This window comes from Nerophis lumbriciformis, linkage group LG19 (genome assembly GCF_033978685.3).
Source record: "Nerophis lumbriciformis linkage group LG19, RoL_Nlum_v2.1, whole genome shotgun sequence".
NCBI classification, from domain to species: domain Eukaryota; kingdom Metazoa; phylum Chordata; class Actinopteri; order Syngnathiformes; family Syngnathidae; genus Nerophis; species Nerophis lumbriciformis.
The window spans coordinates 30278414-30350502 of record NC_084566.2 but is presented as its reverse complement, the minus strand read 5'-3'; the positions used below and the strand labels follow the sequence as shown (position 1 = coordinate 30350502).

The following is a 72089-nucleotide window of genomic DNA, read 5'->3' as shown; positions in this document are numbered from 1 at the left end:
ACACAATTTCCTAACTCATATGGAAACGGGGTTTTTAAGTTCAGACTTTAGGGGCACCATGTACAACCCATTTAATGATTAAATAATCAGATTTTTACTTTTTTTATTTTGTTTTAGTGGCCTGGGAGTGTGCATGTGTTGTCATGGATTTAAAAGCAAAATAATTGCAGAGGAGAGGAAACAAGTAAGTGCACTTGAGAGTGAATGAAAAGTTGTAAATGTGGTAGAGTTGTGCACCGCACATTGTGTGTGTTTTAACAGTCTCCTGGGCGACCACAGAGCAGGAGAGGGAGGATGTTGAGGAGGAGTAGAAGGCGGGCCGTGCATGTACAGATGTGAATAACGGTGCAGACATTTGATGCCTAATTTGGTGGTCTGGGAGGGGAGGAGTGTTTTGGTGAGGAAGTCAAGTGGGAGTGCTGCTCTTCTCTCTGTGAGACTCTTCACCGCTGGATGTTTGTGTGAGACTCTGCAGCAGCCCAGCACACGAGGTAAAGAACTTGTTGCATCTTGTCTGACGGAACATTAGCTTTTTAGCACGACTCCTTTTCATACCAGCGTATTTTCAGCGTGGAAAGTTCGACTTTGACAAGTTGTGGTACTTAAAAAAAAAAAAAATCGGATATATTACACTGTCTTTTCGCGTGTGTTTTGTAGTTTTAATATGCAGGGAGGTGGGTGTGTGTCGAAGAAATTGAATTTAAGCGTGTGTTTGCGTGTGCGTGTGTGTGTGTGTGTGTGTGATGGCTGTAGGGTGCGGCAGGCGGCACACCCACCTCCCAATATTCTCCTAATGAATGAACATCTGCAACACATGGACATTTTACACACAAGAATACAATTATTTACTTTGTTGCATTGTCAACATGCACAAAGCATAACAAACTAACACAAACTTAAAGCCTTTTTTGAGGATATTGAGTTTTTTTCAGCACAAACTTTGGAGTTCGCCATCCTCCCCCCTCCATAAAAAAAACAAACCAATAAAACGTGCAGACTTAGTTCCAGGGAAGGATCTATTTAGCGTCATGTGGCGGTCTCTCTAAGTGCACATTCAGCTTATTCCTCCCTGCACACAAACCCTGCATGGAACAACCTTCCAACAAGGCCTGTGTGTATGTTTAAGTGAATTAAGGATGAAATTAGGTTAGCCCTCGTGTTGCCCTGGCGACCAAAGCACATGACCCCGCCTGTCACGTCCTGTTTGTCGTCCTGAGCCCAGAGACCTGCACGTCTCAACTATTTTCAGCCCATGTCCATTTGGGGAAGTACCCCCCCCCCCTGGGCCCCCCTCCCACTCTCCGTGTCTGTTTGCATGTTTTCCATGTGAAAAGTCACCTTTCCCGCCACCTTTTTTTTTTTTTTTCCTAGAGGAAAGGGACGGACATTTCCATGACTACCCTGCCACATATTTGGCGTGGCGAGACGTGACGTGTGATTTGTGGCCTGAAAGATGGGGGGGGGGGTAGAAAGAAAGAAAGAAAGGAGAAGTGAAAAGAAGTTGGCCAAAGTGACAAAAAAAAAAAAAAAGTGGTTCGGTGGGAGCCAAACATCTGGAACACATCAGTAAACTGGAAAATTTTACATGGAATAACGTGGGAGAGGGGGAGTAGGGCGCTGAAAGGGAAGGGGCCCCCATGGTGACTCACCACTCAGCTATTCACTCCATCACCTCCTTACAACATAAGTGTGTGTGTGTGTGTCGCTCATGTGGCCCAACTCAGGGCTTCCCCCGGGTTCCTCCCTTCCAGTTCTCTCGCTGCCCACCCTCGACTTCCCCTTACACACCCTGCAGCAGGACCTTCCTCGGGGGGGGGGGGTCTCTTCCTGCCCCCTTTTTCACCTCCCATTGCTCCCTTCATCTTTGCAGCCGAGCGTGCTTCGCTGCATTTAAAAAGGTGTCTAATGGAGCTAATGTAAACAAGTTGGTGAGGCTCCCTGGGGGGTCATCTGGGAATGGGGAGTGAAGGTGTGTCTGTGCAGCCAAGTGGCTGATGAGTCTCTGGCAAAGGGAGGACACACGGAAAATATGCCATCAGTTTTGCCATACTCACTGGTTAGAGCAGGGGTCGGCAACCCAAAATGTTGAAAGAGCCATATAGGACCAAAAATACAAAAACAAATCTGTCTGGAGCCGCAAACAAATTAAAAGCCATATTACATACAGATAGTGTGTCATGAGATATAAATTGAATTGAGATGACTTAAAGGAAACTAAATGAGCTCAAATATAGCTACAGATGAGGCATAATGATGCAAAATGTACATATAGCTAGCCTAAATAACATGTTAGCATCGATTAGCTTGCAGTCATGCAGTGACCAAATATGTCTGATTAGCACTCCACACAAGTCAATAACATCAACAAAACTCACCTTTGTGCATTCATGCACAACGTTAAAAGTTTGGTGGACAAAATGAGACAGAAAAGACAGAAGTGGCATAAAACACGTCCTACAAAGTCGGAGAAAGTTATACATGTAAACAAACTACGGTGAGTTCAAGGACCGCCAAAATTAGTAGGACAAAACGGCGCTCGCCAAATACTCAAATCAGTGAAGCATGTTTAATATAAACAGTGTGCTTTATAACAATTAGGGAGGTTTGTGTCATGTTTGTCCTCCTACAAAAACCATATTAAAACAAAAAATATATTAAATTATTTTTTTAAAGAAAATTCTGAATCCAGACAGTAATCTGAATCAGCCCAAAAATGTTAGCACTTTTTCCATATCCCATTTCTGACATTTCCAGAAAGTTTCATCAAAATGAGCTATCTATAGCGGGGGAAAAAAGTACCACTGATAGTCACACACACTAGGTGTGGTGAAATTACCCTCTGCATTCGACCCATCCCCTTGTTCCACACCTGGGAGGTGAGGGGAGCAGTGAGCAGCAGCGGTGGCCGCACCCAGGAATCATTTTGGTGATTTAACCCCCAATTCCAACCCTTGATGCTGAGTGCCAAGCAGGAAGGTAATGGGTCCCATTTTCATAGCGTTTGGTATGACTCGGCCAGGGTTTGAACTCACGACCTACCGATCTCAGGGCGGACACTCTAACCACAAGGCCACCGAGGAGGCTTGGAATTGAAGAAACGGAGTGAACAATTTTATCAGTCTCCGCTTTGTCTCTGCGGATGGTGGCTGGGATGCTAGCATATACACACAAACACACACAGATGTTGATCTCCGTAACGTAAACATTCGGTAACATAAAGTAACATAAGGTAACGTGGTAGAAATGAGCCGGATCAACCTATAATTTCAATCAAATGTTCCTTATCTAAATTCTTGAAAGTTTCATGAAAATATGCCCATAATGTTTTAAGTCAGTTATTCTCAAACTGTGGTGCATGCACTACTAGTGGTACATGGGCACCGCCTACTGGTATGCCAAGAAATCACTTAATTAAATATTCAAATACAGTGTTACTGTTCAAACTGGATGTAATGTTACAGTGGCTAAAAATATTAAATATACTTGTTAAATAAAACCTCAGCCTTGTTTTTAATCAATATTTAGGCCTACTAGGCTAATGTATTTTAATGTTGGCCATTATGGTGGTACTTGGAGAGCCAAGTTTTTTCTGAGGTGTATTTGGTGAATTGATCAGACTAGATCTGACCAATTTTATTCTAAGACTAGATCTGACCAATCTAAGTTTATGAGCATGAACTGATGAAGCCTCCTTGGATGAGAGACGAAACGTTTTCTAAGACAAACCAAACAGTCCAGTTGCGATCGATTGAATGCCCTGAGATTACAAAGACCTGGATGAATGAGAATGTCCATAGACTTGTTAAAATAAGTTTGAGAACCTCTGTTTTAAGTTATGATGTTAACTAACTAACCAACTAACTAACTAACTAACAGTAATGGACAAGCTACTAGGAAAATGTAGTAAGCTAAACTACAAGTTACTCTTGATTAAATGTAGCTATGCTACAGGGTAAGCTATCTCTGGGGAATTGTAGCTAGCTACACTACAAGCTACACGGCAAAAGTAGCTTGCTACATCAAAGCTACATTTAACGACATTTCTATCTATGGGCTCACATGTATAATATTAATGTAACTGAGAGTGTACCAATGGACGCAATAAAGGTCCATTACTATTACTACTTTTGTTTTTAGTTGTCAGCTTGTAGCGTCCCTCTGTCTCTGACTCCCTCGTCGTCATGTGACATGAGTGATGCTTACTGGTTTCGATGACTCGCCTTATCCTGCCTCTGATAGGCCAGCACGTAATGTTTTGCCCTAACCTTAGCCAATCGTGTATCATCACACGAACACCAACTAATCATTATGGATTTTCTCCGTCTGTAGGGATGTTCTCATTCATCCAGGTTGTTGTATTTTCTCTGTATTTTCTTTTTTGGCCTGGGTTCACAGTCCATTTTCTTTTTTTGTAGCTTGTAGCTTAGCCAAGCTTAGCTTGATGAATTTGTTATCAATGTTTAAGTGTTCTTTGTAACGCAGGATTGCAACAAAAATGGGAAAACAAATAGTGTTGATGTTTTACTCGTTTTAAACAATTCGCAACCTAATGACCGCACCAATTCACACAAATTCAACCAATCCCCAATAATTATGCGCGGCCTCACAACTTTGTCTAATACCCGCAATGATAATCAAATTTGTCTCTGAGCAGCCCTTAAACGCGCACATCTACTGTCTAAATTATGTGTGTTTTTTTGTGTAGACAAAGCAGGTACAACGTGTCACAATATATGAACTATTTATTGATCAAATGGCACAATTGTTGTCCTCCCGCAGCTCAGACCTATATATTTCCCATTCCAGTCTAAAGCCCTAAGCCTTCAGGGTAATGTACTGTAGTATATAAGCATGTATCATTTATTTATTTATTATACATACATACATACATACATACATACACATATATATATATATATATATATATATATATATATATATATATATATATATATATATATACATATATATGTATGTATATATATATATGTATATATATACATACATACATACATACATACATATATATATATATACATACAGCACTTTGGCTACCCCTGTGGTAAATTTTAAATGTGCTTTATAAATAAAGTTGATTTGATTTGATACATACATATATATATATATATATATATATGTATATATATATATATATAATACATATATATATATATATATACGCACATATATATATATACATACATATATATATATATTATACATACATACATACATACATACATATATATGTATACATACATACATACATACATACATACATACATACATACATATATATATATATATATATATATATATATATATATATATATATATATATACATATATATATTATACATATATAATTTGTATTTAAATAAATATAGGCAATTAAAAAAAGACATTTGTACAGTTGATCATTTCTTTTATCTTGATTGGAAGTTGTGGCTAACGGGGGACTGCCCTGAAATCAAATCATACCCTTTTGAAAGTTTGGCAAACTCCACTTTGTCCTTCCCACCCCAAACCCTCCTTATTGTAGAGTCAATTCTTCAACCAATCATTTTCCTTCTTTACCTTACACTCAATGTTTAAAAAGCTTAGCATTTCCTTTTATTTTGATACAGATGACGGCCAAATATACTTGCCACTCTCTGAAAATGGCCATAACCCCCCAATATGTCAGGGCTTTGTTGACTAATATTTTTTTAAAGCTTAATGAGGGGTAAATTGAAGTTGTGTTGCTCGGTCACACCCATCCTGTGTTGAACTTGCGCACCCTCTAGAACTATACGTCCCTCAGCCACCAACCATGGCACCATTAAAGACAAGGATTTAACGCCAAAATCCAATCGTTTTTTTTTTTTTATTCTCAACAATTAGGAACACTATTCTGTCATGACTAAATAACTGTAGTGCACTTTACACTGGAATAGGTCATGACGCACTGCCACGCCCACTGTTAGTTCGTCTGTTAACAGGAAACAAAAAAAGTGAGCACATCTCCTCTATTTCTCACCTCCTTGCACTGGCTTCCTGATTCGTTCTAGAATGAATAAGAAAAATGTATGGTTTGTTTTTAAAGCTTTTAACGCACAGGCCCCAAAGTATTTTTTATTATTATCTTATTGCATATATATATTTTATTTATTTAAATTTAGAATATTACAATTTTCAAACCAGTCCCAACGTACATCACGGACCTCATCCATATTTACTTTGCAGTTTGCGCATTGAGCTCCCGAGGGCCTTTTCCGTCGTGGGCCCTAAATTATAGAATGCTCCTGCACCTCATCTCAAAATGGCCCCCAAAGTTGAAAGTTTGAAAGTCTCGTCTTGAAACTTTTCTTTCTGGCTTTCAACTTGGCATGAGTCATGTGGCCATCTGTGTCTTTTATTGCTTTCATTTTACTTTAGTGTTTTATGTATTTAATTACCGTATTTTTCGGACTATGAGTCGCAGTTTTTTTCATAGTTTGGCCGGCAGTGCGACTTATACTCAGGAGCAACTTATGTGTGAAATGATTAACACATTACCGTAAAATATCAAATAATATTATTTAGTTCATTCACGTAAGAGACTAGACGTATAAGATTTCATGGGATTTAGCGATTAGGAGTGACAGATTGTTTGGTAAACGTATAGCATGTTCTATATGTTATAGTTATTTGAATGACTCTTACCATAATATGTTACGTTAACATACCAGGCACGGTATTTATGCCTCATATAACGTACACTTATTCAGCCTGTTCTTCACTATTCTTTATTTATTTTAAATTGCCTTTCAAATGTCTATTCTTGGTGTTGGATTTTATCAAATAAATTTCCCCCAAAAATGCGACTTATATCCAGTGCGACTTATATATGTTTTTTTCCTTTATTATGCATTTTCGGCAGGTGCGACTTATACTCCGGTGCGACTTATACTCCAAAAAAATACGGTAATTGGTCTATTTTTAAATGATTGCTCTTATTTAATTTACAGTGGTACCTCAACTTAAGAGTGTTTTGAGATAAGCGCCGTCTCTCGGCTAATTGTTATGCTTTAGGTTGCAAGCAGAAATTTGAGTCCCAAGGCTCCCTGCTGTTAGTTGCCAAAGCCGTGGTTAACACCGTTATATCCGCCCAAAACATCGGGTCTTACTCACTAGCATTAGTTTATAGCGAGGGAGGGAGGGATGGATGGATAGATGGATAGATAGATGGATAGATAGATAGATAGTACTTTATTGACTCATTCAGGAGAGTTCCCTCAGGAAAATTAAAATTCCAGCAGCAGTGTACATGGACATAACTTTGTTTTTCCAACCAATGGGAAATAAGAAGGTGGATGATATTCATTGAATGAATAAAAAAATCAACAATAGAGCGCGAAGCTAGATAACTTGGTGAAGCAATTTGAGCGTACCAATGCTAGTCTGCACCATACTAAAGCAGAATGCGTCTAACGCCAGGCAAGAATGTTGAAATGCTATCCAAACGGTGGACATTTATCCATGAAGATTTTGAGAAGCTGCCAAAGGTGTGTTTGACAGAGAAGCAGCTCGAAGGAGATACTATGGACATCCACTGTCCAAGTGATGTACATTATTATTATGTATTATAAGCTCGGCGTGGGCCTAAAATACCAACTCAGTGGCCTAGTGGTTAGAGTGTCCGCCCTGAGATCGGTAGGTTGTGAGTTCAAACCCCGGCCGAGTCATACCAAAGACTATAAACAAAATGGGACCCATTACCTCCCTGCTTGGCACTCAGCATCAAGGGTTGGAATTGGGGGTTAAATCACCAAAAATTATTACCGAGCGCGGCCACCGCTGCTGCTCACTGCTCCCCTCACCCACCAGGGGGTGATCAAGGGTGATGGGTCAAATGCAGAGAATAATTTCGCCACACCTGTGTGTGTCACAATCATTGGTACTTTAACTTTAACTTTAAAATGGGCTGCACTATGGCGCATAAAAGCCTATGATATCATAATGCAGCTCAAAGGCTTTCCAGATAGAAAAAGCTCCTTTAAACTGAGACATCAAACATTTCTGTTCCGGCAACACTAACACTGTTATTTCAGGGCAGTTCCTGACAGTATTTCAAAATGAAGACACAACAGTAAGTACACCAGATTTGTTCAATGAGAGCACGTATGCCAGCATGTAGCCATCGAGCAAGACGACGCATTGTGGGCGAGGCGCTTTTAACGTTGCAGCCTTTGATCTCCTCGCAGAAAAACGTCTGAACAATGTGAAACCTTAACGTTGCAGCCTTTGATCTCCTCGCAGAAAAATGTCTGAACAATGTGAAACCGACAAGTTTTTGTGCTGAGTAACGGTTTGACTTGGTTCGGAAAATGCCGACGCTAACACGTCGCTTTGTGGCGTAGTGCTGCGCTCGCGGAACGTTCTGTCGATGGGAAATACAAAAAGGTTTTCAAAGGAGAAGACAGCTTGAGAAAAATAAAGAGCAATGATCAAGCTAAAATGTTTAGTAGGGTAAGGGCATACTTGCCAACCTTGAGACCTCCGAATTCGGGAGATGGGGGCCACGGTTTGGGGGGGCGTGGTTGCAGGGGCGCGGTTGGGGGGGGCTGGGTTGAGGTGCAGGCAGCATACCCCTTCCCCTTCGAGCTGTTATTATAGCGTCTCGGAAGAGTTAGTTCTGCAAGGGGTTCTGGGTATTTGTTCTGTTGTGTTTATGTTGTGTCCCGAAATGTGTTTGTCATTCTTGTTTGGTGTGGGTTCACAGTGTGGCGCATATTTGTAACAGTGTTAAAGTTGTTTATATGGCCACCCTCAGTGTGTCCTGTATGGCTATTGACCAAGTATGTCTTGCAGTGACTTACGTGTGAATGCAGAAGCCGCATACAATATGTGACTGGGCCGGCACGCTGTTAGTATGGAGAAAAAGCGGACGCGACGACAGGTTGTAGAGGACGCTAAAGGCAGTGCCATCACGGCACACCCTCAATATTGTTGTCCGGGTGAAAAGCGGGAGAAATTCGGGAGCATGGCTGCCCATACTTGCCAACCTTGAGAGGGCGTGCCTTAAGTCCGGCTGGAAATCGGGAGAAATTCGGGAGAGGCACTGAAATTCGGGAGTCTCCCGGAAAATTCGTGAGGGTTGGCAAGTATGGGTAAGGGTTAGTGGAAAACAAGAACACTGTGCCCTAACCCAGGGGTGTCAAACGTACAGGTTTTATCCGGCCCGTGAGATGAGTTTGCCAAGTATAAAAATGAGCCAACATTTTTTAATAAAACTGCTGTTCTAAATGTGTCCACTAGATGTCGCAACACCAATTATTTGTATCTTTGTAGAATGTGCTACATATGTAAAAAAAACAATAAAAAAAACACATGATGTTAGAAGAAAATGAGCAAACTACATAAATAACATCCTGTAATTTTATTTTGATATATTTTTTTATCTTGATGGATTGAAATTAACACCAATGAGTTGACTGATGAACATTATCACATAATTTACTCAGAAAGTATAAATAACGACAAATAAAGATAGAATTGGTAGCAGAAAGAAACAACCCCTTTTTGTGAGTGGGTGTGTATGAGTGTGAATGGGGGAGGGAGGTTTTTTTTGGGTTGATGCACTAGTTGAAAGTGTATCGTGTGTTTTTTTCTATGTTGATTTAATAAAAAATAAAATAAATAAAATTAAAATAAAGATAGAATACTATGTAAGTGTTAAAAAAAAACCAACATCATGATTTGTACATTTTCAAAATGTGCTTGTTCTATTTTTAAACAAAGAAAACAATCTGAAGTTGTCTTTATTTTTAGTTATCGTGCCGTGATTTTACCAATCTACTCCCACTTGGGAGTAGATTTTTCTCCATGTGGCCCCCCGATCTAAACTGAGTTTGACACCCTTGCCCTAACCTAAAACCACATCCTGTCTCTGTAACAGGGTCCAGCCAGAGTGGGTTTTTAGCCCAGGGGTCAGCACGCTCGCCTCTCAATATGAACGACCGAAGTTCGGCTCCCTGCGCAGAATGCGGTAAAATGGCACAGGGATTCGAACCAGCTGGGTTACATCTCCTATAGGAAGATCAACACGCCGCCATGAAAGCGGCAAGGAAACTGTGACGTCATCATGCCGGTGAAAAATAAACAGATTTTAGTAGAAGAGTCTCATTGACTGTAAATCTTACGGCGGGCAGCTGGGTGGTGTCTTATTTATGCGAGTGTTGGCGGCATTCGCAGCCAGGGGGATGTGGGGGTGGAAGAGGGCGGATCCCTAAAGTAGAGTGGGCGTGGCCTAGCAGTAATCTGCTATTTTTTACTTTTACTGCATAACTTTGTGGCGCTTTCGAGAGCATTCCACTTGGCTGCTTTTCACGGAAAACACTCCCTACTGTTGCAGCTGACATGTCTCGGTAAAAAGTAGACCTTGAAAACGCCAGAAAACTCAAGTCAGTGTTGCAAACTTGAAAGCCTGCACGGTTTTGTAATGTTCTATTTGAATAAAGTCGGTGTATATTTCCTGAAAGCGTCAAGGGCGCTGGTAGCGGACCAAGCGAGGCAGTCCATGTTGATAGATACGCGGAGGGGTCAATGGAAGGCGCCGCGTCACGCCCGCCTCCGAGGACATGAACATGGAGGAATGTCGGCCAGGCAGCCAAGACTTGCAGGAATGACTTGCAGAAGAGCCATAAAAAAAAATCAGGCCGGGGAGAGAAGCGAGGAGAGGGAGAAACAAGATGATTTAAGCAGATGTAAATGTGTCGTGAATACAGAGAAGTCATTATTTGTCTTCGCAGGCTTTCACCATTCACAAGCATCACAATCCCGTCATTGTGTGTTAGCCCACGGCTACAGCGAGGCAGCGAGACGGTGCCCCTCCGTGGGGGAGGCGTGTTACTTCTGATTTTATCGTCCCCGTTTTGGGACATGTCGGATTTATAGCTGCCGCCGCCACGCCCAAACGTGGTTTGTGTGCTGAACACACCGCGTATCTTTTTTGGTTTATACAGTGCGAGAGATGACGACACGGGACAAAAATGACATCCGTTAGAGGAAGTTATGACCATATTTAGTCATACAGTTGAGGCTTGAGGACTGCCGAGCCATGGTGGGCAGTAGTGGGCATTTGTGATTGTTAAGTTATTGTTAAGCTCTGCCCCACATCTTTGGAACTCTTTACCACCAGACCTTTGTAATTTGGACTCAATATCCCTCTTCAAATCAAGACTCAAACACATCTATTCCTGACTGCTTATTCATTGTAATCATCTTATCTTATCTATCTTTGTTGTTGTTTTTATCCAATTTGATGTTATTGTTTTGATTTTGTACGATGTCCTTGAGTGCCCAGAAAGGCACCTTATAAGTAAAATGTATTATTATTATTTTTATTATTAAGTGCTCAAAAATATGATGTCTAAAAATGCATGGGTTAGTGGCGGTGTAGGTAATAGTCATGTATGAACAGTAAGTAATGTAATAATAATAATAATAATAATACCTGGGATTTATATAGCGCTTTTCTAAGTACCCAAAGTCGCTTTACATGTAGAACCCATCATTCATTCACACCTGGTGGTGGTAAGCTACTTTCATAGCCACCGCTGCCCTGGGGTAGACTGACTAATGTAAGCTATATTTATTACCTTCTTCATAACTTTTCCCCTTAACTTTTTCTATTTGGAATATTTCAAAAAAAAAAAAAAGATACTGTAGTTCAGGGGTTCCCAAACTACGGCCGGCGTCCAAAATCCGGCCCGCGGTAAGTCCAAAGTAAAAAATTAAAAATCTTTCCAAAAAATGTGCAGTTCCCCTTTTAGCCAGACACACAATATTATAGAATAAATAGTTTTACATATGTTAGCTGCACTGGACTATAAGCCAAAGAGAAATACCGGTACAAAGGATTTTGTAAAGGTTTATTTACAAACCCCGTTTCCATATGAGTTGGGAAATTGTGTTGGATGTAAATATAAACGGAAAACAATGATTTGCAAATCATTGTATTACGTTTATATTTACATCTAACACAATGTACATACCTTAATTGTTTTCAAACAGTGCCTGTCACGCGGCAGTATAACGGCTGATCAAACAAAATAGAAGTCATCCTCATGGACCCACGAGCCGCGGAAGCTAGCTCTTCAATCAGCTAAACAGGTTTAATAACTCCACTGGGACGTTTTGGGGAATTTACGAAACTGAAACAATACAAAAATAATGCCATTGTACGTTAATAATACCGGCCACTTCTAAACATGTTTGTATATTCGCTTATGCTAACGACGCAAGCTTGTTTAGATTACAATAGCAAATACAAACATGCATGATAGCACTCCTAAAGACATCACACATGGGACGGTTTAATAAGTATGAATCGTTGTATTTATATAGTAAAATTAACAAACATTGCTAGGAGTGATGAATGAAGAATCCTTTGGAGCAGAGACCCAATGGACGGTTATACTTCCAGTTCAAGGCACGAAACAGGAAGTACAGTGAGCGAACCCGTCCGAAAGATAGTGTCATAGCACAAACAATAACACACCTTTTCAGTGTCTCTGTTGGTGTTATAAAAAAAAAAAAAAAATGTTGAATACAAAACATTATGGCAGTTTGCAAAAAAAATCCAATAATATGTCTGCACAGTTTTATAAACTGTAGAGTTCAAAGATTGGGAAAAAGTAGCGGCTTTAAAACTACTACTACTCAGTGGCCTAGTGGTTAGAGTGTCCGCCCTGAGATCGGTAGGTTGTGAGTTCAAACCCCCAAAGACTATAAAAATGGGACCCATTAATGTCCCTGCTTGACACTCAGCATCAAGGGTTGGAATTGGGGGTTAAATCACCAAAAATGATTCCCGGGTGCCGCCACCGCTGCTGCTCACTGCTCCCCTCACCTCCCAGGGGGTGATCAAGGGTGATGCGTCAAATGCAGAGAATAATTTCGCCACACCTTGTGTGTGTGTGACAATCATTGGTACTTTAAAAAAGTCAGAAGAAAAAAACTTCTAGGGTAGCCTGGTAGAACATTCCCACTTTCCCCTCCACCTCAACACCCCTGCTCCTAATAACCAGCGTCCTCTGTAACTATAAACATTGCTGAAATAAAACAGGAAATCTAAAAGAAACACCGGTTTTTGCCAAAGTTTCTTTGTGATGATTGACTTGCCACATGGGAGGCATTGTGGTCTTCTATGACCATGCATTATGTTATTTCATCCTTTCATAAGCATAATTTGAGTTGAATTGTTGAATGTATTTATTAATTCCGGCAGACAGACATATATAGCAACACTTCATCACTCTTTGTAATTTGACAGACATTCACCCACCGAAAAGGGATACGGGAAAAAAGCAAGAATGCTTATCCAGGTCCCGCCCCTAATTTATAATCAACTTATATGTTGGTTATTAATGTTGGTTGTATAGTTCAAGTTTCAACAGCAGATTTGATAGATACATGACAATTTCAGAACAAGTATAACATATGATAATGGATGATAATGACAAGCCGGTATACATAAACCGATACGGATTTATTTTGCTTGATTCATTGATATATATATATCTTTTTTTTTTTCCCTCTGTTTTGTTTTTCTGAAGCAGCAAAAAGTTAAAGTTAAAAAAGTTAAAGTCCCGACAATTGTCACACACACACACACACACACACACACACACACACACACACACACACACACACACACACACACACACACACACACACACACACACACACACACACACACACACACACACACACACACACACGCACACACAAGGTGTGGTGAAATTTGTCCTCTGCATTTGACCCATCCCCATGTTCACCCCCTGGGAGGTGAGGGGAGCAGTGAGCAGCAGCGTGCACCGCGCTCGGGAATTATTTTGGTGATTCAACCCCCAATTCCGACCCTTGATGCTGAGTGCCAAGCAGGGAGGTAATGAGCATACTTGCCAACCCTCCCAATTTTCCCGGGACACTCCCGAATTTCAGTGCCCCTCCTGCAAATATCCCGGGGCAATTATTCTCCCGAATTTCTCCTGATTTCCACCCGGACAACAATATTGGAGGCGTGCCTTAAAGTCACTGCCTTTAGCGTCCTCTACAACCGGTCGTTACGCCCACTTTTCCTCCATACAAACAGCAGGTCGGCCCAGTCACATAATATATGCGGCTTTCACAAACACAGAAGTGAATGCAACGCATACTTGATCAACAGTCATACAGGTCACACTGAGGGTGGCCGTATAAACAACTTTAACACTGTTACAAATATGCGCCACACTGTGAACCCACACCAAACAAGAATGACAAACACATTTCGGGAGAACATCAGCACCGTAACATAACAGAACAAATACCCAGAACCCCTTGCAGCACTAACTCTTCCGGGACGCTACAATATACACCCCCGCTACCACCAAACCCCGCCCCCCTCAACCCCATCTCCCGAATTCGTAGGTCTCAATGTTGGCAAGTATGGCAATGAGTCCCATTTTATTGCCACCTTTCCCAACTTCTTTGTCACGTGTTGCTGGCATCAAATTCTAAAGTTAATGGTTATTTGCAACAAAAAAAAAAATGTTTATCAGTTTGAACATCAAATATGTTGTCTTTGTAGCATACTCAACTGAATATGGGTTGAAAATGATTTGCAAATGATTGTATTCTGTTTATATTTACATCTAACACAATTTCCCAACTCATATGGAAACAGGGTTTGTATCTTTGTTGTTGTTTTTATCCAATTTTATTTTATTGTTTTGATTTTGTACGGTGTCCTTGAGTGCCCAGAAAGGCACCTTATAAGTAAAATGTATTATTATTATTATTAAGTGCTCAAAAATATGATGTCTAAAAATGCATGGGTTAGTGTATATAGTGTATATGTGTCCGCCATGAGACCTGCCAGTCTCATGGCGGACACTCTAACCACAAGTCCACTGAGCTGAAAAGAGTGAAGACAGCCTGTTAGGTGCCTTGCACGTTGCGGGAATCGAACCTGAGCCTCTCCAGCAGTCCTATGTAGATCAAAGAGTTTCCTAATAGCTGTTGGTGTCCTCCCAGGTTCATCTACCGGAACGTCTACTGGTCGACATCTGAGGGCGTCACCTCCAACATGGCTATCGTCCTGCACTCCACGCCCCTCCTCTGGATCCGCCTGGCGGCGCTGATCTTCTCCTGCGTGGCCTTCTCCGTGGCGGTCCACGGCGGCCGGCTGTACCACGGCACGGGCGACTGGTGCATCTTCTGCTGGGCCTTCAGCTTCGCCGGCACCGTGCTGGTGCTGCTGGTGGAGCTTTTCGGCCTGCAGACCCGAGCCCCCGTGTCCTGGAAGAACTTCCCCATCACCTTCGCCTGCTACGCCGCCCTGTTGTGCCTGTCGGCCTCCATCATCTTCCCTCTCTACTACCTGAAGGGCTCCATGGGGCAAAGCCAGGTGCGCGACTATCGCATCGTGTCCACCGTCTTCTCCTGCTTGGCCACCATCGCCTACATGACGGAGGTGAGCATCAGTAAGGCGCGCCCGGGCGAGGTGGCGGGCTACATGGCCACCGCCCCCGGCCTGCTCAAGGTGTGCGAGACCTTCGTGGCCTGCATCATCTTCGTCTTCATCAGCGACCCCGTCTTGTACGACCGCCACGACGCCCTCAAGTACTGCATGTCCGTCTACTGCATCTGCTTCATCCTGTCGGCCGCCGTCATCCTGCTCTGCGTGGGCGAGTGCACCGGCTGCCTGCCCTTCCCCTTCGCCCGCTTCCTGTCCGCCTACGCCCTGCTCGCCGTGCTCCTCTACCTGTCGGCCACCATCGTCTGGCCCATCTTCAACTTTGACCCCAAGCACGGCGGGAACAAGCAGCGGCCGTCCAGCTGCGGCAACACGCAGGGCCTGTGTGTGTGGGACAAGCTGATGGCGGTGGCGGTGCTCACGGCCGTCAACTTGATCCTCTACCTGGCCGACCTCATCTACTCCGCCCGCCTCGTGTTTGTCAGCGCTTGAAGGAGGCGGCGCCGCGGTAGGCCTCAGACGAGATGAAATTTGGCAGGATTGGCTTCACTTAAGACCGCAAATATCGCGATACAGCGATTACGTGATAGTCAGTACATCCTACTGAGAGCCAGCGTCCTCTGCAGTGGACATTTGTGTTTTGCGTAAGGTGTTATTTGTAACCCTGACAAAAACAAGTAGACCAAAAACACTGCAGATGACGCTTTTTTTTGGAGGATATTGGAAGAAAAAAAACATCTGCGATACATAACAACACATATGTTGTGTAGATACACTTTCTAATACTGTTGTATATCAAACACTGATATCATTCTGCGATACATTACGATACACAGTCATCCCTCTAACACTGATTTTTTTTGGGGGGGGTCCATTTTTTTTAGAAGCATAGTTTGGCCTAAATCAAGCATTTTAAAGCATTACAAATGCTAAATGAACTAAAGATATCAATTCTACAGTAGTATATATATATATTAGGGTGTGGGGGAAAAAAATCGATTCGAATTCGAATTGTTGTGCGAATATCGATTCTCATTTTTAAAAAATCTATTTTTTTATTGTAATTTTTTTAATTAATCAATCCAACAAAACAATACACAGCAATACCATAACAATGCAATCCAATTCCAAAACCGACACAGCAACACTCAGAACTGCAATAAACAGAGCAATTGAGAGGAGACACAAACACAACACAAAACAAACCAAAAGTAGTGAAACAAAAATGAATATTATCAATAATTAGTTGCAATTTCAACAGCAGTGATTAAAAATCCCTCATTGACATCATCATTAGACATTTATAAAAATAAAAACAAATGAACAATAGTGTCACAGTGGCTTACACTTGCATCACATCTCATAAGCTTGACAACACACTGTGTCCAATATTTTCACAAAGATAAAATAAGTCCTATTTTTGGTTCATTTAATAGTTAAAACAAATTTACATTATTGCAATCAGTTGATAAAACATTGTCCTTTACAATTATAGAAGCTTTTTACAAAAATCTACTACTCTGCTTGCATGTCAGCAGACTGGGGTAGATCCTGCTGAAATCCTATGTATTGAATGAATAGAGAATCGTTTTGAATCGGGGAAAAAAATCGTTTTTGAATCGAGAATCGTGTTGAATTAAAAAAAAAAAATTGATTTTGAATCGAATCGTGACCCCAAGAATTGATATTGAATCGAATTGTGGGCCACCCAAAGATTCACAGCCCTAATATATATATATATATATATATATATATATATATATATATATATATATATATATATATATATAGGTTTATTTGAAATAGGGACATATACAGAAACATAGACATCTGAAAGAGTTATCCAATGTATGCATCATAGTGTTTGTAGCCAAAGCTAATTTACAACACTTGTCCCCAACAACAACAACACCACAGATCCAACATCATTAAAATAGGAAAATAAAAAGAATAAGACAAAGATGAGTCGATAATAATGATAATAGTAATAATACAAAGTGCAAACTAGATAAAAGCCAATAATAATAATAATAACAAAGACAAAGTGCAGACTAGGTAAAAACCAATTACCGTATTTTTCGGAGTATAAGTCGCTCTGGAGTATAAGTTGGACTGGCTGAAAATACATAAAGAAGGAAAAAAACATATATAAGTCGCACTGGAGTATAAGTCGCATTTTTGGGGGAAATTTATTTGATAAAACCCAACACCAAGAATAGACATTTGAAAGGCAATTTAAAATAAATAAAGACTAGTGAACAACAGGCTGAATAAGTGTACGTTATATGAGGCATAAATAACCAACTGAGAACGTGCCTGGTATGTTAACGTAACATATTATGGTAAGAGTCATTCAAATAACTATAACATATAGAACATGCTATACGTTTACCAAACAATCTGTCACTCCTAATCGCTAAATCCCATGAAATCTTATCCATCTTGTCTCTTACGTGAATGAGATAAATAATATTATTTGATATTTTACGGTAATGTGTTAATAATTTCACACATAAGTCGCTCCTGAGTATAAGTCGCAGCCAAACTATGAAAAAAACTGCGACTTATAGTCCGAAAAATACGGTTGTAAAACTTAGTGAAAACTAAACATGGGAACACGATTGTTGCTCAACTAGCCACAATTTTGTTTGTTTTTTGAAAGAGACAAGTGCAGGTATTGGCCACTGGATGAGACCAAACTAATCAGAGCATGCTGTTCAGTATCGTGGCTACTGATTGGCTCAGCCTTACATTAATATATTGGATTAGAATGGCGTTTTTTCATGTCTACACTTAGAACATCATAAACATGTTTTGATGCTCTAGCTATGAACATATTCCAATTTATAATTATTACTTTGCAGACATTAATTGACCATGTTCATAAAGAAGTCGCTAAACGAAGGATTACTGAATATGTATCTGGTAAGGAAAGATTTATAGATACACACTTATTAAAATCATATCAATGAAGATTTAGCTGCATTCACAGGGGAAAGAGACAACGTCACCTTTCAAAATAAAAGTACCGCTAATGTGATGCGCCTGCCTGCCAAATTTGATTTTAATGTGATGCGTACTGTCTTGATGAAAGGAGATTGGTGCATGTGTGTTTGGGGGGGGGGGGAGGGGAGGTCAATAGGGGGTCTTTGTGGCTATGTTTACACGTACAGCAACGTCGGCCTTTGTGCGCTTGCGCGCAAAGACTCGACAGACCGCTGGAGCATGCTAACGCTTACGACGTTAAAAACACGTTTCATTCCTACTTCGGAGTCCAAATGGAGAGAAGTTCTTATGCAGTGCGCTTCATCGGCGGCAGAAATAAAAGAAATGCATAATTGTAGTCGGGCACAATGACACTACTGGGACTAATTTTCACGTTTGTATTAACTGGCAAGAGAGTGGACTTTTTGTTGAAACAAAGGTGCAGAACTAATGAAGTGAAATTTCAGGTTAAATGTTAAAGATCTTTTTAGGATAAACAATCAACAATATAACAATTTATATATGTGGCTTGAAAACATTTAAGGTACTGTATATTTACAGTATGATTCTTTATATATAATGGATGTATACATGTCTTTTACTTTCATCGTATTTCCTGAGGGCTCCACTCGCTAATAACGTAAACTGACACCAATTCATTAGCACGCGTCAATAAGCGCTTCCTCCTCCTCTTAGGCTGATGTCAGTGTTGTACTTTTTCTTTTTGAATAACTTTTGTATTCCGCTGTTGAAGTGTTTCAAGTGTGCCAGTGTTATGGGAAAATTGTAACCTCGCATTTCAATAAAGACACGTATTAAATTGATGTTGGTGTTTCTGTGACCCGATGAACGCTCAAGCACTTAACAGCATGGCTCAGATGGTAGAGCGGCCGGCCAGAAACACGAGGGTCGCCAGTTCGAATCCAGCGTATAGTCACTGCCGTGGGGCAGGACACTTCACCGACCTTGCCCCGAGTGCCACTAACAAGGGTGTAAATGATAATGGGTCTCTCAATGTAAAAGCTCTTTGAGTTAGAGAAGAAGCGCTATATAAAAATAATTAACTTCGTACAATAAAGAAAAACCAATCACTTACCTCACATAGCGCTAGATAATGCTGAACGATGTCGTCGTACACTGAAACAGAAATCAAATGATGCAAAAATACATCACAGCAACATGCACTTACAAACCCCGTTTCCATACGAGTTGGGAAATTGTGTTAGATGTAAATATAAACAGAATGCAATGATTTGCTAATAATTTTCAACCCATATTCGGTTGAATATGCTACAAAGACAACATATTTGATGTTCAAACTGATAAACTTTTTTTTTTTTGCAAATAATCATTAACTTTAGAATTTGATGCCAGCAACACGTGACAAAGAAGTTGGGAAAGGTGGCAATAAATACTGATAAAGTTGAGGAATGCTCATCAAACACTTATTTGGAACATCCCACAGGTGTGCAGGCTAATTGGGAACAGGTGGGTGCCATGATTGGGTATAAAAACAGCTTCCCAAAAAATGCTCAGTCTTTCACAAGAAAGGGTGGGGCGAGGTACACCCCTTTGTCCACAACTGCGTGAGCAAATAGTCAAACAGTTTAAGAACAACGTTTTTCAAAGTGCAATTGCAAGAAATTTAGGGATTTCAACATCTACGGTCCATAATATCATCAAAAAGTTCAGAGAATCTGGAGAAATCACTCCACGTAAGCGGCATGGCCGGAAACCAACATTGAATGACCGTGACCTTCGATCCCTCAGACGGCACTGTATCAAAAACAGACATCAATCTCTAAAGGATATCACCACATGGGCTCAGGAACACTTCAGAAAACCACTGTCACTAAATACAGTTGGTCGCTACATCTGTAAGTGCAAGTTAAAGCTGTACTATGCAAAGCGAAAGCCATTTATCAACAACATCCAGAAACGCCGCCGGCTTCTCTGGGCCCGAGATCATCTAAGATGGACTCATGCAAAGTGGAAAAGTGTTCTGTGGTCTGACGAGTCCACATTTCAAATTGTTTTTGGAAATATTCGACATCGTGTCATCCGGACCAAAGGGGAAGCGAACCATCCAGACTGTTATCGACGCAAAGTTCAAAAGCCAGCATCTGTGATGGTATGGGGGTGCATTAGTGCCCAAGGCATGGGTAACTTACACATCTGTGAAGGCACCATTAATGCTGAAAGGTACATACAGGTTTTGGAACAACATATGCTGCCATCTAAGCGCCGTCTTTTTCATGGACACCCCTGCTTATTTCAGCAAGACAATGCCAAGCCACATTCAGCATGTGTTACAACAGCGTGGCTTTGTAAAAAAAGAGTGTGGGTACTTTCCTGGCCCGCCTGCAGTCCAGACCTGTCTCCCATCGAAAATGTGTGGCGCATTATGAAGCGTAAAATACGACAGCGGAGACCCCGGACTGTTGAACGACTGAAGCTCTACATAAAACAAGAATGGGAAAGAATTCCACTTTCAAAGCTTCAACAATTAGTTTCCTCAGTTCCCAATCGTTTATTGAGTATGGTTAAAAGAAAAGGTGATGTAACACAGTGGTGAACATGCCCTTTCCAAAACTACTTTGGCACGTGTTGCAGCCATGAAATTCTAAGTTAATTATTATTTGCAAAAAAAAAAAAAAAGTTTATGAGTTTGAACATCAAATATCTTGTCTTTGTGGTGCATTCAATTGAATATGGGTTGAAAAGGATTCGCAAATCATTGTATTCCGTTTATATTTACATCTAACACAATTTCCCAACTCATATGGAAACGGGGTTTGTACATAGATATTGCAAAATAGCTAACTGGATGTTTTTAGTCAGATATCCACCAAAATGGGTTGCAATTTTTTGAGAAGAAAAAAAGACGTCTCATGAGATTTCAGTAGGATTTACTGCAAAATGCGGCGCATAATTTAGATTTCTTTTTATAATAGAACAGTGATGCCATCTGTTCTCGAAATGTAAGATTTGCAACTAAATGTAAAGTGTAGTATAGTGATAAACGTCTACAAAATTATTTTGTAAGATTTTGCTATACAAAGCACAAAGTTAAGAGCTGTTTTCAGTAGAAGAGACACGCCACCTATTTTTAAATTTTCCCATTAAATTACTACACAATTGAAATAAAAATGTGAGATTTTGCACAAAATGTTATTCTTTTTAGTAGAAAAGTATGGTGCCTGGCCTCATTCGGGATTCAGTAGGATTTGCTACAAAAATGCACCATACTATAATAGGTGTTTAAAAAGGGAAATGAGAATTTTGTGGGAAATTGAACAAAAACACCACCATTTTTTTTTTAAACAAAAAGAATGTGGCTTGCTCTCATGACGATTAAGTAGGATTTACTACAAAATGTGATGCACAAGTGAATACTTTCCAGATGCACTGTAGGATTTACTTCAAAAAGTACCACACTGTAATCAGTGTAATTTAAAAAAATGACACTTTATTGGAAATTTCTACCAAATACACCACTCTTTTAAAGAATATATGGCTGTTGCTAGTTTTCAAGACAATTTAGTACTTTACCAAAATATGAGACACACTTTTTTTTGTTCTGATTATAATTCAGTAAAATTTGCTACAAAATGCACTGCACATTAAACAGTGTAACAAGGGCGAATTTAGTGGGAATTTGTACAAAATAGGACACCTTTTTAGTATAAATAGGATGTTGCTTTTTTCCATGATGATTTAGTGGAATTTACCACAAAATGTGAAAAAAAATTTTTGTTCTGATTATAATTTAGGTAACACTTTAGTATGGGGAACATATTCACCATTAATTAGTTGCTTATTAAAGTAACAAAGACTTAATTTAGAGTTATTTGGATACTAGGGGAACATATAAGGGTTAGGGTTAGGGCAAAGGTCGGCAAGCCAAAATGTTGAAAGAGCCATATTGGACCAAAAATACAAAAACAAATCTGTCTGGAGCCGCAAAAAATTAAAAGCCATATTACATGATAGTGTGTCATGAGATATACATTGAATTAAGAGGACTTAAAGGAAACTAAATGAGCTCAAATATACCTACAAATGAGGCATGATGATGCATAATATTGCTAGCCTAAATAGCATGTTAGCATCGATTAGCTTGCAGTCGTGCAGTGACCAAATATGTCTGATTAGCACTCCACACAAGTCAATAACATCAACAAAACTCACCTTTGTGCGTGAACGCACAACGTTAAAAGTTTGGTGGACAAAATGAGACAGAAAAAGAAGTGGCATAAAACACGTCCTAGACCTAGAAAGTCGGAGAAAGTTATACACTAAGGTGAGTTCAAGGACCGCCAAAATTAGTAGGACAAAACGGCGCTTGCCAAATACTCAAATCAGTGAAGCGTGTTTAATATAAACAGTGTGCTTTATAACAATTAGGGAGGTTTGTGAAACCATATTAAAACAAAATTATTTTTTTTTCCCCTCATCTTTTTCCATTTGTCATACATTTTTGAAAAAGCTCCAGAGAGCCACTAGGGCGGCGCTAAAGAGCCGCATGCGGCTCCAGAGCCGCGGGTTGCCGACCCCTGCGGTTAGGGTTAGGCAGGGGCGTCACTAGCTTTTAAGGACAGGAGGGGCTTAGCCCCCAGGAGATGCACAGGATGCGAGCAAACGTTACGCACAAGCACAAAACTTCACAAACGGCTAACAAAGACTTAGAAATTATTCATTGTTGTTATTATTATTATTTTTTTAAATGCACGGGACGAAATGAAATGCTCCCCGGGACGATGGCTTTTAACCATTTGTTTTCTTTTTCTTTTTATGTATTTATTTATTTTACATTTTATATTAAATGTCTTGGTTTTTCCTCCCTCTGAAAATCCTATGAAATGTTTACTAAGCCATCCTATAAAAATACAACAGCTATTAATGTAACAATACAATAAAACAAATATATTTAATGACATTTTTTTTCATTATTTTAACAATAGGCTAATGTATATTACTTTATATAGATTCTACAAGAAACACAAAACTTAAAAACTAAATTATTTACAATTGCACACACAAGGTTTTGTGCAGCTTCACTCATTGTAAAGGAAGATAATGTGCTTCTTACACCTGCAGGACCGCAAGCAAGGTCGCAGAGAAAATGCGGACTGGAATTTGAGTCATGTGGGCATTTTCTATATGAACAAGTGGAATGGATTGGATACCGACGCACTAAAGGGGCTCTCTACCTTACGCTACGAAGTGAGGGGAAACTGAGTGAATAATAACAGGTTATATGATTATTTATTTAAACTCATATTCGGGCCACTTTATAATGACTATGTCGGCATGTATTTGTAAAAAAAAACAAAAAAACACCAAATTATTTAGGGGGGCTTAAGAATATTTTAGGGGGGCTTGAGCCCCCCTAAAATATGCCTAACAACGCCAATGGGGTTAGGGTTAGTTAACTCTTAGTTAATGGCTTACTGGTTGTATAATAAGGCCATGCAGAATAAGGCATTAATAAGTACTTAATAATGACTAATTAGGAGCCAATATGTTACTAATTTGCATGTTAATAAGCAACTAATTAATGGTGAATATGTGTTCCCCATACTAAAGTGTTACCATAATTTAGTATGGCTTCCTACGAAAGGCACTGCATGGTACAAAGTGTATTGGAGGATGAACATATGGTGAACATTTCTACAAAATATGATGGACGTTTAAGAATAAAAATAATGTTTGTTTTCATTAGAATTTAGTAAGATTTACAACAAATTGTGACACTTTTTCTAGTTTCGATTATAATTTTTTTTTACTAATGTAATTTTTAGAGGATTTAATACAAAATTGTGGAAAACCAAACGTACTTTGTAAAAATATCCCTAATCAAAGTCATCTAAATCCATGCGCCTTACAAAGCATGTCAAGATGATATGTTTTTATTATGGTGTTGAAAACGTGTCTGATAATAAAAGATCAACCTGTTTCCATGTCAAACGTAGTAACCTTTTTGTGAGTTAGGTTCTTCCTCCCATGTGTTCCAAAAGCCGCCAACAGTCGTCATGTTCTCCAAACAATAGCGCCACAAAATAAACTGCATGTCGTCAAGTCTACCATACCCTCTTTCCACCGCAGGGTCCACTGGGCCAAAGCAGTCCAACACGGTCCCAGATGTCACGGGTGCAGCTGTCCACGCGGGGCCGGGGCGGGGCTCTGTGGTGATGGCTGTTGTAAACAAGCAAGTATAAATAGTGAGCAGAGAGCACATGCTGGTGTCAAACAATAAGATGGATTCGGGCTAAATGAGTGGAACAAAGCAGGTGAACTTTTAAACTGGCGTTTGCGGTTTGGAGGCACTTTTCTTCAACAAGATTAAAGGCACCAGGTTTGTTTTAGTGAATAAACTCGCGGATTTGTTCCAAAGACGGTCGTCATAGCGACGAGAAGCCGCAGCGCAGACATTTGTAAACACATATTTCTAGAATGGCTATTTACTATGTACACTTCTCAGCAACAACTAAGATTACAATACCAAAGTTAAATGAAAATGAATGAGTTTTAGAATCTTTGTAAAGGCACATTCTCCATACATCCATTTTCTACTACTTGTCCCTCTCGGGCTGCACTCGGTGGGAAGGCGGTGTACACCCTGGACAAGTTGCTACCTCATCGCAGGGCCAACACAGATAGACAGACAACATTCACACTCACATTTACACACTAGGGCCAATTTAGTGTTGCCAAATGGAGAAAGCCGGAGTACAAACCCCGTTTCCATATGAGTTGGGAAATTGTATTAGATGTAAATATAAACGGAATACAATGATTTGCAAATCATTTTCAACCCATATTAGGTTGAATATGCTACAAAGACAACATATTTGATGTTCAAACTGATGAACATTTTTTGTTGTTGCAAATAATCATTAACTTTAGAATTTGATGCCAGCAACACGTGACAAAGAAGTTGGGAAAGGTGGCAATAAATACTGATAAAGTTGAGGAATGCTCATCAAACACTTATTTGGAACATCCCACAGGTGAACAGGCAAATTGGGAACAGGTGGGTGCCATGATTGGGTATAAAAGTAGATTCCATGAAATGGTCAGTCATTCACAAACAAGGATGGGGCGAGGGTCACCACTTTGTCAACAAATGCGTGAGCAAATTGTTGAACAGTTTAAGAAAAACCTTTCTCAACCAGCTATTGCAAGGAATTTAGGGATTTCACCATCTACGGTCCGTAATTATTATCAAAGGGTTCAGAGAATCTGGAGAAATCACTGCACGTAAGCAGCTAAGCCTGTGACCTTCGATCCCTCAGGCTGTACTGCATCAACAAGCGACATCAGTGTGTAAAGGATATCACCACATGGGCTCAGGAACACTTCAGAAACCCACTGTCAGTAACTACAGTTGGTCGCTACATCTGTAAGTGCAAGTTAAAACTCTCCTATGCAAGGCGAAAACCGTTTATCAACAACACCCAGAAACGCCGTCGACTTTGCTGGGCCTGAGCTCATCTAAGATGGACTGATACAAAAAGGAAAAATGTTCTGTGGTCTGACGAGTCCACATTTCAAATTGTTTTTGGAAACTGTGGACGTCGTGTCCTCCAGACCAAAGAGGAAAAGAACCATCGAGATTGTTATAGGCGCAAACTTGAAAAGCCAGCATCTGTGATGGTATGGGGGTGTATTAGTGCCCAAGACATGGGTAACTTACACATCTGTGAAGGCGCCATTAATGCTGAAAGGTACATACAGGTTTTGGAGCAACATATGTTGGCATCCAAGCAACGTTACCATGGACGCCCCTGCTTATTTCAGCAAGACAATGCCAAGCCACGTGTTACATCAACGTGGCTTCATAGTAAAAGAGTGCGGGTACTAGACTGGCCTGCCTGTAGTCCAGACCTGTCTCCCATTGAAAATGTGTGGCGTATTATGAAGCCTAAAATACCACAACGGAGACCCCCGGACTGTCTTGCTGTACATCAAGCAAGAATGGGAAAGAATTCCACCTGAGAAGCTTAAAAAATGTGTCTCCTCAGTTCCCAAACGTTTACTGAGTGTTGTTAAAAGGAAAGGCCATGTAACACAGTGGTGAACATGCCCTTTCCCAACTACTTTGGCACATGTTGCAGCCATGAAATTCTAAGTTAATTATTATTTGCAAAAAATAAAAATAAAGTTTATGAGTTTGAACATCAAATATCTTGTCTTTGTAGTGCATTCAATTGAATATGGGTTGAAAAGGATTTGCAAATCATTGTATTCCGTTTACATTTACATCCAACACAATTTCCCAACTCATATGGAAACGGGGTTTGTACCTGGAAGTAACCTACGCAGTCACGGGGAAAACATGTAAACTCCACACAGAAAGATCGAACCCAGGACCTTTTTATTGTGAGGCATACGCACTAACCCCTGTTTCACCGTGTGGCCCATAAGGCACATTAATGAGTGAAATTAATGTCTATAAATGAATATTATTATATTTGTAAAAGCATAATAATAAAGTTAAATTAAACAATAATAGATGAGTATTATTGTTGTAAAGGCATAATACTCCAGTTAAATGAATATCTATAAGTGCAGTATTATAATTTTCGTAAACGCACAATAATAAAGTTAAAAGAACATCTGTAAGAACTATTATTTTTGTCAAAGCACTATAATAAAGTAAAATAAATATCTATAAGTGCATTATTATTATATTTGTAAAGGCGCAATACTACATTTAAATGGATATGTGAACATTATCATGTTTGTAAATGCAAAATGATTCCCGGGCGTGGCCACCGCTGCTGCTCACTGCTCCCCTCACCTCCCAGGGGGTGATCAAGGGTGATGGGTCAAATGCAGAGAATAATTTCGCCACACCTCGTGTGTATGTGACAATCATTGGTACTTCAAACTTTAACTTAACAGTAATAAGGTTAAAATGAATATCCATAAGTGAGTATTATCTTTGTGAAGGCACACTAATACATTTTAATTAATATCTATTAGTGAGTATTATCTTTGTAAAGGCACACTAATACATTGGAATTCATATCTGAGCCGAGGATATCGTTGTGGCTTGTGCAGCCCTTTGAGACACTTGTGATTGAGGGCTATATAAATAAACATTGATTGATTAATTGATTGATCTATAAATGAATATTAACTTTGTAAAGGCACAATAATACATTTAAATGAATATCTATGAGTGAGTATTATCTTTTTTAAAGGCACAATAATAAAGTTAAATTCATACTTACAGGTGAGTGTTATAATATTTGTAAAGGGGAAATAAAAAAAGTAATTGAATATGTATGAGAATTATTGTGTACCTAATAAAGTGGCCAAAAAGGGTATAATTTTGGCTGTCGAGACTGTTAGGAAAGAATGGGCATTGAAAGTAGAGAAGCACTTCTGTCTTCCGCCACAAGAGGGCGACATGCTGACAAACTGAATATTATCAAGTGACCAGAGGCGGTGAGAATTATCGTCCGATCATCAAATTGAGACTTTGGTGTGATGATGGAAACTACACAGCAATTAGCTGACATCCGAGAAAGCGGATAATTAGACACACGCGCTCTGTTTTTCTTTCAAAACAAAATGTCACATTTTCACAGCCTGCAACTCAACTTTGCAAACAAGTCTGTCCTGAAAGTGCAATTAGTCTAAGTTGGATTTCTCTGCTGAGGATCTTCAACATCACTCCCTACACTGTTGATTTTGACATTCCCACACACAAGCCTCTCACGATAGATTGGATCAAAGATGCAATTATCTCATTAAACCAAAACCTGTCGCTATCATTCAATCTTTCAACAATTATGGCTATACCAAAGACACCTGTTGACTTTGAACAAGATCCAGCTGTAAAGATCAATTTACTACGTTCTTATGTAGTCCAGCAGTCAAACTTTGTGGGCAAAAACTATATTGAATTGGACCAACATCTCAGGACAGAAAGCCTATATTTGGTTGGTTAAAACCTACTGATTTTGACCAACAACTCGGGACAATACACCAGTGGATTTTGACTTGAGATATCGAAACAAAACCTCTATTGATTTTGACCAATATCTTGAGAAAATCACCGTGATGATTTTGATTAAGATTCCGACAAAGTTTTCAAGACAAAAACTTTTTTTTTTCGATTTTTGACTGAGATTTCATAACAAGAACTTAATTGAGTTTGACCGAGAGCTTGGCACAAGAAACCAATTGATTTACAGCAATATTTAGAGAAAATTACTGTACTCATTTTGGATAAAGATTTTGGGACAAGAACCCTACTGATTTGATGTGAATGAGATATCAGGACAAAAGCTATTTTCATATAGACTCAAGGGTCTCCAAGCTTTTTGACTAGGGCGCTGCATTGGGCTAAAAAAATATGGCCAGGGGCTAAACCTAGACTGCATGTAAAATAACAATATATGTGAGTGCGAATGTTGTCTGTCTATCTGTGTTGGCCCTGCGATGAGATAGCGACTTGTGTGTACACCGCCTTCCGCCCGATTGTAGCTGAGATAGGCTCCAGCGCCCCCGAAGGGAATAAGCGGTAGAAAATGGATGGATGGATATATATACTGGGGTGAGTTTTTCCTTGCCCTTATGTGGGCTCTGTACCGAGGATGTCGTTGTGGCTTGTGCAGCCCTTTGAGACACTTGTGATTTAGGGCTATATAAATAAACATTGATTGATTGATTGATATGTATGTACAGTTATGTTCATAATAATAGCAGTGTGTTTAAAAAGGTGAGTAAACTAGCGATGTCCCGATCCAGGTTTTTGCACTTCCCATCCGATACCGATGTTGTTTTTGCACTTCCGATCCGATACGGATACTGACCGATACTGGCCTATCCGAGCGTGTATTAAAGTTTAAAGTTATTTAGCCTACTTAGTTGTCAGAATCATGTTGAAAAGGGTTTTAGTACTCTTGATAACAACTAGCCAGCTGAATTAGGGGAGTTTGAATAATACACAATGGTTGGTAACAAGAAACTGACCTGTTTATTCAAGGATAAACACAAAATAGACAAAATTATACATGACAAACAGAAATGGCATCATTGAACTAGGGCTGGGCGATATGGCCTTTTTTTAATATCGCGATATTTTAAGGCCGTATCGCAATACACAATATATATCTCAATATTTTGCCTTAGCCTTGAATGAACACTTGATGCATATAATCACAGCAATATGATGATTCTATGTGTCTACATTAAAAACATTCTTCTTCATACTGCATTAATATATGCTACTTTTAACCTTTCATGCAGAGAAGGAAATCACAACTAAAAAAATCACTATTTTTTTCATACGGTGTTGATCTGGAAATGTTTGCCTCTGCATTTTGATGGTGTGGACGTGTGGCACCGAATGGAGATAAGCGTCTTGACAGACGTTATAATATTTGAACAATGATGACAAAAACTGTTTTCTCTGTCGTGTCCGTGTGTCGAAAATTGTTATGCGCTTATTTTTTTATTTGATTTTGTGCGTGGCATAGATTTGCCGTGCGCAGAGGACGCTTGAGCAGTGCGCAATTGCACAGGCGCGCACCTTAGAGGGAACATTGCTCGCACGGCTGCGCTAGCATCACAGCTAACGTTAGCCATGCTGCTACCTCTCTGCTGGGGGAGGACGTATACGTATGTGACGTATGACGTGACAGTATGTGACGTGTGTAAGAAGGTGCGCTTGCTGTCTGTGAGAGGGAGACACAGGAAAGCATGAGAAGAGCCTGTCATGTAATGCCAGCAGCTAAAAGCAACTGCGTGAGAATGACAGACCTGTGGATGTGTTGAAGGTGTGCTGGAAAATGCGGAACGAATATTAGGGAGCAGCAGAAAAGTGCAATGTATCATTTAAATCGGTGCGTTGGAAAACACGGACCGGAGTTTTTTTTTTAAACTGGATCTGGATCGGCATTTTCCCGTGCCTTGCCGATACGCATTTTTTTGCAAATATCGGCGGCCGATCCGATCCAAATATCGGATCGGGACATCCCTAGAGTAAACCTCAAAATTCTTCAAATAAATTGTATTTTAATGAACACAAATGCATTGGGGACACTGCACATTCTATTTCAAAGCCAGAAAATTGGAAAAAAGTAATTGAATTTGATAATATTTTACAAAAAGTCAATAAATATAAAACAAAAAAATATCAGTGCTGACATATTTCTTTACAAAACTCAAATGTACTGTATATACTAAGAAAGGCTTGCATATTCAACTTTCTTGAGAATCATTAACTAATATTTAGTTACATAACCATGGTTTCTGATAACTGCTTCACATCTGTGGCACATGGAGTCGACCAACTTATGGCACCAGTCAACAGGTATTGCAGCCCAGGACATTTGTACTACGTTCCACAATTCCTCTGCATTTCTTGTTTTTTCTGCATTTTTATATCAGCCCCAAGTTTTCAATGGGATTAAGGTCCGGGGATTGTGCTGGCTACTCCATTACTTGAATTCTGTTTGTCTGGAAACATGATTTTGCTTGCTTGCTGGTGTGTTTGGGGTCATTGTCTTGTTGAAACACCCATTTCAAGGGCATTTCCTCTTCAGCAAATGGCAACATGACTTCTTCCAGTATTTTGATGTACTAAAACTGATCCATGATCCCTGGTATGCGATAAATAGGACCAACACCATAGTACGAGAAACATCCCCATATCATGATGCCTGCACCACCATGCTTCACCGTCTTCACTGTGTACTGTGGCTTGAATTCAGTGTTTGCAGGACGTCTGACAAACTGTCTGTGGCCCTTAAACCCAAAAAGAACAATCTTCCTCTCATCTGTCCACAAAATATTACGCCATTTCTTTTTAGGTCAGTCAATGTGTTCCTTGGCAAATTGTAACCGCTTCAGCATGTCTTTTTTTTTTTAACAATGGGACTTTGCGGGGGCTTCTTGCTGGTAGCTTGGCTTCACATAGATGTGGTCTGATTGTTACAGTACTCACAGGCCATCTTAGATCTTCTTTCATCCTCCTGGAGCTGATCATTGGCTGAGCCTTTGCCATTTTGGTTACTCTCCCATCCATTCCAATAGACGTTTTTATTTTTCTTCCTCACCTTTCTGGTTTTGGCTGCCATTTTAAAGCATTTGATATCATTTTAGCTGAACAGCCTATCATTTTCTGCACTTCTTTATAGGTTTTCCCCTCTTTTATTAATTTCTTAATCAAAGAACGCTCTTCTTCTGAACAGTGTCTGGAACGACACATTTTACTCTGTTTTTCAAGGACAAATGCACAGCCAGCATATGCAGCATCAGTTGCCTTGAAGCTTAAATAAGGGCCACCTGTTTAACACCTTTTTTTTTTCACATAATCAATGACGTCACTTATGAAACTCAGCACTGCTATTTCTTTGAACACGCCCTTTTCAGTAAATGATTCAGTTTCACAGAATAAGCAGCATGCATGTCATGCCTGTTGGGTCTGTTGGTTTTCTATACCTTTACTAAACATTCTAGAAACTTACTTGCAGTGTAGAAGTTGAAATTCTAACAAAAACAGTGATTTATCTTGCTAGTGATGTGAGACTGCTATTATTTTGAACACAATTGTATGTATATATATATATATATATATATATATATATATATATATATATATATATATATATACACACACATACATATACACACGTATATACAAACATAGGGAACTCTGAAGTCTCTGTCTCTCTCTCTCTCTCTCTCTCTCTCAACATATACAGTACAGGCCAAAAGTTGGTCTCATTTCAATGTGTTTTCTTTATTTTCATGACTATTTACATTGTACAAATGTAGATTGTCACTGAAGGCATCAAAACTATGACACCTGTGAAATGAAAACTATTTCAGGTGACTACCTCTTGAAGCTCATTGAGAGAATGCCAAGAGTGGCTATTTTGAAGAAACTAGAATATAAAACATGTTTTCAGTTATTTCACCTATTTTTGTTAAGTACATAACTCCACATGTGCTCATTCATAGTTTTGATGGGTTAGGGTTATATATATATATATATATATATATATATATATATATATATATATATATATATATAATTATTATTATTAGCCTTTATTTAACCATGTAAAATCCTATTGAGATCAAAGATCTCTTTTCCAAGGGAGACCTGGCCAAGAGGGCAGCAGCAAGGTTACATTAAAAACAGTAAACAAATACATAAAAAAAATAATATATATATATATATATATATATATATATATATATATATTTATATATATTTATATATAACCCTAACCCATCAATATATATATATATATATATATATATATATATATATATATATATATATATATATATATATATATATACATACAACCCTAACCCATCAAAACTATGTGGAGTTATGTACTTAACAAAAATAGGTTAAATAACTGAAAACATGTTTTATATTCTAGTTTCTTCAAAATAGCCACCCTTTGCACACTCTATATATATCCATCCATCCATCCATTTTCTACCGCTTATTCCCTTTGGGGTCGCGGGGGGCGCTGGAGCCTATCTCAGCTACAATCGGGCGGAAGGCGGGGTACACCCTGGACAAGTCGCCACCTCATCGCAGGGCCAACACAGATAGACAGACAACATTCACACACTAGGGCCAATTTAGTGTTGCCAATCAACCTATCCCCAGGTGCATGTCTTTGGAGGTGGGAGGAAGCCGGAGTACCCGGAGGGAACCCACGCAGTCACGGGGAGAACATGCAAACTCCACACAGAAAGATCCCGAGCCCGGGATTGAACCCAAGACTACTCAGGACCTTCGTATTGTGAGACAGATGCACTAACCCCTCTTCCACCGTGCTGCCCATGTATATATATATACACAGGTAAAAGCCAGTAAATTAGAATATTTTTAAAAACTTGATTTATTTCAGTAATTGCATTCAAAAGGTGTAACTTGTACATTATATTTATTCATTGCACACAGACTGATGCATTCAAATGTTTATTTCATTTAATTTTGATGATTTGAAGTGGCAACAAATGAAAATCCAAAATTCCGTGTGTCACAAAATTAGAATATTACTTAAGGCTAATACAAAAAAGAGATTTTTAGAAATGTTGGCCAACTGAAAAGTATGAAAATGAAAAATATGAGCATGTACAATACTCAATACTTGGTTGGAGCTCCCTTTGCCTCAATTACTGCGTTAATGCGGCGTGGCATGGAGTCGATGAGTTTCTGGCACTGCTCAGGTGTTATGAGAGCCCAGGTTGCTCTGATAGTGGCCTTCAACTGTTCTGCGTTTTTGGGTCTGGCATTCTGCATCTTCCTTTTCACAATACCCCACAGATTTTCTATGGGGCTATGGTCAGGGGAGTTGGCGGGCCAATTTAGAACAGAAATACCATGGTCCGTAAACCAGGCACGGGTAGATTTTGCGCTGTGTGCAGGCGCCAAGTCCTGTTGGAACTTGAAATCTCCATCTCCATAGAGCAGGTCAGCAGCAGGAAGCATGAAGTGCTCTAAAACTTGCTGGTAGACGGCTGCGTTGACCCTGGATCTCAGGAAACAGAGTGGACCGACACCAGCAGATGACATGGCACCCCAAACCATCACCCAACCATGCAAATTTTGCATTTCCTTTGGAAATCGAGGTCCCAGAGTCTGGAGGAAGACAGGAGAGGCACAGGATCCACGTTGCCTGAAGTCTAGTGTAAAGTTTCCACCATCAGTGATGGTTTGGGGTGCCATGTCATCTGCTGGTGTCGGTCCACTCTGTTTCCTGAGATCCAGGGTCAACGCAGCCGTCTACCAGCAAGTTTTAGAGCACTTCATGCTTCCTGCTGCTGACCTGCTCTATGGAGATGGAGATTTCAAGTTCCAACAGGACTTGGCACCTGCACACAGCGCAAAATCTACCCGTGCCTGGTTTACGGACCATGGTATTTCTGTTCTAAATTGGCCCGCCAACTCCCCTGACCTTAGCCCCATAGAAAATCTGTGGGGTATTGTGAAAAGGAAGATGCAGAATGCCAGACCCAAAAACGCAGAAGAGTTGAAGGCCACTATCAGAGCAACCTGGGCTCTCATAACACCTGAGCAGTGCCAGAAACTCATCGACTCCATGCCACGCCGCATTAACGCAGTAATTGAGGCAAAAGGAGCTCCAACCAAGTATTGAGTATTGTACATGCTCATATTTTTCATTTTCATACTTTTCAGTTGGCCAACATTTCTAAAAATCCCTTTTTTGTATTAGCCTTAAGTAATATTCTAATTTTGTGACACACGGAATTTTGGATTTTCATTTGTTGCCACTTCAAATCATCAAAATTAAATGAAATAAACATTTGAATGCATCAGTCTGTGTGCAATGAATAAATATAATGTACAAGTTACACCTTTTGAATGCAATTACTGAAATAAATCAAGTTTTTAAAAATATTCTAATTTACTGGCTTTTACCAGTATATATATATATATATATATATATATATATATATATATATATATATATATATATATATACATATATATATATATATATATATATATATATACTGTATATATATATATATATATATATATATATATATATACTGTATATATATATATATATATATATATATAATATCACATTTATAATCATCCATACATAAACATACAATATGTATATAGTACAATGTATATATTTACACAGTTCTGAAGTTAGTGTAGTGATATAGATATTACATATATATGTAATGTAATTAGATAAATCATTTAAATACATTTGATATATAAATCCCTACGCTAACATTAGCTGTAGATACAATTTTAGGGCAAAACCTCACTTTTTGTTTAATTCATATTTATTCCAACTATGTGTGCTCTAATTCAGTGCCTGTCTACTCATTTACACGTCATCGGCGATCGCAATGATTTGCGTATTATTTTAATACCAAATTGAATTAAGAGGAACGTTTTCCAAACATATACTAATACAGTACAACCTGTGATTAAGCCCACTTTTCCAGGGTAATCACATAGACCCGCACACACAAATACACACACAACAAGAATTTTTTTGCCACACTTGATTGTAACAAATCGATGATTAATAACATTATCAGGAAATGATCAGAGACACTTCCGTTTGCATTGATTAAAGTAAGCTATCGCTAAACCTAACTTCGTTATTAACAACGCCCCCACATACGAGCCTAACCTAACGTCACTAAAATATGAAGTATAAACAATAAAACATTGGATACCAGTAAGTGAAAGTTCGACTCATACCTTGTTTATGTCTGTGACAACCTCCTCAAAGTTTTGGAATCTATCAGAAATATCAAGCAGCTAAAATGCTCCAAACATGGTCACGTGTGAAGACAGCGTCTTGCATATTACCCATCATGCTTTGTAGTGGATTGTAAATCAAGGTCATTCTTTAAATGCAGTATGGTGTTTGAACATTTTTTTATGGCGTGTACATAGTTCAGTGACTCAGTGAGTAGGTTATGTGTTCTGCGCCACGTGTGTTTACACTTTCTGTGTTGGTTATGGTTTGTTTGCACCGTGACCAAGAAAGATTGTATGTATAGAGGTAAATAAATAAATGCTATGCCCACGTATTACTTAACATGGTCATTCGATATGGCGCCTCGATTCCATTAATAATACGTGGTGACCAAGTTACCAATTAAACCGCTTCTACTTTGATTATTTTAGCCAGTGTCTTTCAACCTTTTTTGAGCCAAGGCACATTTCTTGCATTGAAAAAATCCGGATGCACACCACCAGCAGAAATAATTAAAAAACGAAACTCAGTTGACAGTAAAAGGTTGCTGTCGCAATTGTTGGATATGACTTTAAACCATAACCAAGCATGCATCAATATAGCTCTTGTCTCAAAGTAGGTGTACTGTCACCACCTGTCACATCACACCGTGACTCATTTTGACTTTTATGCTGTTTTCCTGCATGTAGTTTTCTAGTTCTTGCCTTGTCTGTGTGTGTCTTGCGCTCCTATTTTGGTGGCTTTTTCTATTTTTTTGGTATTTTCCTGTAACAGTTTCATGTCTTCCTTTGAGCGATATTTTCCGCATTTACTTTGTTTTAGCAATCAAGAATATTTCAGTTGTTTTTATCCTTCTTCGTGGATTCATTACCAACTGCGCTCCCCTTACTCACCATTGTGTGTTATACTCAATGGTTAACTGGACATCTTTATGTGCTCGACGCCTCAATCATTGGTATGTTTTCATCTACAAAACCATTCTGGGTATCACTCCATCTTATCTGTCTTGTCTTTTAACAAAGAAACAAGGAAGTCACAATCTTCGTTCAATGAATGTTCTGCAATTTGTCGTCCCCAAAGTAAGAACTGAACTGGGCAAGAAAGCATTTAGGTTTTCAGCACCGAAGGCTTGGAATAACCTACAATCGAACATTAAACTTCAAACCCTAGTTACGTTGAATGAGCTTAAAGCTTCTGTGAAAGGATTGCAGTCTACCTTGTCTGTATGCACATGTGTCATGTGAGCAAGTTTTAATGTTGTAAATGTGATGTTTTATGTATTTGTTTACTGTTTTTAATGTAACCTTGCTGCTGCCCTCTTGGCCAGGTCTCCCTTGGAAAAGAGATCTTTGATCTCAATGGGATTTTACCTGGTTAAATAAAGGCTAATAATAAATAATAAGTGGGGACATTGTTGATTGTCATGTCATGTTCGGATGTACATTGCGGACGCCGTCTTTGCTCCACATTAAGTCTTTGCTGTCGTCCAGCATTTTGTTTTTGTTTACTTTGTAGAAGGCAAAGCTCTCGATTTACCGGTCGATCTACGTTCCCATTCTTGCCTATGGTCATGAGCTTTGGGTCATGACCGAAAGGACAAGATCACAGGTACGAGTGGCCGAAATGAGTTTCCCTCGCCGGGTGGCGGGGCTCTCCCTTAGAGATAGGGTGAGAAGTTCTGTCATCCAGGAGGAGCTCAAAGTAAAACCGCTGCTCCTCCACATCGAGAGGAGCCAGACGAGGTGGTTCAGGCATCTGGTCAGGATGCCACCCGAACGCCTCCTTAGGGAGGCGTTTCGGGCACGTCCGACCGGTAGGAGGGGAAGACCCAGGACACGTTGGGAAGACTATCTCTCCCGGCTGGCCTGGGAACGCCTCGGGATCCCCCGGGAGGAGCTGGACGAAGTGGCTGGGGAGAGGGAAGTCTGGGCTTCCCTGCTTAGGCTGCTGCCCCCGCGACCTGACTTCGGATAAGCGGAAGAAGATGGATGGATGGATGGATGGATGCTTTACTCACATTTTGTTTATTTTTGGTTTAAGCATTAGACACAATTTTACCTGCACACTGCCTCCTGTTGTTTCCGACATCTACAAAGCAATTAGCACCGGCTGCCACCTACTTACTCTGCCGAGCTCTAGACAACACCGACACTCAACAACAACACATAATTTGCAGACTATAATTACTGGTTTGCAAAAAATGTTTTTACCCCAAATAAGTGAAATTAGATAATCTCCCAATTTCACCTATTTGGGTGAAAAATATTTTTTGCAAACCAGTAATTGTAGTCTGCAAATTATGTGTTGTTGTTGAGTGTCGGTGCTGTCTAGAGCTCGGCAGAGTAACCGTGTAATACTCTTCCATATCAGTAGGTGGCAGCAGGTAGCTAATTGCTTTGTAAATGCAGGTAAAAGGTGTCTTATGCTTAAACCAAAAATAAACAAAAGGTGAGTGCCCTTAAGAAAAGGCATTGAAGCTTAGGGAAGGCTATGCAGAACGGAACTAAAACTGAACTGGCTACAAAGTAAACAAAAACAGAATGCTGGACGACAGCAAAAACTTACTGTGGAGCAAAGACGGCGTCCACAATGTACATCCGAACATGAAATGACAATCAACAATGTCCCCACAAAGAAGGATAAAAACAATTGAAATATTCTTGATTTCTAAAACAAAGTAGATGCGGGAAATATCGCTCAAAGGAAGACATGAAACTGTTACAGGAAAATACCAAAAAAAGAGAAAAAGCCACCAAAATAGGAGCGCAAGACAAGAACTAAAACACTACACACAGGAAAACAGCAAAAAACTCAAAATAAGTAATGGCATGATGTGACAAGTCGTGACAGTACACCTACTTTGAGACAAGAGCTATAGTGATGCATGCTTGGTTATGCTTTAAAGTCATATCCAACAATTGCGACAACGACTTTTAACTGTCAACTGAGTTTATGATGTCTGCTGGTGGTGTGCCTCTGGATTTTTTCAATGCAAAAAATATGCCTTGGCTCAAAAAAGGTTGAAAAACACTAGTTTAGACACCACTGATCTAGACCAATATCTTGAGAAAAATTACTCTGCTAATCCAATTGAAAATGCTTGTGTGAATTTGTGTGTCAATTTCGTACACATCGAGAGGAGCCAGATGAGGTGGTTCGGGCATCTGATCAGGATGCCACCCGAACGCCTCCCTAGGGAGGTGTTTAGGGCACGTCCGACCGGTAGGAGGCCGCGGGGAAGACCCAGGACATGTTGGGAAGACTATGTCTCCCGGCTGGCCTGGGAACGCCTCGGGGTCCCACAGGAAGAGCTGGACGAAGTGGCTGGGGAGAGGGAAGTCTGGGCTTCCCTGCTTAGGCTGCTGCCCCCGCGACCCGACCTCGGATAAGCGGAAGAAGAGGGATGGATGGATGGAATTTCGTAAATTTTTCCGTTGACCCGTCAAACTTCCTCCAACTTTCTGGGAAAAAACCACACACACACACACACACACACACATACACACACACACACACACACACACACACACACACACACACACACACACGCGATTCATGAGGTAACTGGAGTCAAAGGTCAAATTAGTCCATGATATTCAATCTTTCAGGGATTATTCTTCTCGGCTGGAGCAAGAACAACGTTGAGTTTGACTAAGAACTTGGTGCCAGGATTCCTGAGGTCATAACAGATCATGCACGTCGTACGTTTAGGTTTTGTTTGGCAGAGGAACAAGACCACTACTGCTTTTACAAACTGCATGTATTCATGGTTTTACATGTACAGCTGAGGTCAAAGGTGAAAACCATACGTTTTCCGATCACACGTCACACTTGCATTCATTTAATGTTTCTGTCACAGCAAGAAGCCTATTGATTTTGACGAAGATCTTTTGCTCACACAAGCGAGGTAGCTGGGGGTCGAATTAGAGCAGGAGATGCAAATCTCTGAGATTATTGTTCTGTCAGGGCAAGAACTCTGCTGATTTTGACTAAGATTTCTATTGATTTGGAAATACATTAACGCAAAAATCTCTGAGGTCAAAGGTCACATTGTTTGTTTTCTTTCAAATTTACCAAATACAAATCGTACAATCGGCTCTACGTCAGTGCAAGAACACTATTGATATTGAATCACATCCAACCCAAAAATGTCCGACACTGCAGGTTCAAAGGTCACATCAGATAAGTAGGTTTTTGTGTTTTTTTTGCTTGTACAAGATGATCTTTTTCAAACTGTGCCGAAGCAAGAAACCTAATGGTTTTTAACGACCCAGGTAAAAGCATGCTTTTAAAACATGTTATCAGACTTTGAGGTGACTTTGATGACGACAGTGGCGAGAGGTGGGGCCTGAGCCGAGAGTGGGGGGCGGGTGTGGGGGCCGACAAAGATGGGGGTGTTTATTTAAGTTTTACGTCTTCTGACTGAGACAGACTGCAGAGGATAACGAGAAACAGATCTTTGGCTAAGAGGAAAGGAGGGGACTCATAAAAAGGGAGGTGGGGGATGAAGGAAGGGGGCGTGAAGGTGGAATGACAGCCAAAAAAGGGTGATGCGTTCAAGGACCACAGGAAATACCTTAAAGCAGTGGTCCCCAACCTTTTTTTTGTAGCTGCGGACCGGTCAACGCTTGAATTATTATTTTTTTTGTCATTAAAAAATACAATCATGTGTGCTTACGGATTGTATCCCTGCAGACTGTATTGGTCTATATTGATGTATAATGTAGGAACCAGAAATAATAACAGAAAGAAACAACCCTTTTGTGTGAATGAGTGTGAATGAGTGTAAATGGGGGAGGGAGTTTTTTTGGGTTGGTGCACTAATTGTAAGTGTATCTCGTGTTTTTTATCTTGATTTAATAATTTAAAAAAAATAATTAAAAAAAATGTTTTTTTTTAAATTTCTTGTCGTTCCACGGACCACTGCCTTAAAGGTTATCTTCACGCCCTGGTGGTCACTCTGCCACATTGCAGCCACTTCTCGTGAGGTATGGACCACGTCTGGATTTCTTTCGTATTTTCACGACTGTGAGAAAGTTGATGAGATGAGGACGAAGAAGGCGGGACTCTGAGGGAAGGGGGCTAGGGGGCGGGACGTCTCGGTGATTGACAGACAGGTGGGCCTATGAGGGAAGGAGCCGCAGAACCAACCCGAGGCAATTAAGGGTAAAGGACGACAAAATATTTGATAAACTTTTTCTTCCCCCTCCTCTTCCTCTCTCTTGCGTGGGGATGACGATGGAGGGAGGATGAACGGGGGGGAAGGGTGGGTGGGGGGACAAAAACAACCAGCCATCACGTTTGAAGTAGAAGAAGAACTTCAAGAGAAAGAGACTTTGCAAGGATTCTTTCACCCCCCCCCCCCTCCTCTTTTCATAAAAGAAACTTATTCGGGACTGCTTGGGCGACCTCCACGCCGATGGGGGCCGCGCCGGGCTCCGGCTGGGAGGAGGGCGAGTTTGAGTTCAAGTTGGTGTTCGAGGAGGACCCTCCGCGGCCGGGCCGGGGGACGTCGCCGGCATCCATGCCGGAGAAGAGCGCCGTCGGCCGGGAGCGAAGCGAGGCGGAGCCCGCTGACAGCAGCGGTGGAGGTGGTCCAGGTCAGTCTGGAACATTTCTCGCATAGCGTGTGAAAGATCTCCCCCTTATCCCCCCCACGGGTGGTCTGACATGCATGGGAACATTCGTGCGTGTGACGAGCAATGTGGTTGTAATCAGGCGTGCGTGTGAGTTAAGAGCTGCCATCTGGGAAGGAAGTTCAACCTCTTAGGACCGAACACAACTCCACTCTCACCCAGTCCGCATCGTCCACCGCCACGGCCGGCACTAGGCTCTTTGTGGCCTCAAACAGCATTTTGTTTGTGGTTTTGGTCTTTAATGTTACTTGTGTACTAAATTGTTTTGGGGGGGGGGACGTATTTCCAGTAAGCTAAGGATCTCTTCAAGATTAGTCTCATGTTGTATATAGCAGAGACCCAACATCCTCTACAACAGTGTTTTTCAACCACTGTGCCGCGGATTATCTAGTTTGACCTATTTGGGTTAAAAATATTTTTTGCAAACCAGTAATTATAGTCTGCAAATGATGTGTTGTTGTTGAGTGTCGGTGCTGTCTAGAGCTCGGCAGAGTAACCGTGTAATACTCTTCCACATCAGTAGGTGGCAGCCAGTAGCTAATTGCGTTGTAGATGTCGGGAACAGCGGGAGGCAGCGTGCGGGTAAAAAGGTGTCTAATGCTTAAACCAAAAATAAACAAAAGGTGAGTGCCCCTAAGAAAAGGCATTGAAGCTTAGGGAAGGCTGTGCAGAACGAAACTAAAACTGAACTGGCTACAACGTAAACAAAAACAGAATGCTGGACGACAGCAAAGACTTACTGTGGAGCAAAGACGGCGTCCACAATGTACATCCCAACATGACATGACAATCAACAATGTCCCCACAAAGAAGGATAAAACTAACAGAAATATTCTTGATTGCTGAAACAAAGCAGATGCGGGAAATATCGCTCAAAGGAAGACATGCAACTGCTACAGGAAAATACCAAAAAAAGAGAAAAAGCCACCAAAAAAGGAGCGCAAGACAAGAACTAAAACACTACACACATGAAAACAGCAAAAAACTCAAAAAGTCATGGCGTGATGTGACAGGTGGTGACAGTACACCTACTTTGAGACAAGAGCTATAGTGATGCATGCTTGGTTATGCTTTAAAGTCATATCCAACAATTGCGACAACAACTTTTTATTGTCTACAGAGTTTCGCTTTTTAATGATTTCTGCTGGTGGTGGGCCTCCGCATTTTTTCAACGCCAAAAATGTGCCTTGGCTCAAAAAAGGTTTAAAAACACTGCTCCACAACAGTGTTTTTCAACCACTGTGCCGCAGAACACTAGTGTGCCGTGAGATACAGTCTGGTGTGCCGTGGGCATACTTGCCAACCTTGAGACCTCCGAATTCGGGAGATGGGGGCAGAGGGGGGTGTATATATTTTCAAGTATTTCTTATATATATATATATATACAAACCCCGTTTCCATATGAGTTGGGAAATTGTGTTAGATGTAAATATAAACGGAATACAATGATTTTCAAATCCTTTTCAACCCATATTCAATTGAATGCACTACAAAGACAACATATTTGATGTTCAAACTCATAAACTTTATTTTTTTTTTGCAAATAATAATTAACTTAGAATTTCATGGCTGCAACAGGTGCCAAAGTAGTTGGGAAAGGGCATGTTCACCACTGTGTTACATCACCTTTTCTTTTAACAACTCTCAATAAACGATTGGGAACTGAGGAAACTAATTGTTGAAGCTTTGAAAGTGGAATTCTTTCTCATTCTTGTTTTATGTAGAGTTTCAGTCATTCAACAGTCCGGGGTCTCCGCTGTCGTATTTTACGCTTCATAATGCGCCACACATTTTCGATGGGAGACAGGTCTGGACTGCAGACGGACCAGAAAAGTACCCGCACTCTTTTTTTTACGAAGCCACGCTGTTGTAACACGTGCTGAATGTGGCTTGGCATTGTCTTGCTGAAATAAGCAGGGGCGTCCATGAAAAAGACGGCGCTTAGATGGCAGCATATGTTGTTCCAAAACCTGTATGTACCTTTCAGCATTAATGGTGCCTTCACAGATGTGTAAGTTACCCATGCCTTGGGCACTAATGCACCCCCATACCATCACAGATGCTGGCTTTTGAACTTTGCGTCGATAACAGTCTGGATGGTTCGCATCCCCTTTGGTCCGGATGACACGATGTCCAATATTTCCAAAAACAATTTGAAATGTGGACTCGTCAGACCACAGAACACTTTTCCACTTTGCATGAGTCCATCTTAGATGATCTCGGGCCCAGAGAAGCCGGCGGCGTTTCTGGGTGTTGTTGATTAATGGCTTTCGCTTTGCATAGTAGAGCTTTAACTTGCACTTACAGATGTAGCGACGAACTGTATTTAGTGACAGTGGTTTTCTGAAGTGTTCCTGAGCCCATGTGGTGATATCCTTTAGAGATTGATGTCGGTTTTTGATACAGTGCCGTCTGAGGGATCGAAGGTCACGGTCATTCAATGTTGGTTTCCGGCCATGCCGCTTACGTGGAGTGATTTCTCCAGATTCACTGAACCTTTTGATGATATTATGGACCGTAGATGTTGAAATCCCAACATTTCTTGCAATTGCACTTTGAGAAACGTTGTTCTTAAACTGTTTGACTATTTGCTCACGGAGTTGTGGACAAAGGGGTGTACCTCACCCCATCCTTTCTTGTGAAAGACTGAGCATTTTTTGGGAAGCTGTTTTTACACCCAATCATGGCACCCACCTGTTCCCAATTAGCCTGCACACCTGTGGGATGTTCCAAATAAGTGTTTGATGAGCATTCCTCAACTTTATCAGTATTTATTGCCACCTTTCCCAACTTCTTTGTCACGTGTTGCTGGCATCAAATTCTAAAGTTAATGATTATTTGCAAAAAAAAAAAAAAAGTTTATCAGTTTGAACATCAAATATGTTGTCTTTGTAGCATATTCAACTGAATATGGGTTGAAAATGATTTGCAAATCATTGTATTCCGTTTATTTATATCTAACACAAATTCCCAACTCAGCTTATTCCTTTTTCGGTCATGCTTTTTTTTCCTTTTCTTTTCCTTTTGTTTGTAAATGTGTATGATTGTTGTATATGTATAGTCTGTACTCTTAAACTGGTCACACAAAATGGTTAATGGTTGATGGTTGATTATATGACCGAAATAAACTAATTTATTTCATTCAGTCATATGGAAACGGGGTTTGTATATATATAAATAATCCGTTCATGAATGAGTATTCAATGGAGAAGTCTGATCTACAAAATGTGCAGGCAGCATACCCCTTCCCCTTCCAGCTGTCCTGGATGAACTGAAATTATTTTTTCCAATCATTTTGGAACTTGAAAGCGTACTTCTTCTTCTTACTCGTCGTCGCCATGTCTCTTCTTCGTTCTTCTGCTTCGTCTCTGTTATGTTTTTGGACATTACTACTTGCCGTAATTTTGAAGCAATGCAATGATGGGAATCCGGATGTTGTGTGTCAGTGTATTAACGTGCCGGCTGGAATAAACACACGCTGAGAAATAGCTCCGTGCCTGCCTACTTTATGGGCTATAGATAAACCTATGGATAACGGAGACATATATAATAACCTCCTTTTCAGGTGAGAGAGGACGCTAAAGGCAGTGCCTTTAAGGCACGCCCCCAATATTGTTTTCCGGGTGGAAATTGAGAGAAATCCGGGAGAATGGTTTCCCCGGGAGATTTGCGGGATGGGGCACTGAAATTCGGGAGTCTCCTGGGAAAATCGGGAGGGTTCGCAAGTATGTTTATGGCTCTCGAGCCAGATGTGGCTCTTTTGATGACTGCATCTGGCTCTCAGATAAATCTTAGCTGACATTGCTTAACACGATAACTAATGAATAATTCCTCTGGTAATCACAGTGTTAAAAATAACGTTCAAAATATAAAACATTCTCATGCATTTGAATCCATCCATCCGTTTTCTACCGCACCTGTTCAAGAAGTCGCATTAATGGTAAGAAGTATTTGATTTATTATTGGTTAGCTTCAGAATAACAATGTTATGAAAAAGAATAAGATACTTATTATACTCTAAAAATGTTGGTCTTACTTAAAAGTGCACGCATTTAGTTGTATTCAGTGTTAAAAAATATTATATGGCTCTCACGGAAATACATTTTAAAATATTTGGCTTTCATGGCTCTCTCAGCCAACAAGGTTCCCGAACCCTGCATGGGTGTCAAAGTCAAGGCCCACGGGTCAGATATTATCTATGACCCCCCGGGATGATATTTGATTGGTATTAGAACCGGCCCGCAGGCCACAGCCGCCTGCTGCTGTTTGGCACGCACCAATACTCCATCAGTGTTGGCGCTAGGAATTTTCAAAACCCATCAAGTCATTAAAACGGGGTCCCACTGTAAATTCTTGGGGTCCCACTTTTTTGTAACTGTTTTGAAAACAAATGATTAATGTTTGCATTATCCTGTTATATCTCACATTCTATCTGGGGTTTTGGAAAAAGCCCGTCATGAACGTTAATTTATTTAAAAAAAATAATTCAAAAGAAAACAAGTTTTAATGTGTAAATGTATTCAGTTATAAACATTCATTTACTTTCTTCTTTACTTCATGGGTCACTCACCCACTACACCAATACATCATCCCACTACCATCAGGGCGCAGGTATAGAACTATCAAATTCCGGAGGGCCCGCCTCAGGAAAAGCCTTATCCCTGCAGCTATAGCCGCCCTTAACAGCAGGCCCGGCCGACCTGTCTGACAAGCCTGTAAATGTGTGTTAGTCATGTATGATGTCTTTTTGTTATTTTTTTTTGTGTGATGTGTAATGTCTAGTGTTTAAATGTACGGCAGTGACAATGAATTTCCCCAAGGGGACCAATAAATATAAATCTAAATCTAAATCTAAACTTTACAGCTGCAGTCTTTTTTTCTATATTTTTATTGTAGTATTTTCAGAATGTGTTTGTTCTATTTTTGGCCAAAGTAAGACAAAGAAAACAATCTGAAGTTGTCTTTATTTTGTAGTTTTAATGTCATGATTTTAATAGTCCAGCCCGCATGTGCACAGATTTTCCTCCCCTGAGCTAAAATGAGTTTGACACTTCTACGGTATAGTAAGTTATTGGATTTTGATATATTTATTTTATCAGAGTTACAACTGGGCGTTTTGCAGTTTTTAAGGACCTTCTACAAAAAAGCTAGTCAAAGTTCATCTATATGACAAACCGCACTCTGGTGTTTTGCAAAAACACGAGTCTCTCACAGGTCTTTTGAATTGAACTGAACGAGCCACCAGTTGAATAGCCCAAATGATGAAAAGGGGAGGACCTAAAATGGAACCTTGAGGAACACCACTAGTTTAACTAAACATATTGAACAAGTGACTACTACTAAATCTGAAGTAAACAACAGCAACATCTTAGTTACTGTATTTTCCGGACTTTTCATTTTCATTTTCTCAAAACTCAACAGTGTGCCTTACAACCCGGTGCGCCTAATGTACGGAATAATTCTGGTTGTGCTTACTAACCTCAGAGCTATTTTATTTGGCACATGGTGAAATGATAAGTGTGACCAGTAGATGGCAGTCACACATAAGCGATACGTGTAGACTGCAATATGATGGCAGTCACAAATAAGAGATACGTGTAGACTGCAATTAGACTCAAGTAAACAACACCAAAATTGTATATGTTCCATTGAAAATATAGAACATTACACACGGCGCTCAAAAATCTATCAAAATGTTTTAGTACGACTTTGGTAAGCTATGGATTGTACTGTGCTTCAACATACGAGTATTATTATGGTGTGTGTATAAGACATATTATCTGGCATTTTGTTTCGCAATAATATGCAAAAGCAACTTTTCTTCTGCACTGCAAAAAGTCAGTGTTCAAAAACAAGAAAAAAATTACAAAAATGAGGGGTATTTTACTTGAACTAAGCAAAATCATCTGCCAATAGAACAAGAAAATTCGGCTTGTCAAGACTTTCCAAAACAAGTAAAATTAGCTAACCTCAATGAACCCAAAAATACCTTAAAATGAGTATATTCTCACTAATAACAAGTGCACTTTTCTTGGTAGGAAAAAAAAATTGACCTTTTTGCTCAATATGTTGAAAAATATTCTTAAATAAGTAAATGCTAGTGCCATTATCTTGACATAATGATATGCGCTCTGCATTACATTTCTTGAAACCAGCAAACTTATACTAAAAACTAATTTATTGTTCTTAATGGAAAGGCAAAAAAGGAATTGCTTGTTACTCTCGGGGTCTACTAGCCGCTCAGGCAAATCATATGGTCTAAAAATGCATTTTTCCATCGATAACATGACATCATTGCGCCAAGTGCGTGCTCTTTCAGTCAATTAGTGCGCATATATACAGCCTGGCCCCTGCCCCAAATTTTTTTTTTTTTAATTGTAACGTTGAGGAATTTACCTGAATGTGCATGAACTATTTCTGTTCAAAATTGTTTGAAATGTCAAATGTTAAATGTTTAAATATTAACTGTCAGTTTACTGTACTGTGCCAACTGTACTACTATATGAGTACATATTTTCTATTGTTTCATTGAAAATAAAACAGCAAAGTCCATTTGGCTGTCATCTGTTTTAATTATGAGACACAATTATGTCAAAATCATGATTTTTTTTTTTCATGCTTGAAATAAGAAATTATTACTTTAAAAAAGTAGTTTTATACTTGTGAGTGTTGATGACACAGCTTTGCATCAGTTGATATTCTAGTTTCAAGCATGTTTTACTCAATATAGGTCATAGCATCTCAGCAACAAGCTGTAATATCTTACTGAGATCATTTAGGACCAAAACCCTTAAAACAAGTAAAACACTCTAACATAAAATCTGCTTAGTGAGAAGAATTATCTTATCAGACAGAAAATAAGCAAATATCACCCTTATTTGAGATATTCAATCTTACTTAGATTTCAGTTTTTGCAGTGTGCATTAGTGAGACACAAATGAACTCTTCGATGTTAATTTCTGGAACTTTCTGCGTTACAACACTTCTTATACGTAGCAAATTCATGTGGCTGCAGGAGTTACTTCAAATTGGGCTTGCATATACAAAGTTCCTGTTTAAAAGAAATGCAGCACTGCAGCTTTAATGACTTGGAAATGTTTTGTTGCCAGGAAACATTTGAAGGTTTCTTTGTTTTTCCACCTCGGCTTTTCATTTTGTTTTTGTTGAGCGTCCACGTCAGCGGAAGACAACACCACTCTTTTGGTTTGAACGCTCGTTGAGCGCATAAAAACGACAGGAAGTCACGGCACCAATCGTCCAAAGTCATTGGCGGAAGATAGTTAGCTTGCAGAACTGTATGATACTTTGAATGATGTGGTTGGAACGTTTGTGTAAAAGTTTGTTGTTTGGGGGAATGAGCAGGCCAGAAAAAAAAAAAAAAGGTTGCGGGGTCTGTTTAAGTAAATTACTTCCATATGACTGTGGAATTATGGAATATAAACTACTCTAAAATCTACATATGAAAACCGCCTCATTATTTATGGGACCTTTGCAATCGTCTGATATAATCAAGTGTGACATAAGCCGGCCAGTTTCGGGGATGTTACGTACTATTTAGGTATTTGCCACTAAACAAGAGCTCCTGTTAAATTTTATTTGCACTCCTTCAAACTAGCGTGCAGCCAAAGGAGACGTTAAGAAGGTTGAGCAACAGCTTTTATTACGTGTCAGCTTTTAGATGGCACACTTTGCGCATAGTTATACACGAAAAAATTTCATTTTCATTTACGTTATATATTTTTTTGCATATCTTATGTAGTATTTATTTATTTATTTATTTTACCTTATTTATCTTTTGTTTATCTTTAATATATTTGTTAGATTGAATCTAAGTTTGCATATATTCATGTGTGTGTCTATATTTGTTGTGGGCACTAGGTGACAATTACTTTGGGAATTAAAGTGGGTGGGTATTGTAAGGGGTGGGGTTTACTATGTTACATATTGTAAAATGTGCAGATACCTCAACTTGCTGTTGCCATGATCCATCATACTGTACTGTCTGCAAAATTCAATAAAAATATTTGGGGAAAAAAAAAAATGTAATTTTCAAAGCCAATACAATAAATTGATTAAAAATATGCATGTCAGCTTTGTGATATTATAGGGGTTTGTGATACAAATTGGACAGATAATTATCATACTAATATGAGGAATTATGAGATAACACAGATTAATGTGTTAACATGAAAAAAATAGCTCCAACTCCAACTGATTGGAGGCGAGGTGAGCAAACCAAGCGCTCCTTTTCTCCTAATCACGTTGTAAAATCCCCCTGAGCTCGTTGTAAACAAACATGGCGTAGATCGTTTTTGGACTTCCTCACTGTTTCAGAGGAAGACATTCCATGCGCTATTTGCACCAAATTCTGCAAACATTCCGCCAGGAAGAAAAAAAAAACAACTCATTACGCGTCAACACATTAAACCTTATCACCCACCTGAAACGCCAGCATCGGTACAAAGAACCCTTTTCTTCTTTTTTTTCTCCCCTTTTTTTTTTGAGACAGAGATTATTTATCCATCAAAAGTAGGGCGTAGAATAGGACATTATAAATAATAAATAAATAAACTTCTTGGTCAAATTACATGATTGGCAAATAAACCCACCGCTAGCTGTTAGCTCACTGTTTCACATTCTTTTGAATTATATCATGTTGACTGACATGTTATTTAAAGGGGAACATTATCACAATTTCAGAAGGGTTAAAACCATTAAAAATCAGTTCCCAGTGGCTCATTTTATTTTTCGAAGTTTTTTTCAAAATTTTACCCATCACGCAATATCCCTAAAAAAAAGCTTTAAAGTGCCTGATTTTAACCATCGTTATATACACCCGTCCATTTTCCTGTGACGTCACATAGTGATGCCAATACAAACAAACATGGTGGATAGAACAGCAAGATATAGCGACATTAGCTCGGATTCAGACTCGGATTTCAGCGGCTTAAGCGATTCAACAGATTACGCATGTATTGAAACGGATGGTTGTAGTGTGGAGGCAGGTAGCGAAAACGAAATTGAAGAAGAAACTGAAGCTATTGAGCCATATCGGTTTGAACCGTATGCAAGCGAAACCGACGAAAACGACACGACAGCCAGCGACACGGGAGAAAGCGAGGACGAGTTCGGCGATCGCTTTCTAACCAACGATTGGTATGTGTTTGTTTGGCATTAAAGGAAACTAACAACTGTGAACTAGGTTTACAGCATATGAAATACATTTGGCAACAACATGCACTTTGAGAGTGCAGACAGCCCAGTTTTCATCAATTAATATATTCTGTAGACATACCCTCATCCGCTCTCTTTTCCTGAAAGCTGATCTGTCCAGTCCAGTTGGAAATGCATCTGCTTTGAGTGTCGCAGGATATCCACACATTCTTGCCTTCTCTATCGTAGCATAGCTTTCGTCGGTAAAGTGTGCGGAACAGACGTCCAATTTCTTGCCACTTTCGCATCTTTGGGCCACTGGTGCAACTTGAATCCGTCCCTGTTCGTGTTGTTACACCCTCCGACAACACACCGACGAGGCATGATGTCTCCAAGGTACGGAAAACAGTCGAAAAAACGGAAAATAACAGAGCTGATTTGACTCGGTGTTTGTAATGTGTTTGAGAAAATGGCGGATTGCTTCCCGATGTGACGTCATAACGTGATGTCATCGCTCCGAGAGCGAATAATAGAAAGGCGTTTAATTCGCCAAAATTCACCCATTTAGAGTTCGGAAATCGGTTAAAAAAATATATGGTCTTTTTTCTGCAACATCAAGGTATATATTGACGCTTACATAGGTCTGGTGATAATGTTCCCCTTTAACTGAATTGAGCTTTGCCAAAGATGCAAACAGTAAGTGAGATGCTGGTATGGCAACAATTAGCTTTTACTGGACGAATGCACAGCTAATAATGATGATGAAAATGGATATACTTGCCACTTGATGATGTTTACCAAATTCAATGGCCATATAATGAGGGTCTCTCATGCAAGAATGTTTCCAAGAGGGAGTGAACTTTTTGTGGTTTAACAACATAAAAAAAATCTCTCTGATGTAAGGTTGTCTTACGTCTGAAACTTAAGATATATATTTCTTGCCATTAATCAGGGACAGACAGCCACCTCGCTGCCACTCATGCGGGCCATTCCATCCGCATCCCCAGCCCCCCGCCTTCTGCCAATCAGAGGGCTGGGATGCATTCCCCGCCTCCCAGGAGAGCGACAGTCAAGGAGTTCAGCGGAACCTACGAGAGCCTGCCGGCACGCTCTGTTCAGGTAGGAGGAAGAAACGCATCCCAAGATTCGAGTAAAGTTCAACAAAAAGATAAAGAACCTGCATCTGTCAGGTTTCAGAGTCCCGCGTGGTGGAGTGTCCCAGCATCCAGATTACCACCATCTCCCCCGAGGACGACCCGGCACCCTCCAACTCCTGGGACATGGATGGCGATGGCGGTGGCAGGTGGGACAGGGAGCGCCTCTACCTCCCCCTGCTGGACCCTTTCACCTACCGAGACAAATGCCCCGGCTCGCTCAGCCCCAGCCCTGCCTCCAGCCTCTCCTCCCGCGGCTGGCTCAGCCCAGCATCCAGCTGTGACTCCCTGCTGACGGAGGAGGAGGAGCTTAACGAGGCCGCGCTCCATTTCGGCCTTTCGCCCTCTTCCAGGCCCACTTCCCCGAGCGGTAAGAAGCGCAGGAACTCGCCCTTGGCCTCCCCATGCTCCTCCCGCAGGGCGAGTTATTCCGAGGAGCTGCACGGGGGCATCCTGGAGGGTGCAGACTTAAGCCTAACGTCACAAGCTCCGCCCAACATCTGTGAGCTAAGCATCCCGCAGAAAACCAGGAAGACGTCAATGGAGCAGGTATCTGTGACACTCCATCTAAAACGTACTGCCTGTAAAAGTCACCTCAGTCCAACTTCTTGCCCACTTAGTTGTCTCCAAGGGAGGTGGATCGGGAGCAAACCCCAGGTCCCAGCCCCTCCTGTCCGCTTCCAGAAACCCTGCAGACCAGGAGAGAGCCCCCTACGATGGGTATGGACTACCTTTCGGTGCCCCCTGCTTTGGCTTGGGGTCGAACACGGGCCAGCGCTCACAGTCCTCTATTCAGGTAAGTCACCACTAGGGTTGCAAAATTCCGGGAATATTCAAAGTTGGAAACTTTCCATGGGAATTAACGGGAATATATGGGAATTAACGATAATAAAGATTGAATTCAACATGCTAGATCTTGCAGCATGATTATTAGCTAAAACAACCTGATTTAATGCAAATTCAGTAGAATTTCAACCCTGCACTGTGCATTCCTCAGTAGGGATGATAAGAAATTATCGAGTTCGAGCCTATTATCGAATCCTCTTATTGAACAGTTATCAATTCTCTTAGAGTCCAGATATGTTGTTGTATATGGAAAAAAACACAATATTTGGTTTAACAAAAGCTCACTTTTATTATATAAGAAAAAAATGTAATCTAATAAATAAATAAATATTGACTGTTACCCCACTAAAAAAATAAAATAAATAAATATTGACTGTTGTTACCCAAAGTATATTAAGTGGGATTTTTCAGAAAAACAAATATATACAGTAACACAAAAACAACCTGTCTCTGTGATCACTATAGGTGTATAAATAATAATATAGTGTTAAATAAAATCAGTCCCTTGGGCACAAAACTGAAACTAATACAGCTCTCCAAAAAGTGCACTTCTGCTGCTATTTGACATAACTGTTATGATGCTTTGACATTTTTGCACTTTATTTCTTTATTGAAAGAAAATTCTATGAAGAGAAAAGTTCTTTGCAAATGTGGTCACAATGCTAAAAAAATGAAAAGTTAAAGCTAAAAAAAGAAATACACTTTGAGTTAACATTATTTCTTTATGGGGGGAAAGATGTGATGTTATGAGCTAGGGCAGGGGTCGGCAACCCAAAATGTTGAAAGAGCCATATTGGACCAAAAATACAAAAACAAATCTGTCTGGAGCCACAAAAAATTAAAAGCCATATTACATACAGATAGTGTGTCATGAGATATAAATTGAATTAAGAGGACTTAAAGGAAACTAAATGACCTCAAATATACCTACAAATGAGGCATAATGATGCAATATGTACATATAGCTAGCCTAAATAGCATGTTAGCATCGATTAGCTTGCAGTCATGCAGTGACCAAATATGTTTGATTAGCACTCCACACAAGTCAATAACATCAACAAAACTCACCTTTGTGCATTCACGCACAACATTAAAAATTTGGTGGACAAAAGAAGTGGCATAAAACACGTCCTAGAGAGTCGGAGAAAGTTATACATGTAAACAACTACGGTGAGTTCAAGGACCGCCAAAATTAGTAGGACAAAACGGCGCTCGCCAAATAGTCTAATCAGTGAAGCACGTTTAATATAAACAGTGTGCTTTATAACAATTAGGGAGGTTTGTGTCATGTTTGTCCTCCTACAGAAACCATATTAAAGCAAAAAATAATTTTTTTTCCCCTTATCTTTTTCCATTTTTCATACATTTTTTAAAAAAGCTCCAGAGAGCCACTAGGGCGGCGCTAAAGAGCCGCATGCGGCTCTAGAGCCGCGGGTTGCCGACCCCTGAGCTAGGGAATATAAAAACTACACTACCCATTATGCAACGGGAGTGACGAGCATGCGCGGCAGCCCCGAAAAGTGTTGTTGCATGTCGCCACCCGGCAGCTAAGAATGAGGTTATGAGCACGCTGTGAAAGTAAACGTCAAGAACTCAGCCAACACGCCTCGTCTGCATTATTTATAATTAGACAGACAACACATATACAGTGTGATTTTGTTTTGTTTACAAGGAAAGAAAAACAAAATTTAAAAAAGGGAGATGTTGTATATATATGTATGTGCTGCGGTTGCTTTAAGAACGTTGCGACAGCTGCCGTAAAGGAGGTGCATTGCTAGCCTGGTTGCTATGTTTCCGGTTGGTCGTAAAAGTATTCGTCATGTGCTTGTACCCTGCTCAAATCTCTCAGTAAAGTTATTCATTGAATTATACCTTTTGTTTTGAACTTTATTACACCTTGGAGCGCTTTTTCCGGTCCATTGTTTTTCCTGCTTTCCCTATCTGCGCCTAATGACAAAGCTACGTGACATCATTTCTTGTGATGTCACACGGAGCATTTCTGGTCGGGACGGGATTCGTTCCCAGGGATTCGAATAAAGAACCAACTCTTTTTCTTTACCATAGTGGTCTCGATAACGGGTACCGGTTCTCAAAAAGGGATTCGAGTCCGAGGACTCGGTGCTTTTCTTATCGAACAACCGGGAAAATCGGTTTCGAGTATCATCCCTATTCCTCAGTCACATGTGCGGTGCATTCTTCCATCACATGCACAGATAATTCCCAGCATGCTACACACTAAAGCAGGGCTATTGAGGCCACACTAGTATTTGAGCCCAAGGACTCCATCCAGTCAGGTAAATTTTGATGATATTACTGGGGTAAATATATTTGATCTATGGTATTTAAGTTGAATAGAGGTGCAATTGCTTGTTACTGTATGACTGTAGACTACTCCAGCAGACTTCCACTCAAGCTAGCGAGCTGTTCCTGTACTTGTTAAATTATTTTGGGGCCAATATCTCTAGCTAGCTAGTTTTATGTACCACCACAGTCTCATAATGAACCGAAAATATTTCTCCGTTAGCCGTGATGCTAATTTTCTCTATGTTAATTCCCATTTATTTATGCTAACAACGTTCGCGATCCGAATTGACCTTTTTTGTGATCTGTAAAGTTCAACTAGCAAATACTACATCAAAACGTGTAGTTTCCTCTGCCTTCTGTTCTGCTAGCCATTCTGTTGTCATACAACAGTAGGTTATACAGTATTTTTCGGATTATAAGTCGCACCGGCCGAAAATGCATAACAAAGAAGGAAAAAACATATAAGTCGCACTGGAGTATAAGTCGCATTTTTTGGGGACATTTATTTGATATAACCCAACACCAAGAATAGACATTTGAAAAGCAATTTAAAATAAAGAATAGTGAACAACAAGGCTTAATAAGTGTACGTTATATGACGCATAAATGACCAACTAAGAACGTGCCTGGTATGTGTCATGTCTTGGTGATCATGTTTAGTTTGGCTATGTTCTGTTTGGTTTGTGCACTCTGTCAGTTTCTGTTTTTTCACTCCCTGTTTTGTTTCCATGACTACCAATCAGTTCACCTGTCCTCACGACTCACGCACCTGATTCATTTGAACTCACGCACCTGTTTTCAATCACCACATGACTATTTAAGCCTGTCATTTTCTGTTGGCCGGCCTGGCGACATCACATTCATGCTCTGCACTCTTGACACGCTGCTTACTCTGTCCAGGTCATAGTTCATGCTGCTCTTTTCTTGCCACGTAAGTTTTTTGTTTATTCAAGCCACTGTTTTGTACCTCCGCTGTGAGCGCCTTTTGTTTGTTCCTTTTCTTCATAGTTCTGCCTTTGTGCAAGTTTTGTTTTATTAGCCAAGTTTGTTGCGCGCCTTTTGTTTATACTTTATAATCTATTATTAAATCATGTATTTAACTTCACACCATGTCCGGTCCAAATCCTTTGCACCATGGGAAAACAAACCACGCCAAAGTCCAAGTCTTGACAGTATGTTAACGTAACATATTATGGTAAGAGTCATTCAAATAACTAACATACAGAACAGTGGTTCTCAACCTTTTTTCAGTGATGTACCCCCTGTGAATTTTTTTTTTTAATTCAAGTACCCCCTAATCAGAGTAAAGCATTTCTGGTTGAAAAAAAGAGATAAAGAAGTAAAATACAGCACTATGTCATCAGTTTCTGATTTATAAAATTGTATAACAGTGCAAAATATTGCTCATTTGTAGTGGTCTTTCTTGAACTATTTGGAAAAAAAGATAGGTTTTTATTTATATTTATAAAGGATTTTTGAATTGTTGCTATTTTTAGAATATTTAAAAAAAATCTCACGTACCCCTTGGCATACCTTCAAATACCCCCAGGGGTACGCATACCCCCATTTGAGAACCACTGATATAGAACATGCTATACGTTTACCAAACAATCTGTCACTCCTAATCGCTAAATCCCATGAAATCTTATACGTCTAGTCTCTTACGTGAATGAGCTAAATAATATTATTTGATATTTTACGGTAATGTGTTAATCATTTCACACATAAGTCGCTCCTGAGTATAAGTCGCACCCCCGGCCAAACTATGAAAAAAACTGCGACTTATAGTCAGAAAAATACGGTACCTTGATTTAGCATGCTGATTGAGTGTTCATTTATTCATCTAGCCCAGTGGTTCTTAACCTGGATTCGATTGAACCCTAGGGGTTCGGTGAGTCGGCCTCAGGGGTTCGGTGGAGCCTCCGCCGTGTAGGTCAAGACACACCCAACTCATCTTGTAAATAAAAACTTCTACCTATCGGTGTATTATGGATAACCCCAAACAATGATTTGTGTAATTTGTTGTGAGTTCATGCACTGTGTTGGTTTTGTTCTTTGAACAAGGTAATTTTCATGAACGGTTCATTTTGTGCACCAGTAAAGAAAACATAGAACTTTGTCGTGAATTTGAAATTTTTTTTTTTATTTTTCACTAAAGAAGGGTTCGGTGGATGCGCATATGAAACTGGTGGGGTTCGGTACCTCCAACAAGGTTAAGAACCACTGATCTAGCCTATTTCTATTCATTTGTCCATCATTGAAATATTTTTAAAGACTACTCCAATTGTTTAGCGGACTATTTATATCTGTGTGTGGCATTGCATTAGTGTTTTACAAGAATAAATAAATACAAACAGAATAATGCCACGTACACCCTCTGATGTGTGGAGACATTTCACCCCAACCAATGTAGACGGAAAGGCTGTGTACATTTGCAAATACTGTGCAAAGAGCTACGTCAAAAATGCCACAAAGATGCAGCAGCATATAGACAAGTGCCCAATAATACATAATTATTGTAATTCCCCATTAATTCCCATGGACGGTGTCCAACTTTGAATAATCAAAAAATGGTCAATATTTCCAAGCTTCCCGAGCTTAACTTCCCGTGGTAAATTTCCGGAAACTTTCCACCCCTTTGCAACCCTAGTCACCACCCTTCTCCTGGGGTCCCACATTACACATAGCTTGTTTCGTTTAGCTGTCTGCCAGCTCTCCAGATCTGGTCATTTGCCACCCCCTACTGGTCTGAGATCTCGGTGAACTAGCACATTGCAGGCATCAACAATTGATCCGAATATGTCTAGGTCCAACGCCATGCCGCCACTCGACTGGCCCCTCCCCTCCCAGTTTGACCAGTACGAGCTGCGCATTGAGGTGCAACCCCGTCCGTACCACCGGGCGCACTACGAGACTGAGGGCAGCCGGGGAGCTGTCAAGGCCATTCCAACGGGACATCCTGTCATCAAGGTGACATAGTGGCACAGCACCTCTTCAATCCAAACCCAATACATGTCGAAACCATAGCACACTAATTACTCTTTGCAGCTGAGTGGATACACCGAGAGGAAACCGCTTTCCCTGCAGGTTTTTGTCGGAACAGCAGATGATCGATCCATCAGGCCACATCCTTTCTATCAGATACACAGGTATTGGGAAATTCTTGGGAAATTCTTGGACTGATGTATGGTGCCAAAATCCTTGCGCTAAGAAACCACATTCTGCATATATATATATATATATATATATATATATATATATATATAAATACTTAAATCTGGGGTCGGCAACCCAAAACGTTGAAGGAGCCATATTAGACCAAAATCATCATTCCTTATGAAGTGCTTAAAATAAAAACAATATGAGGGTATCACACTTAACGATTGTGGCACTATGACATCAGCGTATTGATAAATGAGCTACCTTTTATTGTAAAGTGTACGTAGGTCTATGTAATGCAACATTGCAATTAAAAGAAAAACCTTTTGCCAGTCAAAATAATCCATCTTTCATGACATCAAGTTGTTAAGTTGTTGAATTAAATGTGCCATTTTTGACAAGTTCACATGAGATCATCCATCCATCCATTTTCTACCGCTTGTCCCTTTCGGGGTCATTCACACTCACATTCACACACTAGGGCCAATTTTAGTGTTGCCAATCAACCTATCCCCAGGTGCATGTCTTTTGAGACACCCAAAATGTACATGAACATAAAGAATGTGGGATTTACAATATTAACTATGAACGATAAATCACTGAATATTGACAACATATGAACGTCTCGATCTACATATTTTACAATCAAGCCAAACGCAACAAAAATGCAACAAACACAGCGAAATATGAACGCGAAGGGTAAAAAAAACCCAAACACCTACAATATGATATATCTGATATCACTAAGCTTTAGAACTTTGTTTTAAAAATCTCCTTCCGCGTCTGTCCTTGACACCCGTATTTCAGGCTGGCCGCTCTGGAAAAACTCTGTGGAAACGCTCCCTAATAAATAGTAATGTCTTTGTTAAAAAAGGTTGTAGTGTACATGTGTATTACACGACATGTACCCTCATATTGGCTCTGACCAGTAGACAGTAGGGGTTTAAAGTGACCAAATGTTTTTTTGTATTTCAAATGTTTTAACATGTCCTGTCCTGAGGTAAATCATATTGTTGATGTAGATGCCCATATCTGCTGTACAGTAGTACTTTACATAAGAGAAGTGTGGGATACTTCTCTTGTTGCCTTCTTTGTATTTGACTTTATTTAAATGGATTTATATTAATTGGCGCAGGAGGGGATAGAAAGAAGAAAAAAAGAAGGGAAATTGTGGCGACAAGAGGAGGATAAGACAGGGAGACAACAACAACAACAACATCAGCAAATACGATATGTCCAAAAATGATACGAAAAGTGATAGCATAGAAGCATTCAGTGAAGTAAAAATTAACACAGAAATGACAATGAGCATTATTACACTACAAATGGAGCAATAAAAATACCAATAGAAATAGCACTATTGATAATGAATAATAGTAGAGATGTCCAATAATGGCTTTTTTGTCGAACTCTTAATTACTGATTCCGATATCAACCGATACCGATATATACAGTAGTGGAATTAACACATTATTATGCCTAATTTTGTTGTGATGCCCCGCTGGATGCATTAAACAATGTAACAAGGTTTTCCAAAATAAATCAACTCAAGTTATGGAAAAAAGTGCCAACATGGAACTGCCATATTTATTATTGAAGTCACAAAGTGCATTATTTTTTTTAACATGCCTCAAAACAGCAGCTTGGAATTTGGGACATGCTCTCCCTGAGATAGCATGAGGAGGTTGAGGTGGGGGGATAGCGGGGGGTGTATATTGTAGCGTCCGGAAGAGTTAGTGCTGCAAGGGGTTCTGGGTATTTGTTCTGTTGTGTTTATGTTGTGTTACGGTGCGGATGTTCTCCCGAAATGTGTTTGTCATTCTTGTTTGGTGTGGGTTCACAGTGTGGCACATATTTGTAACAGTGTTAAAGTTGTTTATACGGCCACCCTCAGTGTGACCTGTATGGCTATTGACCAAATATGCCTTGCATTCACTTGTGTGTGTGAAAAGTCATAGATATTATGTGATTGGGCCGGCACGCAAAGGCAGTGCTTTTAAGGTCTATTGGCGCTCTGTACTTCTCCCTACGTCCGTGTACACAGCGGCATTTTAAAAAGTCATACATTTTACTTTTTCAAACAGATACCGATAATTTCCGATATTACATTTTAAAGCATTTATCGGCCGATAATATCGGCAGTCCGATATTATCGGACATTTCTATACAGAACCACTTTGGATTTGGTCAGCCCTTCATCAGTCTCTTTTCAGGGTGACCGGGAAAATGGTGGGCACTGCAAGTCACGAGAGCATCCAGGCGGGCACCAAACTGCTGGACATCCCTCTTAATCCAGAGAACCACATGGCCGCACTGTGAGTAGACTGGGGTTGTGTTTGGGAGACAGCAATTATGATACTATCGTTGGACGCCACAGCATCGACTGCGCTGGGATTCTCAAACTGAGGAACTCGGACATCGAGCTAAGAAAAGGCGAAACGGACGTCGGGAGGAAGAACACGCGCGTCCGCTTGGTCTTCCGCACGCATCTACCTTTGGCGCCCCCAGTTTCCCCCCCTGGTCGCATCCTAGCTCTGCAGGTGGCCTCGTTACCCATCGAATGCTGTGAGCGGCGAACGTTTCGGGTTAGATGGCGGCGACACATCGGACTGATTTGTCCTCTTCTCCCCGCCGCAGCCCAGCGGTCAGCGCAGGAGTTGCCCGTCATCGAGTCGGTCAGCCTCACTTCCTCTTCCGTGGAGGGCGGTGAGGATCTGATGCTGAGCGGATCTAACTTCATGCCCATCTCCAGGGTTGTTTTCATGGAGAGATCCACTGGTGAGTGCGAACTGTAGATTCTCTCCATTGTTGTGTTGTAATGCACTTGCTACAGTACACATATTTGCCAACCCTCCCGATTTTCCCGGGAGACTCCCGAATTTCAGTGCCCCTCCCGAAAATCTTCCGGGGCAACCATTCTCCCGAATTTCTCCCGATTTCCATCCGGACAACAATTTTGGGGGCGTGCCTTAATGGCACTGCCTTTAGCGTCCTCTACAACCTGTCGTCACGTCCGCTTTTCCTCCATACAAACAGCGTGTCACATAATATATGCAGCTTTTACACACACACACACACACACACACAAGTGAATGCAATGCATACTTGGTCAACAGCCATACAGGTCACACTGAGGGTGGCCGTATAAACAACCTTAACACTGTTACAAATATGCGCCACACTGAGAACCCACACCAAACAAGAATGACAAACACATTTCGGGACAACATCCGCACCGTAACACAACATAAACACAAGAGAACAAATACCCAGAACCCCTTACAGCACTAACTCTTCCGGGACGCTACAACATACACCCCCTGCTACCACCAAACCCCCTAACCCCGCCCACCTTCTCCCGAATTCAGAGGTATCAAGGTTGGCAAGTATGACAGTACATATACGGTAAAACCCGAGGTAAATCAAGCCTGGATGTTGGTTGTTCTTCCAACCAATCAGATGGCAAACTTCATTGGGAGCAGGAGGCCCCCGTGGACAGAGACAACAGCAACGAGGTAGTTTTTGTACACTTTTTTTTGGTGATTTGCTGCAAGGTTCTTGTTCTTCTGTATCAATACGGTTGGTTGTCCCTCCAGTGTTTGCTGTGTGTGAGGGTCCCTCCCTACTGCGACCTGTCCGTCAGTCGCCCAGTGTCGGTTACTCTTTACGTGTCCAACGGGAAGAGGAAACGGAGCAGCAGTCATTGCTTCAAATATCTCCCTAGTTAGTATGCACGTCACACATCTAACAACACAACATAAATGTGAACGAACCCTTCAGATCGCTGGCTAGTTGGATACATTTCACTTATTTTGATATTGGCAACCGCTAGGGGTGTAACGGTACATGTATTTGTATTGCACAGTTTCGGTACGGGGGTTTCGGTTCGGTTCGGAGGTGTACCGAACGAGTTTCCACACGAACATATTAAGTAGCCGCCTCCGCTTCCTTCTGCCTCTGTTTCTGTCAGTACTCTCCACCCACCCACACAACCATCTGATTGGTTACAAACAGAGCGGTAACAGCCAATCAGCAGTGCGTATTCAGAGCGGTAACAGCCAATCAGCAGTGCGTATTCAGAGCGCATGTAGTCAATGCTTAGTGTTTAGCAGGTAAGCATCAGGCAGAGGACTCTCCCCAAATTATAATAAACACCTCCCAGTCAACTACTAGTAACATTACTATGAGCCCGTTGACCTTCTAGAAATATAAAAGGCAGCTCAGCTCGCTCGCAGTCCTGGCTTGGTTAAGGCTAATTCGCTTTTAGCGTAACGTTAGCTCATTTTGTGGTGTGTGTGTGTGTGTTACGGACAGCAAAGCCCTGTCTGTCTGTTATTTCACTTTACCTTTTTCTGTGTTGATTGAGCTGTGTTGAAGCAGCAAAAAAGGACATTATGTTAAATGAAGAGTTTCTGTCTCTGATAGTTGATATAATAATGTAACTGCATCATTAAGCCTACATGAACTCCATGGTGTTCAGGGATGAATAGTCTCTCCTATTGCTATTGTACCATTTTTTTCAGCTATAGTTACATTCATCATTAGTAATGCAGCAGCCTAGTTTTGAATGGCAGGGTCCCTGTTATCACATGTTGATAAAAATATAACATTTACATAATAAAAATCAACACCAGCTTCCCAAATGCTGTAATAAATTAAGCATGATGAGTTGACTTGAAACTGTTTAATGTTGCACTTTTTATATGTAGAAGAAAAGTTTTGTCATTTTTTTAATCTGAGCAACAACTTGAGGCAGTTTAATGTTGATTAACGTGGGCAGAATTATTATAGTGTTCCCAATGTTACAAATTTGGTAAATAAATAACCAAAAAATGTATATTTTGTTGTTTTCTTACTGTACCGAAAATTAATCGAACTGTGACCTCTAAACCGAGGTACGTACCGAACCGAAATTTTTGTGTACCGTTACACCCCTAGCAACCGCTGAAAATGCTGTACATTTTCGAAAGTAACCCAAAATACACACGTTTGGATATGGGAGTACCCCAAGGCGATGTACTGCATGGTCCTTCTGCCCCTTTGTGGTAACCTGTGACTACATTTTTGGGACCCATCAATATCTTTTTTTCTTCCTGCAGTCATGTTCAAGGAGGAGGAGCCCCTGTTGTCCCTGCCCCAAGATAGAGGTCAGTCCAGAATGAACAGCGATCAACACGTGAGGGCTGACGCCATGTTGGATGAGCAGACGAGCCTTGGCTTCCACCTGCCCCCTTACTCCTCCACCTGCTCCCCTCCATGCACGAGCCTGGCCTACCAGGAGGAGTATGGCGCCGAAGTGACGGCGGATGAGCCCGGTGGGTCGGGCCCCACCATGTCCGAGCATCACGATGGCTTCGAGAACCTAGAGTTGGGTTTTACCGAGCTCCTCCCCCCTCTCTACCTCCGTGGTCCTCAACCGCCGTCACCTTCCCCCTGGTTGGACTCCCCCTACCTGTCTTCCTCCCCCTCACCTTCCCATTCCACCTCTCTTAGCCCATTCCCAGCCGGGAGCCCCATCTCCACGTCCCCACTGCCTCCGTTTCCCACTCCCCCGTACCCGCAGTACTCCATTTACCCTCCGGAGCTGTGTTCCTCCTCTCCTGCCCACATGAACCCATACCAGGACATAGTTTCGGCACCCTATTCTAATTACGAGAGCTGGGACCCCCCTGGGAGTGCGCAGGGCATGAGTCACGGGGACGAGAGGGATGCCAAGATTCAAGGATGTCCTCTGGAGTCCAGTAGCTCCACCCCCATGCACCCCATCACTTTTGAGGAAGGTGAGTGGAAGCCAAGTGATGTTTTCTTAAGAAATCTGTTTTTTTTATTTCCACATCCTACTCTGTTTGGTCCACAGTGACAGAGTACATCGGGCAGGACCTGCAGTCTTACCAGGCCGCATCCCACATGGACCACAAGCAGCCACACTGATCACCACTTAGCATCATTCCTATTACAATGCACTTGTCCTATAGCACAACTTCCTGCTCCACTTTCGGTCTATTTGTATCTTCCATTAGCAGGACACTGTTTTGATGTGATTTTGGCCATCGGTACAAATATGCCTTTATTTAGTTTTTCTATAAAGCGAAACAAACGTTTTTTTTTTGCATTATAAATTATAAAACAAAGCCGATTCCTGCCTAGTTTTTATTTACACAAAAAACAACATTTAAAGCAAATAGAGCACAAAACTCCACAAACTGGTGCTTAGGGGCATTTAAGTGCATGTTAGAGATGTCCGATATTATCGGCAGATAAATGCTTTAAAATGTAATATCGGAAATCATCGGTATCGGTTTCAAAAAGTAAAATTTATGACTTTTTAAAACGCCGCTGTACGGAGTGGTACACGGACGTAGGGAGAAGTACAGAGCGCCAATAAACCTTAAAGGCACTGCCTTTGCGTGCCGGCCCAATCACATAATATCTACGGCTTTTCACACACATAAGTGAATGCCACGAATACTTGGTCAACAGCCATACAGGTCACACTGAGGGTGGCCGTATAAACAACTTTAACACGGTTACAAATATGCGCCACACTGTGAACCCACACCAAACAAGAATGACAAACACATTTCGGGAGAACATCCGCACCGTAACACAACATAAACACAACAGAACAAATACCCAGAACCCCTTGCAGCACTAACTCTTCCGGGACGCTACAATATACGCTACCCCCCCCCCCCCCCCCACCCCCTGTCTCAACCCCGCCCATCTCAACCTCCTCATGCTGAGAGCATGTCCCAAATTCCAAGCTGCTCTTTTGAGGCATGTTAAAAAAAAAATGCACTTTGTGACTTCAATAATAAATATGGCAGTGCCATGTTGGCATTTTTTTCCCATAACTTGAGTTGATTAATTTTGGAAAACCTTGTTACATTGTTTAATGCATCCAGCGGGGCATCACAACAAAATTAGGCATAATAATGTGTTAATTCCACGACTGTATATATCGGTATCGGTTGATATCGGAATCGGTAATTAAAGAGTTGGACAATATCGGATATCGGCAAAAAAGCCATTATCGGACATCTTTAGTGCAAATAGATACAAAAATGTATTATATTCAGGCCTGAGCTGGGAACCCTATGCAGAACTTTCAATAGTTTGTGTTAATAGAACCACAATTTCTAACACTTAAAAAAACCCTAGCGTTGGACGAGTTGTATAAGGTCTTTATTTGAAGATGTCAAGATCACTTTATCGCTCTGTATGATCAAAGCCATTTTTAATCACTATGCTAGTTCAACCCTTGTGTGGTGTTCGGGTCTGTGGGACCCGTTTTAATTTTTTATTAAAAGACAAATGATACAATTAATTAATTTTTCAAACTGAGACTCACTGACTTGGGCTCATTTTCTGTGAAGAACATATATCAGAATACATATTTAATGACCACACACCATACACCCCTCCTACACATTTCTATTACATATAAGATGTCCGGGTCCACTGGACCCGGGGCTAATAGAAGTGTGATAATTGATGTTCTGTGTACACACACACACACACACACACACACACACACACACACACACACACACACACACACACACACACACACACACACACACACACACACACACCTAGACAGGAGGAGGACAGAGTGTAGGTACACAGAACATCAGAGGGTCAAATGTGCGAGAAAATGAGAGCAGACAGTGTTGACAAACAATGTTGCAACCTTGTGTGGGAACCGCAGGTGCAGAAACACAAAAGAAGAATCCCTGTGGGATGCAGAAACTGGCAGATACATTTTCCATGAAACGTTCATATTGTTGTTACTCAGACAGTATTTGTGGGTCTGATGGACCCGTTGCATTTTGTGGCTTTTAATGCCTCACAATCAAACACTTTTATGTTAAAATACTGAGCAGATGTTTATTGGGATAAGGTAAACATCTGTTCAGTATTTTAACATAAAAGTGTTTGATTGTGAGGCATTAAAAGCCACAAAATGCAACGGGTCCATCAAACCCACAAACGCTGGCTGAGTAACAACAATATGAACCTTACACAAGGGTTAAACTCACACACAGACAAATGAATGAAGTTCACACTTAGTCAACAGCCATACATGTCACACCAAGGGTGGCCGCACAAACAACGCCAACACTGTCATAAACATGTGCCATATTGTGAAACCACACAAAACAACAATGACAAACACATTTCGGGAGAATATTTGCACCGCAAAACAACACAAACCCGACAGAACAAATACCCAGAATTCCCTGCAGTACCAACTCTTCCGGGACGCTACAATACCAACATTATTAACCAGCATTATTCACTATAATTAGGGTATTCTCAGTACTTTGCCATGTTTTAGCAGTCCTCCACAAAAAGCTCACATTATCTTGTGTGTGTGGCAAAGTGTCAATGAACTTTGCTGGTTTAAAAAAACAACAAAAAAAAACAGACAAAAAAAAAGCAAGAGTTTAATTACACGTTGGCGGAGAGCTGCATTCCTTGCCTGTTTGAACAGGTGAGTGTTTGCTATCTATTATGCAAGTGTGTGTGTATGTACGTGTGTATGACAGGAAGCTTGTGCAATTTTTTTAATCATACAATTTATTCCCTTCGGCAATTTTTGACTCGACAAAATAAAATGTCTAAATGTGCGTGACGCAAATGTTGCCAGGATGTTTTCATCCTGATTATAATAAACATAATGCACACACACACACACAACCCTAACCCTAACCCTAACCCAATCAACCTATCCCCAGGTGCATGTTTTTGGAGGTGGGAGGAAGCCGGAGTACCCGGAGGACCAACTAAACCAGGCCTGGGCAATTATTTTGACTGGGGGGCCAAATTTAGAGAAAGAAATGTGTCTGAGGGCCGGTATATCTATTTTTAGGAACACTAATACAAAACCTCACAATAATGTCTGATTGAATGCTAAAAACGTTTTGACAGACCGCCTTAAAAAACGGAAGGGAATTTTACATTTTTCTATGAACGATAAAACACTGAATATTGACAACATATGAACGTCACACCCCCTCTCCATCGACATATTTTACAATCAAGCAAAACGCGACAAACAGCGAAATATGAACGCAAAGGGTAAAAATACAATATACAATCTGATATATAACTAAGCTTCAGAACTTTGTTGTGAAAATCTCCTTCCATGTCTGTCCCTGACACCCACATTTCAGGCTGACACTGTGTGGAAACGCTCACCACGCACCCTGCTTGGTGCCTCGTCTGAGCTGCTGTGACTTAGATTACCATAGTAACTAATTAATTACCATAGTAACTCATACTTGCCAACCTTGAGACCTCCGATTTCGGGAGGTGGGGGGTGGAGGCGTGGTCGGGGGTGGGGCAGGGCGTGGTTGAGGGCGTGGTTAAGAGGGGAGGAGTATATTGACAGCTAGAATTCACCAAGTCAAGTATTTCATACATACATACATACATACATACATACATACATACATACATACATACATACATACATACATACATACATACATACATACATACATACATATATATATATATATATACATACATATATATATATATATATATATATATATATATATATATATATATATATACACATACACACACATATATATATATATATATATATATATATATATACATACATACATACATATACATACATACATATACCGGTATATATATATCTCTACATCCTGAAAATATGCAAACAAAACTGTGTTTAGATAATTGATACTTCAAACTTGCATAAATAAATATTAAGGAATATAACAACTTGGCTTCTGAGAGCTTCAAAATGTAATGAATAAAATGCTAAAGTTGTTGATAAACAAGCAATTATTTTAATAATTAAATATGGTCATTTTAAATGAATTATTATGATAATTTAAAATTAATTATTTCAAATATGTTTATTTTAATGTATAATTCTAATGCCTGGATGTAATAAGGAGTCAGAAAAAATACAAATAAAAATACAATTAATTTTGATGTTTTTAGCAAAATATAGCAAACATTTATTTAGTTGTTTTTTTAAAATTAATAAATATGTTTATTTTTAGGTAAGATAAACATAATACAATTTATCTCTAGTCTGGATGATTTAGTTCTTGTCACCCTATGTTGTCCTCCCGTTGTGAAAAAAGGCTGTCCTCACCCAGGTCCGCATGGAGCTGGAGGGGCCGTGGCCTCCAGCTCCGGCTGAAAATCGGGAGATTTTCGGGAGAATATTTGTCCCGAGAGGTTTTCGGGAGAAGCGCTGAATTCCGGGAGTCTCCCGGAAAATTCGGGAGGGTTGGCAAGTATGTAGTAACTAGTACATCATGCAAAAGCGCAGATTCCCACCATTGAAATACTTTGTATAGTTGAAGACTTACGGTCATTTGAAAATGTCACTGCACATCATAATGGCAGCTACACTTTCCATCTTAAAGATCTAAAACAATTATTTGGGAATGTCCGACGGGCCAGATTGAAATACTTAACAGGCCGCATGTGGCCCCCGGGCCTTAATTTGCCCAAGTCTGAACTAAACAAAACTGTCTTTTAATTGAAGATTTTTGTAAAAATGTATCCCTTATTAGTGCCTAATATCGTGAGTTGTGAGTATTAATCAGTAACATACAGCTTACTAAAATTGTAATAAAGTTATCTTGACTTGAGTGGACATTTGCTGTATTGGTCACCAGGGGGGGATGCTGAGGTCTTCTGACTGTATGTCCATACAGTTAAGTTAACCTTCATGTATGTGACCCATTCTGACGCTGTTTGGAGCAGATAAAGTGAGGGCGTCACCTCCTGGGTGATTTTTGCACATTGCTATAATAACGAAAGTCATGAAGTATAGGGAAAGTAATGCACGCCTCTGCGTTGTGTGTGAGCTGCGTGTTGCAGCTTGTGGGGGCAGGATGTGATTCACTTTATGATGGACTGACCTGACAGACGGCGTCCCACAAGGGAGCAGGCGGAACAAGGAGCAACAAGCGAGGAGGCGAGGAATAGTTTTAATTTGACATACATTACATCCTGTCAAGGTCAGTGACTACTCATCTATTTGAAATAAATTATCCATAGCTTAACTCTGTCTTTGGTTTCTTTTAAACACGAAACTATGGCTTATTGTATTATTTATCTAATTATTAATGGGGTGATTTTCTTTAGAGAAGTATTTTGCGATATTTGTTGTTTTGTCGTTTATTTATAAGCGTACATATTTGTGCAAGGCTGTCCAAACAGAACTTACACATACATACATTTTGTGCATTAAAGACGAAAAAAGCAATCCAATGTAGGCAAACGTAAGCTATCTGAATAAAACATCTTAGCTCACCTTCTCATTTCAATGCATTTTCTTTATTTTCATGACTATTTACCTTGTAGATTGTCACTGAAGGCATCCAAACTATGACACCTGTGAAGTGAAAACCCTTTCAGGTGACTACCTCTTGAAGCTCATCGAGAGAATGCCAAGAGTGTGCAAAGCAGTAATCAGAGCAAAGGGTGGCTATTTTGAAGAAACTAGAATATAAAACATGTTTTCAGTTATTTCACCTTTTTTTTTTGTTAAGTACATAACTCCACATGTGTTCATTCATAGTTTTGATGCCTTCAGTGACAATCTACAATGTAGTCATGAAAATAAAGAAAACCCATTGAATGAAAGGTGTGTCCATGTACTATATATATATATATATATATATATATATATATATATATAAATAAAAAATATATATATATAAATAAAAAATATATATGTATATATATATATATATATAAAAAAAATATATATGTATATCTATATATTAAAAAAAAAATATATATATATACATTTATATATATATATATATATATATATATATATATATATATATATATATATATATATATATATATATATATATATATGTTTTTTTTTTGTTTGTTTGTTTTTTTTTTCTTTTCTTCCCAGGATATGCTGAGGTCCAATATTTTAAAAAAGTCAAGCCGTGGGCTAAAACTGTTTAGAATATTAACATGCTATAGGCAAAGCTATCATGACAAAACATCCATATCTTAGCTTTTGCATAATAGTTGACAACTCGAAAATTCCCGCAGAATTTTTGATGAGGCCTGCTATCTGTGCCCTTAACCTCTGGCCTGGGGTCGATCGAAGCCGGCATACTTCGAATATTTAAGTATCCAAAACCATGATTTTTTTTAGGTATAAACATACAAAATCAGCTAAAAATGCTAGCATTAAACATTAGCATGTTAACATTAGCATGCTGATATAAGCGACGTAAGCGTACTTCCAAGATGGCATTGAGCATCAAAATCCACGATTTTTAAAACACACAAATTTTGCTAAAAATGCTAGCATAAAACATAAGCACGCTTACCATGAATTGATTAACGTGGACCCCGACTTAAACAAGTTGAAAAACTTATTTGGGTGTTACCATTTGGTGGTCAATTGTACGGAATATGTACTGTACTGTGCAATCTACTAATATCAATCAATCAATCAATGTTTATTTATATAGCCCTAAATCACAATAAAAGTTTCAATCAATCAATCAATACGTTAACATGTTAACGGAAGCTAAAAAGCTAGCGTAAAAAAAAAAAATCAGCATGCCAACATTAGCATTTTAATATAAGAGATGTTAGCATCAAAATCTAAATTCGCTAAAAAGCTAGCCAAAATCGCTAGCATATCACAAACCATGATTTTTAGGTTCAAACCTAAAATGTTAGCATAACATTAGCATAAAACGTTACCATAAACTGTTAACATGCTAACGTTACCAGGCTAATATAACATATGTCAGCATACTTCCAAGAGGGCACCAAGGATAAAAAAAATGCGTGATTTTTAGGTTTAAACATACAAAGCCTGTTAACAGTAAGCATACTTGCTCGACAGCATACTTGGGCAAACAGCACTACCTGCGGGCGCAGGCCTCATTCTAATGGCCATCCGGCCAAAACCAAACATTAGAAGGCGTAAACCTTTAGCCAGGGATAAAACAGACAAGTGTGTGAACAAAATGATATATTAAACACAGAGCTACGTGAAAGTATGGCTGAGCAACAAGAAGAGGTCATCTCATTGCATACTACTGTGTCCTAGACTGACCATACGTCCTCTTTTCACCGGACATGTCCTCTTTTGCGGGCCTGTCCGGGCGGAGTTTCTTAAATGCCTCAAATGTCCGGCATTTTGAGTTAGGGTCGCATGCATTTTCAATGTGTCATGTGAGCAAGTTTTAATGTTGTAAATGTGATGTTTTATGTATTTGTTTACTGTTTTTAATGTAACCTTGCTGCTGCCCTCTTGGCCAGGTCTCCCTTGGAAAAGAGATCTTTGATCTCAATGGGATTTTACCTGGTTAAATAAAGGCTACTCCTCTCTGAGCTGCCATCTTACCGTGGTAGAGGAGTTTGCGTGTCCCAATGATCCTAGGAGCTATGTTGTCCGGGGGTTTCTATGCCCCCTGGTAGGGTCTCCCAAGGCAAACTGGTCCTAGGTGAGGGATCAGACAAAGAGCAGCTCGAAGACCTCGATGAAGAACAAACACAAAGGACCCAGATTTCCCTCGCCCGGACGCGGGTCACCGGGGCCCCCCTCTGGAGCCAGGCCCGGAGGTGGGGCACGATGGCGAGCGCCTGGTGGCCGGGCCTGTCCCCATGGGGCCCGGCCGGGCACAGCCCGAAGAGGCAACGTGGGTCCCCCCTCCAATGGGCTCACTACCCATAGCAGGGGCCATAGAGGTCGGGTGCAGTGTGAGCTGGGCGGCAGCCGAGGGCGGGGCGCTTGGCGGTCCGATCCGCGGCTATATAAGCTGGCTCTTGGGACGTGGAACGTCACTTCGCTGGGGGGGAAGGAGCCTGAGCTAGTGCGTGAGGTGGAGAAGTTCCGGCTAGATATAGTCGGACTCACTTCGACGCACAGCAAGGGCTCTGGAACCACTTCTCTTGAGAGGGGCTGGACTCTCTTCCACTCTGGCGTTGCCGGCAGTGAGAGGCAACGGGCTGGGGTGGCAATTCTTGTTGCCCCTCGGCTCAAAGCCTGCACGTTGGAGTTCAACCCGGTGGACGAGAGGGTAGCTTCCCTCCGCCTTCGGGTGGGGGGACGGGTCCTGACTGT

At 40.3% G+C, this 72089-nt stretch overlaps 3 protein-coding genes across 5 annotated transcripts in view; all 3 read left to right on the top strand.

The window, feature by feature from the left end:
* The first annotated feature begins 356 nt into the window (after positions 1 to 356).
* myadmb (myeloid associated differentiation marker b) lies at positions 357 to 19293 on the top strand. Of its 2 annotated transcripts, none has more exons than XM_061978995.1 (2): positions 357 to 491; positions 15043 to 19293. In XM_061978995.1, exon 2 carries the CDS (start codon positions 15095 to 15097, stop codon positions 15974 to 15976), a length of 882 nt encoding a protein of 293 aa, XP_061834979.1. In that variant the 5' UTR covers positions 357 to 491; positions 15043 to 15094; the 3' UTR covers positions 15977 to 19293. The 2 variants fall into 2 exon arrangements, with proteins under 2 accessions (XP_061834979.1, XP_061834977.1); XM_061978993.1 differs by lacking the exon at positions 357 to 491 and adding an exon at positions 8036 to 8110.
* A 21661-nt stretch (positions 19294 to 40954) lies between these two features.
* Positions 40955 to 64106, top strand: nfatc4 (nuclear factor of activated T cells 4). 2 transcript variants are annotated; one of them, XM_061978996.1, is made up of 13 exons: positions 40955 to 41318; positions 51460 to 51626; positions 51698 to 52210; positions 52282 to 52457; positions 57619 to 57781; positions 57860 to 57960; positions 60184 to 60285; positions 60348 to 60535; positions 60608 to 60748; positions 61430 to 61485; positions 61567 to 61693; positions 63070 to 63750; positions 63828 to 64106. In XM_061978996.1, exons 1-13 carry the CDS (start codon positions 41138 to 41140, stop codon positions 63899 to 63901), a joined length of 2670 nt encoding a protein of 889 aa, XP_061834980.1. In that variant the 5' UTR covers positions 40955 to 41137; the 3' UTR covers positions 63902 to 64106. The 2 variants fall into 2 exon arrangements, with proteins under 2 accessions (XP_061834980.1, XP_061834981.1); XM_061978997.1 differs by lacking the exons at positions 61430 to 61485; positions 61567 to 61693.
* Positions 64107 to 68795: 4689 nt separating this feature from the next.
* The window catches only part of LOC133618538 (leukotriene B4 receptor 1-like), a 17791-nt gene continuing 14497 nt past the window's right edge, over positions 68796 to 72089 (top strand). The window contains exon 1 of the mRNA XM_061978999.1: positions 68796 to 68994. The gene's annotated coding sequence lies outside the window, so the exon portion shown is untranslated. The remainder of the gene's footprint in view (positions 68995 to 72089) is intronic.

What these genes read in the sequence shown, in the direction of transcription:
- nfatc4 (XM_061978996.1), top strand. Translation starts at nt 41,138, where the DNA reads ATGGGGGCCGCGCCGGGCTCCGGCTGGGAGGAGGGCGAGTTTGAGTTC. An exon ending in CTCGTTACCCATCGAATGCT is followed by an intron (nt 60,536 to 60,607) that starts GTGAGCGGCGAA and finishes TCCCCGCCGCAG; the next exon opens with CCCAGCGGTCAGCGCAGGAG. An exon ending in TTGCTTCAAATATCTCCCTA is followed by an intron (nt 61,694 to 63,069) that starts GTTAGTATGCAC and finishes TTCTTCCTGCAG; the next exon opens with TCATGTTCAAGGAGGAGGAG.